Source organism: Amblyraja radiata, unplaced genomic scaffold (genome assembly GCF_010909765.2).
Source record: "Amblyraja radiata isolate CabotCenter1 unplaced genomic scaffold, sAmbRad1.1.pri scaffold_530_ctg1, whole genome shotgun sequence".
In the NCBI taxonomy this organism is placed as follows: Eukaryota; Metazoa; Chordata; class Chondrichthyes; order Rajiformes; family Rajidae; genus Amblyraja; species Amblyraja radiata.
In genome coordinates this window covers 29,349-101,437 of record NW_022630594.1, presented here as the reverse complement: position 1 = coordinate 101,437, position 72,089 = coordinate 29,349, and the positions used below count along the sequence as shown (strand labels likewise).

The 72,089-nt window shown below is 46.5% G+C and overlaps 1 protein-coding gene across 1 annotated transcript; it reads right to left on the bottom strand.

Annotated features, from left to right (window-relative positions):
* Positions 1-33,781: 33,781 nt before the first annotated feature.
* Positions 33,782-41,777, bottom strand: LOC116970105 (sialic acid-binding Ig-like lectin 8). The gene is made up of 2 exons (XM_033016834.1): positions 41,504-41,777; positions 33,782-34,147 (listed from the first exon to the last, which is right to left on the bottom strand). Exons 1-2 carry the CDS (start codon positions 41,736-41,738, stop codon positions 33,858-33,860), a joined length of 525 nt encoding a protein of 174 aa, XP_032872725.1. The 5' UTR covers positions 41,739-41,777; the 3' UTR covers positions 33,782-33,857.
* Between the last annotated feature and the right edge of the window lie 30,312 nt (positions 41,778-72,089).

The window sequence follows — 72,089 nt, the reverse complement described above, 5'->3', positions numbered from 1 at the left end:
AATGTGTGTGAATGTGTGTGAGTGATTGGTGGTGGTCGGAGGGGCCGTAGGCGCAGATTGGCAGCCACGCTTCCGTCAGTCTGCCCCAGGGCAGCTGTGGCTACAGAAGTAGCTTACCAACACCGAGTGTGACTGAGGAGTGAATGAATAATGCGATGTAAAGCGCCTGAGTATTAGAAAGGCGCTATATAAATGCCATCCATTATTATTATTATTAAACCCAAACATGTCCACTCTCTCCAGCACATCCTGACTATTCCAGGGTACCTAACTGTCTGTTTAATAAACCGATGCCCCAACTCCTCAGCGCCCGTCCCTCCGTCCGTCCCTTCCCGCCCTCCTCCTGCTCTCTCTCTCCTTCCCTCTCTCTCTCCCTCCCCTTCCCTCTCCCTCCCAACCTAACCTCCCACTCCCATACCTCCTCTTCCTCCGTCCCTCCCTCTCTCCCCCTTCTCCCCTCACTCCCAACCCTCCTACCTCTCCTTCTCTCTCCCCATCCCCCCCTTTCCTTCCCTGTCGTTCCTCCTTCTTATCTCTTCCTTCCTTCTTCTCTCTCCTCCCTGTCCTCCACCCTCCCGTCTCGCAACGCCCCTCCCTCCCTCATCCCTCTCCCTATCCGTGTTCTCCAGAGATGCTGCCTGTCCCGCTGAGTTACTCCAACACTCTGTGTGCCAAGGGATCTGTGTCGGGGCCTGGGTTGGCTCTTCTGTGAGCGGATACATCCTGGAGACATTTGTTGAGCGTCGGTGAGGTTCCCGGACGATGCCGCCCACAAGGCGAGAAGGGTTTTCATCCAGCGCCGAGGTCAAGATGTCCCAGAATAATCTGGCTGCTGTGTTTCTCCTCCTCGCGGTGTTGGCTCACAGGGGCTGCGCTTGTATGAACTGTGACCGCCGGCCCTGCTCCAAGTTCCTGGACCTGATCAACCGCTGTCTGATGTTTAAGAAACAACTGCAGATGTTGGAAAAATCAAAGGTAAACAAAAATGCTGGAGAAACAGCGGGTGAGGCAGCATCTATGGAGCGAAGGAAATAGGTTGACGTCGCCTACTGCTCCGTTCCATAGATGCTGCCTCACCTGCTGAGTTTCTCCAGCATTTGTGTTTACCTTCAATTTTTCCAGCATCTGCAGTTGTCCGTCACAGAGACCAACCCAGGCCCCGACACAGACATTGGACACACAGAGTGCTGGAGTAACTCAGCGGGGACAGGCAGCATCTCTGGAGAACACGGATAGGGAGAGGGATGAGGGAGGGGGGGGGAGGGAGGAGGATGGGAGGGGGAAGGAAGGGAGTGAGAGAGGAAGTAGGGAAGGGAGGGAGTGAGTGAGAGAGGAGGGAGTGAGAGGAAGGAAGGATGGATGGAGGGAGGGACCGAGGAAAGGAGGGGAGGGGCGAGACGGAGGATGGTGAGAGGGGGGGGGGGGGAGGGGGGGGGGAGAAACGAGAGGGAGGGAAGCAGGGAGAGAAAGAAGGAGTGAGAGAGGAAGGGAGGGTATCGTGAAGGAATGGTAGGGACAGAGGGAAGGAGGACGGAGCGGTAGGGGAGGGAGGGAAAGAAGGAGGGAGGGAGGAGAGAGAGAGAGAGAGAGAGAGAGAGAGAGAGAGAGAGAGGGGGGGGGAGGTGGGGAGCATCGGGTTATTAAACAATTGTACCCTGGGAATAGTCAGGATGTGCTGGAGAGGGAGGACATTTTTGGGTTTAGTGGGGAAGAAGCTAATTGTGTTCAGATAAGCTCACGGCTCCCGTCTTTATCAGCATTGAATCTCTCTCTCTCGCTCTCTTCCTCCCTTCTATTAGTCTATACAGAGACTATGATTTATACCTTTCAGAAGCTCATGGATTTGATTTAATCCTTCATGTTTTCACTTGGTAAGTACATACAAGCCTTCACTGCATTCAAGGCATAGGAACAACGTGCTGGAGTAACTCAGTGGGACAGGCAGCATCTCTGTAGAACGTGGACAAGTACAAAGTGCTGGAGTAACTCAGTGGGACAGGCAGCATCTCTGGAAGAATAGGTGATGTTACAGAAGGGTCCCTACTCGAAATTTGGGGAATGAAGAACCTGAGGACATAGGTTTAATGTGAGGGGGGGGGGGGGGGGGAGAGATTTAATAGGAACCTTTGGGAAAGGTTGTCATTCAGAGGGTGGTGGGTGTATGGAACAAGCTGCCGGTGGAGGTGATTGAGGTTCACAATGTTAATTCCCGGTATGGCGGGACTGTCATATGTTGATGGGATTGAGCGGCTGGGCTTGAATACTCTGGAATTGAGAAAGATGAAAAGGGATATTTTTGAGCAAATAAAATTATTAAGGGATTGGACACGCTGGAGGCAGGAAACATGTTCCCGATGTTGGGGAAGTCCAGAACCAGGTACCACAGTTTAGGAATAAGGGGTAGACTATTTAGAACAGAGATGAGGAAAAACGTTTTGATGCAGAGTTGAGAATCTGTGAAATTCTCTGCCTCAGCAGGCAGTGGAGGCCGATTCTCTAGATGCTTTCAAGAGAGAGTTCGATAGAGCTCTTAAATATGGCGGAGTCTCGGAATACAGAGAGAAGGCAGGAACTGGGTACTGATTGTGGATGATCAGCCATGATCACATTAAATGGCGGTGCTGGCTCGAAGGGCCGAAGGGCCTACTCCTGCACCTATTGTCTATTGTCTATTGACAGGGGACCCACAATACCCTGCGAGTGAGCATGAAGGACCTCGTGAGGGGACTCCCTTCCCACGGGCCCAGTTCGTCAGGAAGGTTTTGCTGGAGGCTGCAAATTTGATGTCAAGGACATTTCCTGTCTCCAGGACTTCCCTGGTAACGAACACTTTGATGTCACTTTCAAGTATCCAACGGGATGGCAGAAGCTGACGCAAGAATCCGGGAGAAGGGGAAGGAAGCTCTGCTGTTGCTGCTGAAGAAGCTGGAAGGCCACGAGACAAAGGACTGCCAAGTCACCAAGAACTGTAACCTGTGCAGGGAGCCAGGTCACTTCTACTGGGCCTGCCCTAAAAGAGCCTGCGCCTACGCACAGGCCATAAGAGGGGCTGTTGCCAACACCCTCAGGGTGGGTGGGAAGCCTCCCACCACTGCCAAGACCCCAGCAGAAAGAGAGAACAGGGATGAGGACAGCCTGACCACCTCCAGCCCCCAACCAACCACTGGACAGAGACCCCCAGCCCCCTGTCCAGGAGAAGAGTCGATGGAAGAGGGGGGAACAGGAGGAGGCATGGCAGGTGGTGAAAAGCAAGAAAACACCAGAGGGCTCTGCCCAAAGAGCCAAGGCCGGAGGGAACAGAAAAGTCTAAGAAAAGAGCCACAGAAACATAGAAACATAAAAAATAGGTGCAGGAGTAGGCCATTCGGCCCTTCGAGCCTGCACCGCCATTCAATATGATCATGGCTGATCATCCAACTCAGTATCTTGTACCTGCCTTCTCTCCATACCCCCTGATCCCTTTAGCCACAAGGGCCACAACTAACTCCGTCTTAAATATAGCCTTTGAACTGGCCTCAACTACCTTCTGTGGCAGAGAATTCCACAGATTCACCACTCTCTGTGTAAAAAATGATTTTCTCATCTCGGTCCTAAAAGACTTCCCTCTTATCCTTAAACTGTAACCCCTTGTTCTGGACTTCCCCAACATCGGGAATAATCTTCCTGCATCTAGCCTGTCCAACCCCTGTAAGTTTTGTAAGTTTCTATAACACCCCGCCTCAATCTTCTAAACTCTAGCGAGTACAAGCCGAGTCTATCCAGACATTCTTCATATGAAAGTCCTAACATCCCAGGAATCAGTCTGGTGAACCTTCTTGTACTCCCTCTATTGCAAAAATGTCTTTCCTCAGATTAGGAGACCAAAACTGTACGCAATACTCCAGGTGTGGTCTCACCAAAACCCTGTACAACTGCAGTAGAACCTCCCTGCTCCTATACTCAAATCCTTTTGCTATGAATGCTCTCCCAGTCCTCTCCCAGACCGACGCCAGCAACATCTCCTCGTCGGAGGATGAGGCGACATCGTGGACCCAACGACGGAGGTAGAGGAAGAAAATGGGTGAGGAGATCGGAAAGGGAAAGGACACGCTTGTTGTCCTCCAGCTCCGGGAGACCGGGAGCAGTGCAACGGCCAATGTCCCCAGCTCCGGGAGACCGGGAGCAGTGCAGCGGCCAATGGGCCCCAGCTCCGGGAGACCGGGAGCAGGCAATGGGCCCCAGCTCCGGGAGACCGGGAACAGTGCAGCGGCCAATGGGCCCCAGCTCCGGGAGACCGAGAACAGTGCAGCGGCCAATGGGCCCCAGCTCCGGGAGACCGGGAACACTGAATCAGCCACCGTACGCCAGCTACAGGAGACGGAGGGGGCGCTGCGCCAAGAAGCGGGTGGAACAAGGAGGGTCCCTCCAACAACTTCAGCTACGCCAGAGGAGACCCCCCCCCCCTTGAGGATGCCAGCACCCAGTACCTGAGCCCAGAAACGGTGCTGCAATTCATCAAAGCGGTGGGCATGAGAGGACAAGATCATGGTCAGTGACAATTTAAGGGCAATGGAGCTAAAACTGGCCTCGCTAAACGTGCACAGTGTGAAGAACACTGTGCGATGTGTAAACGCCTCGCAGTATCTGGTCACACGGTCTGTCGGTACGGTCGGGGAGGCAACGATTGCCGCGCTTCCGGTCCGGGGACCTTGCTGCGGGGAGGGAGTTTCGCCATCGCTGAGGTCAGGGAGGTGGTTGGGGGGGGGGGGCGGGGCTTCTCCTGGTGGTGGATGTAATGTACCGTGGCTCTCCGCTCCGGCTGACTAATGTGTGCCGGTAGGCAGGCAGAGGAGAACATCAAGAAGAACATCAGGAGAACATCAAGAAGTTCATCATATTTAAAAGGGTTCAGAGAGCAAGACAGTGCTGAGTCCCATCTTATATACAATATACACCTATGACTGCACACCAACACACAGCACAAACCGGATCATCAAGTTTGCGGATGACACGACTGTGGTGGGGCTGATAAATAACAACGACGAGTCTGCATACAGAGATGGTCCAAAAACTGACTGGCTGGTGCACTAAAGATAACCTGGTACTCAACCCAACCAAAACAAAAGAATTGGTTGTTGACTTCAGGAGGAGGAGAGAGGAACCTGCTCCTCTCTACATCAAAGGAGACATGGTGGAGAGAGTCACTGACTTTAAGTTCCTGGGAATATACATCTCCCAGGACCTCAAATGGCAAATGAACACCGTCACTCTCGTGAAGAAGTCACAGCAGCGACTGTATTTCCTGAGGTCTCTGCGGAGAGCAAACGTTTCACAGCCGCTGCTGCTGTCCTTCTACCGGTGGGCGGTGGAAAGTATCCTCTCCTATGGCATCCTGGTGTGGTTTTCTAGCTGCACTGTGGCTGAGAGGAGGGCGCTGCAGAGAATTATAAAAACTGCACAGAGCATCACAAACGCTCAACTGCCCTCCCTGGATGACATATCCAGGGCCCGATGCTTGCGCCGGGCCACAAACATCAAACAGGACACATCACACCCTGCCAATCACCTTTTCACTCTGCTACCCTCTGGGAGCCGATACAGGTCTCTGTAGACTAAAAAATAGTTCCTACCCATGTGTGATAAAATAACTTGACTCTAACAGAGAACATTGGGGAAGCACAATATAATTCGTGGTGCAAGATAATGCGCAATATTCTTTTAAAATATTTTTAATACCTATTTATTTATTTTTTACTGGTTTGTGTATATGTGAGTCAATGGCTGTTGTGTTTTGTTCTTTTTAAACCGAAGGAGATGCAATGGAATTTTGTTGCACAGTATTGTGTAATGACAATAAACGTATTCTATATTCTAGACAGAGTCAGAGGGAATTGTGTCAACTCCAGACAGATTTGTAGCAACTGCTCCTTCTGCAGTCGAGAGGGGGGGGGGGGTGTGAGGGAGGAACCTAGAGAGAGGAAGGTCCGGCAAACTCGGCTCTTTCCCTGCGAATCCTCCAAGATCATCTTCTGATCCAGGGTCCGCCACGTGGAGCAGGATGAGACGTGCTCACGTTTCTTCTTCCATAAGATTCACAGGGGGAGCTCTGTGATCAACAGCCTTAGGGAGGAGGTACACAAAATTGCTGGGGAAACTCAGTGGGTGCAGCAGCATCTATGGAGCGAAGGAAATAGGCGACGTTTCGGGCCGAAACCCTTCTTCAGACTCTTAGGGAGGAGGACGGCTCGGTAACATCTTCGCAGACGGACATGCTGAGGATCTGCACATCCTTTTACACGGATTTGTGCGACAGGAAGGCCACAGACAGCACCGCCTCCCAGAACTGCCTGTCCTCCATCAAGGAGGTCTTGGAGGACATCAAGCGGGCGAGTCTGGACCAACCACTGACCATAGAGGAGCTGATTCCATCCGTTCCTTTGACTCGAGTAAAAATCCCAGAAGCGATGGCTTACCGGCCGAGTTGTATTGGGCTCTGTGGGACTGGGTGGACCCGGACCTGCTGGAAGTGTACAACCACAACCGGCAGCATGCCAGACTCTATGAGGAAGGGCAGCATCACCCTAATCTACAGCAGAAGGGGGAGATGAATGATATAAGGAATTGGAGACCCATCACATTATTGAATGTTGATTACAAGATCCTGTCTAAGGCCATCGCCAACCGGGTCAAGTCTGCCCTGGGATGGGTGATCCACCCGGACCAAACCTGTGCTGTACCTGGCAGGAAAATCTCAGACAGACAGGTGGATGCCTGCCTAGTCAGCTTGGACCAGGAAAAGGCCTTCGACAGGATATCGCACATGTACATGAGGGACGTGCTCTCGAAAATGGGCTTTGGGGAGGGAATCAGGAATTGGATCCAACTGCTCTACACTGATATCTGTAGTGCAGTCCAAATCAATGGGTGGGAATCAGACACTTTCCCCATCAGGTCTGGAGTCAGGCAGGGTTGCCCTCTCTCCCCTGTCTTGGTCGTCTGTTGTATTGAACCTTTTGCCGAGTCCATCAGGAAGGATGCGAGCATAAGAGGAGTAACATTACCAGGCAGTGGGGACACTCAAGTCAAAACCTCCCTGTACAAGGACAATGTCGCCATCTTCTGCTCGGATGCAGGTTCGGTCCGCAGATTGATCAGCATCTGCGACCAGTTTGAGTCGGCCACGGGAGCCAGGGTGAACCGCAGGAAGAGCGAGGTCTTGCTCTTTGGCAACTGGCCCGAACGTTCTTCCGTCCCCTTCACCATCAAGCCTGAAGGTGCTGGGGATCTGGTTTGAGGGGGCTGAGGCATGTGACAAGATTTTGCTGGAGCGGATAGCCAAGAAGCTGGAGCTGTGGAAGCAACGGGAAAGAACTTGGTCATCAGGTGTGAGGTGCTCTCGGGGCTGCTGTACTTGGCCCAAATGTGGCCTGTCCCTCCCTCCTATGCCACAGGGATCACCCGGGCCGTCTTCCAGTTCATCTGTGGATCGAGGATAGACCGGGTGCGATGGGCCACAATACACAAGTTGGCAGACAAAGGGGATAAAAGCGTGTCCAACGTCGCCCTCACCCTGATGGCCACCTTCGTGTGTGGCTGCATCTAGAGGAGCGTAGAGCCAAGGCACGTGGGCACCAAGTGTAATTACCTGCTGAGGTTCAACCTGTCCCCGGTATTGCGAAGGATGGGCCTGGCGCAGATGCCACGCTATGTGCCAGCCAGCTGGACATTGTGCACCATCTGTCGTTTGTGGAAAGGTTCTTCCGGACCAACACCTTTGACCACAAGTCCATCGGGCAGTGGTCAGCACGGAACATCCTGCAGGCACTGCAGCAAAATGACTCCATGGATGCTGTGGCGTGGTTACCAGAGCAGACTGCCCAGCTTGTCTGGCGAAATGCCTCATCGCCACAACTCACCAACAAGCACCAAGACCTGGCTTGGCTGGCGGTGAGGAGAGCCCTCCCAATCAGATCCTTCCTGCACCGTCGGAACCTCACTACCAGCGCACGCTGCCCTCGGGACGGCTGCTATGGCGAGAAGACGGTTGCCCACCTCCTTGCAGAGTGTGGATTTGCAAAGACAATCTGGAGAGGTTTGCAAGGGTCCCTGTCACGATTTATTCTGAACAGCTCTGTCACAGAGAGCTCTGTCACAGAGGACTCTGTGATTTACGGACTGATCCCAGGACACATTCAGAGACTGACATCGAGTGCGGCTGGAAGGTCATCAACTCGGTGAAAGACGCCCTTTGATCTGCCAGAGCTTTGTTGACCACCCAGTGGAGCGGGATGTCTGTCGGAGAATGTTGCCGACTGGCCCGCTGCAGACTGCAGGAGTACGTGCGGAGGGACGCACTGAAGCTTGTTGCAGCCAACGCCAAGACTTGGTGGGGGGGGGGGGGGGGGTCCCTCTACGCAGGGATTCTCCCCCTCTACATCGGGGACCTGGGGTGGAGCGTATTGCACCGGAGTCCCCTGCAACCTGTTTCTCTCGCGGTTCACAGACTCACCAGCCACCTGTCACTTTTGCGGGCTGGAAGAATCTGTGAACCACGTGTATATGGAGTGTGTGAGGCTACATCCCCTGTTCCAATATCTAAAGCGGCTGTTACTTGCCTTCTGGCTGCATTTCTCATCCGCCATCCTTATCTTTGGACACCCTGTGCATGGGAGAGAGGGTAGGGCTGAAGATGTCCTGGTTGGGTTGCTCCTGGGCCTGGCCAAGCTGGCCGTCCTCGAGTCAATGGGTCAGGCGGAAGAGGGCTCTGCCCGAGCCAGCTGCCTGCCCCTTTTCCGGGGTTACGTCCGTGCCCGGATGGTGTTAGAGAGGGACTACGCACCAAAGATCCTATGGCGGAGCAAGATAGCCCACTCCTGCTACATGCAATGTGTTGACGTGTAGTACGCAACGGAACGGAACGTGAGCCTTTTTTTCATCCATTTCCGTAACCGGACCCGACCCGGCTCGCAATGTAATCAACGCTGCGGGGGATCAGTTTGTGTTAATAAATAAAAATTCTGAAAATGAGAAGATTTTTACCAAATAACTTTTATTTTTACGAGGATGTTTCCGTAACCGGCTTCCGTCTCCGCACTATTATCCTATGGGATCTGTGGTGCGGAGACGGAAGCCGGTTACGGAAATGGGGCCTTAAATTACCCATGAATATGCCCATGACCGTACTACGTCTTTTTGGTCGAGTGGACTATCTTGCTCGCTATAGGATCTTTGCTACGCACTGTCCACGGGCAACCTGAGGGATTTGCGGCACCGTTGGGCACGGCGGGGGGTGGAATGCATCCTTGACAAGGATTGTAACATAGTTGTATAGTCGTTTATTTAGTATATTTGGTGGTGTTGTATTATGGGGGTGGGATCTGGTTTGTTTCATTATATTGTAAATATTATTTTTAATAATTGATTACATTTTTTGAAATTAAAAAAAGGCTCAGTGAGGGAGGACCACAGTCTAGGGTCTGGACATGGGGGGGGGGGCAGGGTGTGGTGGAGACGCCCCTCAAAAATAAGGGAAGGGATTCCACGCCAGTGGGCCACATGAGTGGCAAGGGTGGGGAATAAATTTGTGTAAACGTTATTGAATGTATGCATAGTGTCCGAGAATGTTGGATGGAGTCTTGTAATGATCATCTATTGGATATTTTTATTTCTCAAATAAAGTATATTTTGAAATTTTAAAAATTGAATCTTTACAAAGGACACAATCGCGACTTTTACAAGATATTCAGACAGGAATGTAATAGGAAGGCTTTAGTTTAGTTTAGAGACACAGCGGGGGAAAATAACATACGTACGTACATACATACATACGTAACATACGTAGGTCATTTGACCCTTCGAGCCAGCACCGCCATTCAATATGATCATGGCTGGCCATCCAAAATCAGTACCCCGTTCCTACTTTCTCCTCATATCCCTTAATTCCGTTAGCCCAAAGAGCTATATCTAACTCTTGAAAACATCCAGTGAATTGGCCTCCACTGCCTTCTGTGGCAGAGAATTCCCAGATTCACAACTATCTGGGTGAAAACAATTTTCCTCATCTCAGTCCTAAATGGCCGACCCATATTATTAAACTGGGACCCCTGGTTCTGGACTCCCCCCAACATCGGGAACATTTTTCCTGCATCTAGCCTGTCCAATCCCTTAAGGATTTTATATGTTTCTATAAGATACCCTCTCATCTTTCTAAATTCCAGTGAATACAAGCCCAGTCGATCCATTCTTTCATCATATGCAAGTGCCACCATCCCAGGAATTAACCTGATGAACCTACGCTGCACTCCCTCAATAGCAAGAATGTCCTTCCTCAAATTAGGAGACCAAAAATCAATAAAAGAGATGTTTGAAACATAATTCTGAGACATGTGACTGTAATGGTTCAGAATTTTAATCTCTTTGTTTACAAATGCAACCAATCCAAATCCTCTGCGGAAAACATGTAATGATATAAAAATAGTATCAGGAATAATCTTGCACCTGCTCCACTATTAGATGACCATGACTGATTAGATTTAGTTTAGTGAAGTTTAGAGACACAGGACCTTCGGCCCATCGAGTCAGCGCCGACCAGCGATCCCCGCACACTACACACACCAAGTCAAGTCAAGTCAAGTCACTTTTTATTTCTATAGCACATTTAAAAAACAACTTTCGTTGACCAAAGTGCTTTACATTGGTGGAGGTACTAACGTTATACAACAGTGGTTCATAGATTAAGTACATACATAAATACATACATATAGCCCTCCCTCAGAGGACGTCAAGAAAGGCTTGAGAATAAAGATGAGTTTTAAGTCTCGACTTAAGAGTCGATGGAGGGGGCAGTTCTGATGGGAAGAGGGATCCTGTTCCACAGTCTAGGAGCTGCAACCACAAAGGCACGGTCGCCCCTGAGCTTATGCCTAGACCGCAGGATGTTCAGTAACCCCAAGTCTGCCGATCTGAGGGACCTGGAGGTGGTGTGGTGGTTCAGCAGGGACAATTTACTTTTACAGCAAGCCAATTAACCTACAAACCAGCCCATCTGTGGGGTGTGGGAGGAAACCGAAGATCCCGGAGAAAATCCACGTAGGTCTCGGGGAGAGCGTACAAATTCCGTACAGACAGCCCATGTAGTCAGGATCGAACCCGGGTCTCTGGCGCTGTGAGGCAGCAACTCTACCGCTGCGCCACCGTGCCACCCTTTGTCAGATTTCCTGCGTCTGCATTTCATTATTATTATTACTCACCAATGCCACACAGAGAGCTGCTTGCTATGAAACTTGTTATAGAACATGATGCTACAAGAGCAAGAGCTTCAGAATAGCATTAGCAAAAATCCCACAGGATTCTCAAAATATAAAGGTCTTCATTTAATAGCTACGAGTGGATTTTGTAACTGCAGGTAAAGACAGTGTTTAACAGACTATCATTTGATAGAAGCAATTATTGTCAATGTTAATAGTTACCCGCGGAACAGTCTGTTCTAAAGAGACATAGTTTATGGCTTTTTTTTACAGAGATACAGTGGGGAAACAGGCCCTTCAGCCACCGAGTCCGTACCGACCATCGATCATGTGTTCACACACTAGTTCTATGTTATCCCACCATTTCATCTACAGAGGGTTAATTAATCTATGAAACCCAAGGTAGTTAAGGCTGGTGTAGTGCTCTCTCCCCATCGCCTCTCACTCCCTCCACACCGCCCCTCCACTCCCTCCACACCGCCCCTCCTTCCATCCTCCCACCTACCCCTTCCCCTGCTTGGACTGGAACCAGAGCTTTGCATATTCCACCCCCTCGTCACTGTGCCCGGTGTCTCCGCTGCTCAGCACCTCCCGCACGTTGGCGTACACGGCTGCTTGCTCTTCCCCCTCTCCCGATTCCCCTCCTCCTTTCAGCTCCACTGGGGCCGGCCCGTTCTCTCCACTCCCCGCGCTCTGGAAGGAAAGGGAAGCTGACGGGCAGTTGTGGGTTTAGTACAGAGCAGTGTGGCCCTGCATTTAATACAATCAGCGAGAAGTTTCACAACTCCTGTACTCCCACAGACCCAGGTTCAGCCATGTTGTTTATGTTCTCTCTCTCTCTCTCTCTCTCTCTCTCTCTCTCTCTCTCTCTCTCTCTCTCTCTCTCTCTCTCTCTCTCTCTCTCTCTCTCTCTCTCTCTCTCTCTCTCTCTCTCTCTCTCTCTCTCTCTCTCTCTCTCTCTCTCTCTCTCTCTCTCTCTCTCTCTCTCTCTCTCTCTCTCTCTCTCTCTCTCTCTCTCTCCCCTTTTCTCCCTCTCCTGTTTGTCTCACTCTCTCACACTCACGCACTCTGTCCCTCAAACTCGCAGTTTCACACACTCTCTATCTCCCCACCTCGCACTGTCTCCCTCTCTCAAAATTTCTCTCACACTCACACCCCTCTCTCACAAACAATCATGAGGTTAGATAAATCAATATTCATACCCCGTTGCTAAATACTTTAATTCCCCTTCCCACACTGACCTTTCTGTCCATCATTGACAGAGTGAGGCTAAACACAAATTGGAGGACCAGCATCACATATTCCGCTTGGGCAGCTTACAGCCCAGTGATATGAACATTGATTTCCCTCACTTGAGGTAGCCCTGTGTTCCCTCTCTCTCCATCCCTCCCCCACCCAAGTCGCACCAGCTTCTCGTTTTCACCCAACAAACCGCTAACAGTGGCTCGTTTCCTTTATCATTGTTACTTTGTTTACATCTATCTTTCATTCATTGTTCTTTATCTCTCTCTACATCATCATCTATATAGAGTAATACATTGTGGAAACAGGCCCTTCTGCCCAACTTGCCCACACCGGCCAACATGTCCCAGCTACACTAGTCCCACCTGCCTGGGCTTGGTCCACATCCCTCCAAACTTGTCCTGTCCATGTACCTGTCTAACTGTTTCTTAAACTTTGGGATCGTCCCACCTTCAACTACCTCCTCCAGCAGCTTGTTCCATACACGCACCACCGTTTGTGTGAAAAAGTAACCCCTCAGGTCCTCGATTCCCCTACTCTGGGCAAGAGACTCTGTGCATCTACCCGATCTATTCCTCTCATGATTTTATACACCTCTATAAGATCACCCCTCATCTCCCTGCGCTCCAAGGAATATAGTCCCAGCCTCCTCAACCTCTCCCTGTAGCTCAGGCCCCTCGAGTCTCGACCGAAACGTCACCTGTTCCTTCTCTCCAGAGATGTTGCCTGTTCCACTGAGTTACTCCAGCTTTTTGTACCCACGTTTGTATCATCTGTAGTTGAGATTAAATGCAAAGTTCCACTACCTGATTGGTGGCAGAGTGTGGGCAGTAGATCACATTGGTGTCTTGGTTTCCTGAAGCAGCTTCCCTCCTGCAGCAACAGAAGATCACACCAAGTTTACAGCACATCAGCAAAGTCCAATTACAAAATTGCAGTTGTATTAGACGTTGGTCATAAAGTCATGAGGTCATTAATGATAGGAGCAGAATTAAGTCATTTGGCCCTTCAAGTCTACTCCGCCATTCAATCATGGCTGATCTAACTCTTCCTCCTAATCCCATTCTCCTGCCTTTTCCCCCATAACCCCTGACACCCGTACTAATCAATAACCTATCCATCTCTGCCTTAAAAATATCCATTGACTTGGCCTCCACAGCCTTCTGCGACAAAGAATTCCACAGATTCACCACCCTCTGACTAAAGGGTTCAATAGGAACCTGAGCACTAACATTTTCACACAAAGGTTAGTGAGTGTATGGAACGAGCTGCCGGAGAAAGTAGTTGAGCCATGGGTGTAATGTTTAAGAAACAGTTAGACAGTTACATGGACAGGTTTGGAGGGATATGGACCAAACGCAGGCAGGTGGGACTAGTGTAGATGGGGCATGTTGGCCGATATGGGCAAGTTGGGCCGATATGGGCACTGTGTGACAACTACAAACAGGGGCCATGCCATTGATTTTTCCAATTTCATGCAACTCCTGCATTCCTTTCCCCCTCTCTCCACCCCCACCCCTCCCCCACCCTAGTCATCCTCCTAGTTCCACTGTTCGCATCCTTCTATCCCTGTCTTTAATAATAATAATAATAATACATTTTATTTTCGGGCGCCTTTCAAATCTCAAGGACACCTTACAAAGATTAACAGAAGAGAAAAAAACATATAGTCGGAGAAAAATAAATAATAAGGACATCATCAATATACAAATTAAAGATAGAAATCGCTCCAAAGACACAAAATTAAAAAAATTTTAAAAACACAATGTGAAGCAGTCCTTCCCCAGTCAACAAAGGGCCATTGTGGGCTCCACCCTTCATAAGTTCAAGGAACAGAATTAGGCCATTCGGCCCATCAACTCTACTCCGCAATCCTATCATGCCTGATCTATCTCTCCCTCTCAACCCCATTCTCCTGCCTTCTCCCCATAACCCTGACTCCCGTACTGATCAAGAATTTTTCTATCTATGCCTTAAACATTTCGATTGTCTTGGCCTCCACAGCCGTCTGTGGCAAAGAATTCCACAGATTCACCACCTATGACTGAAGAAACTCCTCCTCCTCTTCTTCCTAAAGGTAGTCCTTTAATTCTAAGGCTGTGGCCTCTGGTCCTAGACTCACTCTCCCACTAGTGGAAACATCCTCTCCACATCCACTCTCTCCAGGCCATTCACTATTCATTAAATTTCAATGAGGTGTCCCCTCATCCTTCAAAACTCCAGTGAGTACATGCCCAATGAGTGTCAAACGCTCATCATATGTTAATCGTAAACCTCCTTTGGACCCTCTCCAGAGCCAGATATGAGGCCCAAAACGGCTCACAACAGTCCAAAGGTCATCTGTCGCTGGCTCTGATTTGTTCTGACTTTCTCAACCTTTCAGTCTGCAGAAGGTCCCGACCAAAAATGTCACCTATTCATGAATCCCCAGAGATGCTGCCTGACCCGCTGAGTTACTCCAGCACTTTGTACCTATCCATGTTCTCCAGAGATGCTGGCTGACCTGCTGAGTTACTCCAGCACTTTGTACCTATCCATGTTCTCCAGAGATGATTCCTGACTTGCCGAGTAACTCCAGCACTTCGTCTGTGAACAGGAGTTAGCCCGGAAGAAGCAGTCACAAGAAGCAGATGACAAAGAGATGGATTTGGAAGTAAAAATGTGGATTTATTTAAACTTACCGCTGTATATACTTGTAGATGATGAATCCAGCTAGCACATCCATCAGTATTATCCCTGCTGTAAGCAAAACTGCCATCCAAATACTGAAACTTTTATCTGTAAGAACAACCAGAGGTGTGTCTTCGGTTTTTACAGTTGAATTTATTGTCACGTGTAACGAGGTACAGTGAAAAGCTTTTGTGTCGTGCTTTCCAGTCAGCGGAAAGGCAACACATGATTACAATCCAGCTGTCCAAAGTGTACAGATACAGGATAAAGGGAATAGCGTTTAGTGCAAGATAAAGCCAGCAAAGTCCGATCAAAGATAGTCCGAGGGTCACCAATGAGGTAGATAGTAGTTCAGGACTGCTCCCTAATTGTGGTAGAATGGTTCAGTTGCCTGATAACAGCTGGGAAGAAACTGTCCCTGAATCTGGAGGTGTGCGTTTTCACACCAGTTCCCTTATCGTGTATCTAAACACTGTAAACAGCTTGGTTGTAATCATGTATGGTCTGTACACTGACTGGTTAGCACACAACAAAAGCTTTTCACTGTAGCTCGGTACACACATGACAATAAACTAAACTGTAACGTAGTCTTATAGTAGTGTTTAAAATCATGAAAGGATTAGATCGGGTAGATGCACAGAGTCTCTTGCCCAGAGTAGGGGAATCGAACACCAGAAAACATAGGTTTAAGGTGAGGGGGAAAAGATTTAATAGGAATCTAAGGGGTAACTTTTTCATTCAGTGGGTGTATGGAATCTACTGCCAGAGGAGGTCGTTGAGGCAAAGACTATCCCAACATTTACAAAACAGTTATACAGGTGCATGGATAGGACTGGTTTGCAGGGATATGGACCAAGCGCAGGCACGTGGGACTAGTGTAGCTGGGGCATGTTGGCTGGTGAGGGCAAGTTGGGCCGAAGGGCCTGTTTCCACGATGTATCACTATAACTCTGTGAGCGGATGTTTAGACGGATATGGGCCTGTTTTCATGTCATGTGACTATGACTGAATGATATTTTGCCTGCCGCAGATGTTAGTTTCTAGTTGTTGTGCAAGACGTTGGTGAGACTGCATTTGAGGTATTGCGTCCAGTTTTAGTCACACTGCTCTAGGAAGGAAGCTGGAAAGAGTGCAGAGAAGATTCATGACAATAGACAATAGGTGTAGGAGTAGGCCATTCGGCCCTTCGAGCCAGCACCGCCATTCAATGTAATCATGGCTGATCATCCACATTCAGTACCTCGTTCCTGTCTTCTCACCATATCCCTTGACTCCGCTATCTCTAAGAGCTCTATCTAACTCTCTCTTGAAAGCATCCAGAGAATTGGCCTCCACTGCTTTCTGAGGCAGAGAATTCCATAGATTCACAATTCTCTGGGTAAAAAGGTTTTTCCTCATTTCCGTTTTTAAATGGCCTACCCCTTATTCTTAAACTGTGGCCCCTTGGTCTGGACTCCCGCAACAGGAACATGTTTCCTTACTCTAGCATGTCCAATCCCTTCATAATCTTATATGTTTCAATAAGTTCCCTTCTCATCCTTCTGAATTCCAGTGTATACGAGCCCAGCCGCTTCATTCTGTCGACATATTGCAGTCCCGCCATCCCGGGAATTAACCTCGTGAACCTACACTGCACTCCCTCAATAGCAAGAATGTCTTTCCTCAAATTTGGAGACCAAAACTGCACACAGTACTCGAGGTGTGGTCTCACCAGCGCCCTGTACATCTGCAGAAGGACATATTTGCTCCTATATTCAACTCCTCTAATGAAGGCCAGCATGCCATTGGCGTTCTTCGCTGCTTGCTGTACCTACATGCTTACTTTCAGTGGCTGATGAACAAGATCTCTTTGTACTTCCCCTTTTCCCAACTTGACGCCATTCAGATAATAATCTGCCTTCCTGTTTTTGCCACCAAAGAGGATAACCTCACATTTATCCACATTAAACTGCATCTGCCATGCACCCGCCCACACACCCAACCTGCTGAGGTCACTCAGCATCCTCATAGCATCCTCCTCATAGTTCACACTGCAACCCAGGTTTTGTGTCATCTGCATATTTGCTGAAGTTGCTTTGAATCCCTTCATCTAAATCATTGATATATATTGTAAATAGCTGCGTTCCCAGCACCGATCCTTGCGCTACCCCACTAGCCTGCCATTCTGAAAGAGACCGGTTTATCCCTACTCTTTGTTTCCTGTCTGCCAACCAATTTTATATCCATGTCAGTACCTACCCCCAATACCATGTGCTCTAATTTTGCCACTAATCTCCAATGTGGGACCTTATCAAATCTATCAACACTATTACCAAAACTCTCATCTTGTCATCTTCCGGTTTGCGTTGTTTTTAAATTTGCGCAAAAATGGTACCCTATATTGCTAGGATATATCGCCACCTAACTCGCAGTCCTCCTCTGCTCCAAGCGCACCAAATATTGTTCCGATTACAAAAGTTATGAAGGTTTTAAAAATCGTGAGATCAACAGATCGGTCTTCTCGCCTGTCAGTCACCATGAAGGTTACACTCCTTCTAGCACCCGCTGTTAATCATCAGTCGGGGCGAGGAGAATAAAACCCCGGAGGCGGGACTGAGTCCTCAAGCCACGTTGATTGAATCCGCGAGCCGTGCGGAGGAGGGAGACCAGCGAAGTGACCAGCGCCCGCTGTGAGTCCCCATCGCACCCCAAACCCCTTCCCCTCTGGTCCTCCCCGCTGGCTCCTGCCCCCCCTCTCCTGTAATACCGCACACTCCCCCATGGCTCTTCGCCCGTCTTTTCTCTGAGCTCTCTCTCCCCTCCCCTGCCATACACCCCTCCCCCCACACCCTAACACCCCCCACACCCCTCCCTCCCACACCCCCTGCCCACACACTCCTCTCCCCAAAACGCCCCTGCCCACCCACACACCCCTCACCACCCCACGACCCTTCTCCCCACACACCCTTACCTCCCATACACACCTCCCACAACCTCCCTGCCCACACACCCCCCACACCACAACCCCAGCCCACACACCCCCACACCACACCCCTCTCCCCCACAACCGCCCCTCTCCCCCACAACCCCCCCCCCCTCCCCCACACAAACCCCCCCTCCCCCACACAATCCCCCTCCTCCCACAACCTCCACCTCTCCCCACACACACACAAACTCCCTCCCCCCCACACAACCCCCACCCCACACACACCCTCCCCCACCTGAAAACCCCTCCTCCACAACACCCCCTGCCCACACACAACCCTCCTCCAAACCACTCCCTCCCCTCCCACATCCTCCCTCCCACACCCCACCCACACAACACCCCCCTCCTCCCCCACATCCCTCCTCCCCCCTCGGAAACCACTTCTGCCCACATACACACTTTCTCTCCCACCCCTCCCCAACACACACTCCCCGTGGTGCTTGGGACCCAATGGGTCCCACTTAGTCTAGTACTTATTGAAAGTCTACTTTACACTACATCCACTGGCTCTCCCTTGTCCATTTTCCCAGTTACATCCTCAAAAAATTCCAGAAGATTAGTCAAGCATGATTTCCCCTTCATAAATCAATGTGACTCCGACTGATCCTGTTACTGCTATCCAAATGTGCCGCTATTTCATCTTTTATAATTGACTCCAGCATCTTCCCCACCACCTATGTCATGCTAACTGGTCTATAATTCCTTGTTTTCTCTCTCAAACCTTGCTTAAAAGGTGGAAAAACATTATCTACCTTCCAATCCACAGGAACTGATCCTGAATATATAGAACATTGGAAAATGATCACCAATGCGTCCACGATTTCTTGAGCCACTTCCTTAAGTACCCTGGGATGCAGGTCATCAGGCCCTAGGGATTTATCAGCTTCAGTCCCATCTGTCTACACAACACCATTTCCTGCCTAATGTGAATCTCCTTCAGTTCCTCCATCACCCTAGATCCTCTGGCCATCAGGGAAATTGTTTGTGTCTTCCTTAGTGAAGACGGATCGGATGTTTTCAAGAGAGAGTTAGATAGAGCTCTTAAAGATAGCGGAGATTCCGGCGGCGTCATGGAGAATTAAGGCGCGGCATTGAGCTTCTCCCCCGTAAAAAAATTGTAAAAGCCGTTTTAAGTCAGCACCGATTTAAAAAAAAAACTCACCGAAGTCGCCTGGTGTTGTGTAAGGGTGATATCATCAGAAGGTGACGTGAAAATCGGGGAGATTAATGGTGAAATCGGGTGTTTAAATGAGTTTAAATGAGCAGAGATAATCGTTCAAGGGCGCCAGAGAAAAATACTATCAGCCTTCAGCTCGAGGAAGTATTGGATACTCTGCAAACGATAGAAGAAGGTTCAGAAGAAGAAGATTCTTACAGCCAAGGGTCTCTGCTTGAAATGGCAACAAAAGGAGACAAGAAGGAGAAAGAGGTGAAGCAAATGCTTTTAGATATGACTGCTACAATTAACATGACACTGGAGAAGATGCAAAGTATGGAGTCTCACATGGAGAGTGACAAGCAGAGTATGGAGACTTGCATGGAGAGTAACAAGCAGAGTATGGAGACTACCATGGAGAATAACAAGCAGAGTATGGAGACTAGCATGGAGAGAATTTCTCAAAAAATTGATAATACTTGCAGTGAGTTAAAAGAACTGAAAAAGCAGTATAAGGAATTTGATAAGAGATTAAAATCAGAGTGTGTCAGAATTGAAAATGATTACAACAAGAAATTTAAAGGTGTAAAGGATGATATCGGAAAGCTGGATGAGATAATGGAAGAGATGGAGAATGAATTAAAAGAGATTGTCTCGGAAATAAAGAGTTTGAAACAATCACAGAAAACTGAAGAGGAAAAACTTGGAAGAATGACTGATAAATGTCTGGACCTGGAATCAAGAACTCGGAGATATAACCTGAGGATTCTCGGAGTAAAGGAAGGACGAGAGGGACATGAATCCCAAACATGTACTTTCGTTACTGACTTACTCAAAGATGTATTTGAATTGTCGGAAGAACCAAGAATAGACGTCGCTAACCGAGTTGGAAGAGGAACAAATTATTCAAGACAGATAATTGTGAAATTCCGTGACATCTCTTCAGTGGAATTTATATTGAAAAAGATCACTTATGGGAAGAAGCTGACATACCGTGGGGATAATGTGCGAATATTTCGCGATTACTCTCCTGAGGTAGTCCAGAAAATGAGATTGTTTACACCGGCAAGACACACTTTGAGGGAAGTCCCGGGAGTAAGATATGGAATTTATTTTCCCGGAAAAATGAAGATATCTTATAACGGCGTTGAACGCTCATTTGCAGATCCCGGAAAAGCTTTAAAGTATGCAGAGGATATCGTTAAGAAAACATCGGGGCAAGCTGCCGACAAGGAAGAAGTTTGAACTTTTTACAGAGTTTTGAACTGATTAAAATGGCCGAGCTACCCAGACAATTATAAAGCTTATCTCGTTGGAATGTGTTATTCAGAGAGCTTGGTTATATTCAACCTTGGATGAAAAGCTCAAAGTTTAACCCCTTGGCACCTGCTTGTACGGTAGTTAACCTTTTGGTACCAGCTTGTATGATGTATGGTAGTTATAGAATGGGATATTATGTAAGAATCCTGGGTGGATATATATGGGAAAGTTTAGATTAGATTAAGATTGGATAAATTAGAGGGACATATATACTTATATAATCGTGTATATGTTGTGTTCTATATTTGTTTTGTTTTTTTATTCCTTATGTCTCTTTTTTCTCTCGGCTGTCACTAGCGCTGGTTTGATAAACTCATATAAGAAAAGACAAAATATGAAACGGTATGTAACTTTTTATGAGGATTCACCAAGGGGGAGGAGCTCAATGTATAACAACATCACGGAGGTCTATACATTTTTTGCCATCGCTGATGGCTATTCGTCCTTAAGGTATCTTCCCTTAGATACCTTAATAGCACCTTTTTTTTAAAGCACAATCAAGATTTTTATCTGTTTAATTTTTTTGAAAGTAATTGTGTATCACATTATTTTTTTCTTTTTCTAAGGCACTTTACAAGAAGGAGACGCAATATAAACCTAATAAACCGGGATGACCACCCAAGTCCTAAAATTCTGAGGTATTTGGTTGCACCATATGATTCAGGAATATTACCTTGATTTACAATGCAAGACGATAGACAAATAAAGAATGGAGGAATTACATTTTGTAGTTGGAATATAAGGGGTGCCAACGAACCAATTAAGAGGGGTAAAATTTTTGCCCAACTAAAATCGTTGAAATGCGACATAATGTTTTTGCAGGAGACACACATGAAACAACAAACACAAATAAGATTAAAGGCGAATTGGATAGGCCAAACATACTACTCCTCATTTACTTCTAAATCTAGGGGTACAGCTATTCTTATTAGGAAAGGTATTCCTTTTAAATTAAAGAATACCATATCAGATAAAGAGGGAAGATATATTATAGTTTCGGGTGAAATTTATGCAACCCCACTAACTTTGATAAATATTTATGCTCCGAATTTTGATAACCCCCAATTTTTTGATAAAATTATGGACATAATATCAGAGTTTAATTACCAAAATGTGATAATAGGGGGGGACTTTAACTGTGTTTTAGATTCATATCTAGATAAATCAGCAAAACAAAAGAAGAGTAATTTAAAATCTAAAACTAGCGAACTTCTAAATACATATATAAAAAATACTAATATAATAGTAAACTACTAATCCAGTTGGAAGGGAATACTCGTTTTACTCTTCGGTGCATAAAACTTATTCAAGAATTTATTATTTTTTAGTGGATATGAAATTAATGCCATATACAAACAACCCAACATACCACATTAGTAGTATCTCAGATCACTCTCCGTTGACATTTTCAGTAAAATTTGAGGGAATGCCGGGTAAAACATTTTTTTGGAGGTTTAATACACATATTTTAAATGACGTGCAAGGCTATCAATATTTAAAACAACAAATGAAACTTTTTTTCAATATAAATGATATACCAGGTACTTTGCCTTCTTTATTATGGGAAATTTTTAAGGCATTTATGAGAGGAATTATAATTTCATATCAAAGTTTTCAAAATAAAAAGAATAAGACAGAACAATTGTTGTTAGAACAAGAAATCAGACAGTTAGAGTTGGATAATGCCAAATATTCCACGACAGATAAACACAATAAGATAATATTACTGAAATTTAAACTTAATCGAATTTTATCGGCAAGAGTAATAAGACTATTCCAAATTACAAAACAGGAACATTTTGAGTTTGGTGACAAACCACATAAGCTTTTAGCTCGCCAATTGAAAAAACAAGAAAAGGAAAATACTATAACCAAAATTAAATCAGAGAAAGGTGAATTACTAATACTACCTAAAGATATTAATAATAGATTTGCCCAATTTTACCAAAACTTATATACATCTAAAATTAAAATAGAAGATAGTAAAATAAAAAAAATTCTAGATAACTGTAATCTTCCAATACTGGACCTTTTGGAACAAGAGGAACTAGGAGCTCAAATTACAATCAAAGAAGTAGGTGAAACAATAAAATCGCTGAAAAATGGTAAGACACCGGGACCAGATGGTTTTAATAATGAATTTTATAAAAAATTTCAGGAGATAACAACCCCTTATTTATTTAATTTATACTCACATGCTTTTAAAGAAAACAAACTACCTGAAACACTAACAGAATCAACTTTTACGCTTCTTCCAAAAACAAGATAAAGATTTAGAAAATCCGGGCTCGTACAGAGCTATATCACTTTTAAATACAGATCAGAAAATGTTAGCAAAGATTTTAGCAAGAAGATTAAGCAAATATATTAGTAAATTGATAAACCCTGATCAAACGGGGTTTATACCTAAAAGATACTCATTTAATAATCTGAGACGCCTGTTTAATATAATGTACTCGCATAAAGTAGAGGAAGAAGATATATCAATTATTTCTTTGGATGCAGAGAAAGCATTTGATCAGGTAGAGTGGCAATACTTATATAAAGTACTACAAAAATTTAATATGGGAGAGAATTTTATAACATGGGTAAAATTATTATATGACAAACCAATGGCAAGAGTTTTAACTAATAACATGTTATCTCAAAAATTTCAACTATCAAGGGGTAATAGGCAGGGATGTGCACTATCACCCCTGCTATTTGCCCTTATGATAGAACCCCTGGCTGAAAGTATAATAATTCATCCGAATATTCAGGGCTATAATACCAGGGACTCAAAGAATAAAATCTCATTATGTGCAGACGATATACTTATATATATTACAAAGTCACAAACGAGCATACCAAATGTATTAATAGAGGAATTTGGGTATTTTTCTGGATATAGAATAAACTGGAATAAAAGTGAAATCATGACATTAAAACCTCAAGAACCTACACACTTACTGAAGTTCCCCTTTAAAATCGCAACAGAAAAATTTAAATATTTGGGTATTCAGATTACTAGAAAATATAAAGCATTATTCAATGCCAATTTCATACCTTTATTAAATAAACTTAATACGTTGATTAAATTTTGGAAAACACTTCCCTTATCATTATTAGGTAGAATAAATGCAATAAAAATGATCTTCCTACCACAATTACTATACCTATTTCAATCTATACCGGTATATATACCAAAATATTTTTTTTTTAAATTAGACTCTAATATTACTAATTATATTTGGGACTATAGATCACATAGAATCACAAAAAAACACTTATGTAAACCAAAAGAGGTCGGGGGACTTTCACTTCCGAATTTTATGTATTATTACGTGGCAGTTCATATTAAGAATATGATTCATTGGTTGGATAGTTCTACCCAACAGACAGAATGGATAAAAATGGAGAAGGAGGATTGCCATCCTTGTAATATAGGAACGATCCTCTTCTCCCCCAAAAAACTGAATAACACAATATATAAGAAGAACCCAATTATATATGGTACAATAAGAATTTGGAAACAAATAAAATTATCTTTAAAATTAAGAAATCCATCACTGTTAATGCCAATAGCGAATAACCCTTTATTTAAACCATCTCTTATTGATAAGACATATAACCAATGGGAAAGTCTCGGAATTAGAAGGATCGGGGATATGTACGAAAAGGGAAACCTACTATCATTCCAACAACTACAATTAAAATTTAAATTGAAAAACAACCAATATTTTAATTATCTTCAGATTTGCGATTTCGTGAAAAAATATATACAAGGATATCAAAAAGTAACTCCTGACTTATTGGAAGAAGCAATGAATATTGAAGCTGACTCACAAAAATTAATATCATATTTATATAATAGTATTCTAAATATAGACCTACCATCGACATAGGTACTTAGAGAAGAGTGGGAACGGGAACTAATGATAAAAATTACGAAGGTTAAATGGGAAAAATACCTGATATATATTCACAAATGTTCAATTAATGTAAGACATAATCTAATTCAATTTAAAATTGTACATAGATTATATTATTCAAAAACAAGATTGAACACATTTTATCCAAATATATCCGCCACTTGTGATAAATGTCTAGCCCAAAAGGCAACTATAACACACTCCTTAGTTTCCTGCATAAAACTTTATAGATTTTGGAATGATATTTTTCAAATATTTACAAAATTATTCAAGACAAGAATGGAACCTAATACTGAAATGATTATATTTGGCGTAATGGAAGATGGGAATAAATTGAACACATCTCAAAATCTATTCCTTAACTATGGTTTAATAATAGCAAAAAAATTAATTCTTAAATTTTGGAAGGGTACATCAATACCAACGCTTAAAATGTGGATTGCAAGTATGTTGGACACCGCTCATCTTGAGGAAATGCGATTCCTCCTAATGGATAAATCAGACCAATTCATAACGAGTTGGTCTCCATTCGTCGTTTTTTTTTGTAATCATATGGTGCAACACAATTGTAAAAAATAACTGTTTCAGGACTGGACGAGGGTTGGTCAAGATTATAAATAATGATCTCCTTTTCTTTTTTATTTTATTTTCTTTTCTCTATTTTCTCTCTCAACTTTCTTCATTTACTCGTTTTCTTTTTTCACACACTATATATTTCACATCTTTCTATCCTTTACTATCTAACTTCTTTTTCGTATTCTAATCTTTTTCAATGTAACAAAAAGAAGTTGTACATAAAATGTATTATGAAAATATATATTAGGCACTTTGGTGCCATATGACTGTACTTACTTCTAATAAAATAAAAAATAAAAAAAAAATAAAAAGATAGCGGAGACTAGGGATATGGTGAGAAGGCAGGAACGGGTTACTGAATGTGGATGATCAGCCATGATCAAATTGAATGGCGGTGGTGGCTCGAAGGCCCAAATAGCCTACTCTGCACCTATTGTCTATTGTATATTGTCAAAATACCTTTTCAACTCGTCTGCCATTTCCTTGTTCCCCATAATAAATTCACCTGTTGTCGTCTTCAAGATTCCAACTTCGGTCTGAACAAATGTTTTCCTCTTCACATACCTAAAGAAGCTTTTACTATCCTCCTTTATATTCTTGGCTAGCTTACCTTCGTACCTCATCTTTTCTGCCCGCATTACCTTTTTAGTTATCTTCTGTTGCTCTTTAAAAGTTACCCAATCCTCTGGCTTCCCACTCAACTTTGCAATGTTATACATCTTCTCTTTTATTTTTATACTGTCCCTGACTTCCCTTGTCAGCCAAGGTCGCCCCTTACTCCCCTTGGAATCATTCTCCCTCTTTGGAATTAACTGACCCTGCACGTTCTGTATTATTCCCAGAAATACCTGCCATTGTTGTTCCACTGCCATCCCTGCCAGGGTATCTTTCCAGTCAACTTTGGCCAGCTCCTCCCTCATGGCTCCATAGTCCCCTTTGTTCAACTGTAATACTGACATTTCTGATTTTCCCTTCTCCCTCTCAAATTGTAGATTAAAACATATTGTGGTCACCACCTCCTAATGGCTCCTTTACCTCGAGTTCCCTTATGAAATCCGGTTCATTACACAAGACTAAGGGTGTTGTGTAATGAGAATGTTGCCATCACTCGAGAATTAGACAGGAACACGATGAGGTCAGGTTTGCAGGGGTATGGGCCAAATGCAGGCAGGTGGGACTGGTGTAGGTGCGACATGTTGGTTGGTGTGGGCAAGTTGGGCCGAAGGGCCTGTTTCCACACGGTATGTGTAGGAGCCATACTTAGATAAATCAATAAAGCTAGGGAAGCGTCTTGTTAAAACTAAGACCTGTGAATTTTTAAATACTTATATAAAAAATAATAACATAGCTGATATTTGGAGAATAGCAAATCCAAGTGGTAGGGAATACTCATTTTATTCATCAGTTCACAAAACTTATTCGCGAATTGACTATTTTTTATTGGACACAAAATTAATCCCGTATACGAATAAACCATCATATCATAATAGTATTATTTCTGATCATTCACCATTGACTTTTATACTTAAAATTGAGGGAATGCCGAGTATAAAACCTTTTTGGAGATTCAATGTACATATATTAAATAACCCGCAGGGTTATAAGTATATAAAAGAACAAATAAAACTTTTTTTCGAAATAAATGTCACGCCGGGTATTTATGCACCGCTATTACGGGAAACCTTCAAGGCATATATTCGCGGTGTCATAATTTCTTACCAAAGTTTTCAAAATAAGGAAAATAAAAGAGAACTTCAGCGGATAGAACAGAAATTAAAACTACTAGAACTGGACAATGCAACTGACCCAACCATAAATAAACATAATAAGATAACTTTATTGAAATATAAAGTCAATAGAATACTATCGGCAAGAGTAATAAGATTATTCCAAATTACAAAACAAGCACACTTCGAATTTGGGGATAAGCCACATAAACTACTTGCGAGGCAACTGAAGCAACGAGAAAAGGAAAAAACTATTACTAAAATTAAATCGGATAAGGGTGAGTTTTTAACACTGCCTAAGGATATTAATAAGAGGTTTGCCCAATTTTATCACAATTTATATACATCTAAAATAAATACAGATGTAAGTAAAATTACAAATTGTTTAGTTAATTGCAAGCTCCCAAAATTGGATAGTTTAGAACAAGAGCAATTAGGAGCACGGATTACTAATGAAGAAATAAAACAAATAATAAACTCACTGAAAAATGGGAAGACCCCAGGACCAGACGGTTTTAGTAATGAATTTTATAAAAGATTTCAGGAGTCAATTGTACCAAGATTATTCAATTTATACACGCAGGCTTATACTGAAAATAAACTACCAGAAACCCTAGCAGAAGCAACAATAACACTTATGCCAAAAAAAGATAAAGATTTAGATGAACCGGGTTCTTATAGAGCTATTTCACTACTAAATACGGATCAGAAAATTTTAGCAAAGATTCTAGCTAGAAGGCTAAATAATTATATTAACAATTTAATAAATACGGATCAAACGGGATTTATACCCAAAAGACAATCATTTAATAATTTGAGAAGGCTTTTCAATATAATGTACTCTCATAATGAGGACAATGAAGATATTTCAGTTGTCACGCTGGATGCAGAGAAGGCATTTGATCAAGTAGAATGGCAGTATTTATACAAGGTACTCCAAAAATTCAATATGGGAGAGAATTTTATTAGATGGGTTAAACTACTTTACGATAGACCTACGGCAAGAATACTAACTAACAAAACGCTATCTCCAAAATTTTACTTATCAAGGGGTAATAGGCAAGGGTGTGCTTTATCACCATTGCTATTTGCCCTTATGATAGAACCGTTGGCCGAAATGATTAGAAATCACCCGAATATTCACGGATACAACACTAAGGACTCAAAGAATAAAATGTCACTATATGCTGATGATATCCTTTTATATATTACTAATAGACAAACGAGTATACCCACCTTATTAACACTAATTGAGGAATTCGGCTCTTTTTCAGGATATAGAATAAATTGGAATAAAAGCGAAATTATGTCTTTAAAACCACAGGATTCGAGACACTTACTAAAATTCCCTTTCAAAATTGCAACAGAAAAATTCAAGTATCTGGGTATTCAAATTACGAGAAGACACAAATCATTATTTAGTGCCAATTTTATACCACTATTAAATAAACTGAATGATATGATTAAAATTTGGAAAACGCTTCCGCTCTCATTGATAGGTAGAATTAACGCTATAAAAATGACTTTCTTACCACAATTAATATATTTGTTTCAAGCGATCCCAATATATATTCCAAAATATTTTTTCAAAAAACTAGATTCCACTATCACTAATTTTATATTGGATTACAGAACACATAGAATTCAACGAAAGCATTTGTGCAAATCTAAAGAAGTTGGGGGTTTATCATTACCTAACTTTATGTATTACTACTGGGCAGTGCATATTAAGAACATAATGTACTGGCTGGATAGTTCCACTCAGCAGTTGGAGTGGATAAGAATGGAGAAAGAGGAGTGCTATCCGCACGATATAGGAACGATCCTGCTCTCACCGATAAAATTGAATAGTATAATATATAAGAAGAACACAATTATTCACAATATAATAAGAATTTGGAAACAAATAAAAGTATCCTTGAAATTAAATAATTTATCAGTACTAACCCCACTATTGAACAACCCCGCATTCAAACCTTCTCTCATCGACAACACATATCAACAATGGGATAGACTGGGGATTAGGAAAGTAGGGGATATGTATGAATTGGGCAAACTATATATTATATAGATAATCACCCTCAACAGAAGCACTAAGGGAAGATTGGGCATAGGAGCTAATGATAAAGATCTCGAAGGATAGATGGGAAAAGTATTTGATGAATACACATAACTGTTCTATTAATGCAAGACATAATTTAATTAAATTCAAATTATTACATAGACTATATTATTCAAAAACGAGGTTGAATAAATTTTATCCAAACGTATCCCCCAGATGCGATAAATGTTTGTTTCAAAACGCTAATATAACACATTCATTTGTAGGATGTACAAAATTGAATACATTTTGGAGTGATATATTTGATATATTTACAAAGCTCTTCAAGTCAAGAATAGAACCCAAAATGGAATGGATTATATTTGGAATAATAGGAGAAGATACCAATTTAAATAAAGACCAAAATGTTTTTTAAATTATAGGTTAATAATTGGAAAGAAATTGATACTTAAATTTTGGAAAAATACAACCATACCAACTGTTAAAATGTGGATTAGGAATATGATGGACATAGCACGCCTTGAAGAAATGAGACTCCGACTAATAGATAAATATGACCAATTATTAAGGAGGTCTCCTTTCATCGACATTTTGGAATCATGTGATGCAGCGGTACCATAAGGATTGCTGATTTCAGTTCATGACGTGGATAGATCTACATCTCCGAATACAGATTTGAAAAATTCTCTTTTAAGGGGCCTTCTCTTCTATTTCTACTTTCCACTTTCTCTTTTTTCTTTAATTTTTTTTTTTTTTTTATATACACACTTCACGTTTTTCTACTCTCTACCATCTATTTTCCCACTTTTTCCCCTTTCTATTGTTTTCTTTTTCTTGTCTTGCTTACTTCCTTCTCATAACATAAAACTAGAGGTTGTACCTAGAATGGATTACGGTATGACATAGTTGAGTTTTGTACTGTATTAACTTCTAATAAAATAAACAAAAAATAAATAAATAAATAAAGGAGCAATTTATGTTTCGGCCAGCTACTGATGGCATATTATATTAGTTTGTCTAGATATTTCGAACGCTATTATTTTGGACACTTGGTGGCGGTCATTTGATGAATGGAGGGGTGTAACACATGTGCTTAGTGGACAGGGAGTGATTCAGACCAGCTACAGGAGGTGGAGGGTACACAGTTCACACAGATCGGGAGGACAGGAAGTTACAACTTGTATGAGAATAAAGGGAACCTGGTATGTTCATATCTTTGTTTGTACAACTACTTCAATAAAGAATGACTGGAATATCTGTTCTTTTTTGGTCTGTGTAAGATCACTCCTACTTACCTGTGTAGTAATGGCAATGGAAAGTTGGACATTGTAAAAGTTAGAAATGGCCATTACAGTATGACTCTCTGGCTCTCTGACTTCCCTCGCCCATAAATGTCCTCACCTTCCATCCACAGATACAGCGTGATCATGGCTTCCCCGTGCCGGTTTCTGACTGAGTACACGGCTGTCACGTTCTCCCCTCCCGCACCCCCTCTCAGAGTGAGGGAGCCATTCACCAGATGCCCGCTTGCCACCTGCCAGATGTGGAGACGTCCGTGGGTTTGATTTCCGCTGAGGTTGGCGAGGGGGAGGCGCCAGGTGAGCTCTCCGGGTGGGTTGCACCTGGCCGCACACACACAGGTGACACTCTCAGGTGTGTGAGTGCATCCCGAATCCCGGGAAATCTCTGGCGCATCTGGAGAGGGAGGAACAAGACACGAGAGAGCTGCGAATCTGTGCAATTCTCTGCCACAGAAGGCAGTGGAGTCCAATTCACTGAATTTTTTTCAAGAGAGAGTTAGATTTAGCATTTAGGGCTAAAGGAATCAAGGGATATGGGGAAAAAGCAGGACTCGGGGATACTGATTTTAGTAGATCAGCCAAGATCATATTGCATAGTGGTGCTGGCTTGAAGATGGCCTACTCCTGCACCTATTGTTCTATGTTTCTAGGCAATCAAACGCAAAATGCTGGAGTAAACTCAGTGGGACAGGCAGCATCTCTGGAGAAGGATCTGTCCTATCTGCCTCCATCACTGCCCTTGGCAGCATGTTGCAGATGCTCTCCATGGTTAAACAGTTTACCAGGGAGTACAAGTACATTATACAAATATCACCAGTCTGAAGAAAGGTCTTGCCCCAAAATGTCACCTATTCCTTCCCTCCAGAGATGCTGCCTGTCCCACTGAGTTACTCCGGCATTGCAATAACCAACCTGATCTCCCAGTGGCTCAGCACTTCAACTCTTCCTCACATTCCGAATCCGACCTTTCTGTCCTGGGCTTCCTCCATGGCCAGAGTGAGGCCCACCGTAAATTGGAGGAGCAGCACCTCATATTTCGCTTGGGCAGTTTACACCCCAGCGGTATGAACATTGACTTCTCTAATTTCAGTTTGGCCCGGCTTCCTCCTCTCCTTCCCAGCTCTCCCTCAGCCCACTGTCTCCGCCTCTTCATTCTTCTTCCCGCCCCCACCCTCACATCAGTCTGAAGAAGGGTCTCGACCTGAAACGTTGTCTATTTCCTTCGCTCCATCGATGCTGCCTCACCCGCTGAGTTTCTCCAGCATTGTCTGCTCCAGCATTTAGTGTCTATCTTCAGTAAATGGGACTGATCCAAGAACTCTGAGGCCCTGTACAAGAAGGGACAGAGCTTTCTGAGAAGGCTCCGCTCCTTCAACATCAGCAGCAAGAAGCTGCAGATGTTCTACTAATCGGTGGTGGCCAGTGCCATCTTCTTCGCTGCCGTGTGCCGGGGCAACAGGGCGAAGGCTGCGGACGCCAATGGGACCAACAAGCTCATCAGGAAGGCCGGCTCCATCCTGGGGCGGAGTTGGATTCACAGGAGGTTGGTCTTGGAGGGGAGGATGCTCCTCAAACTGTGGAGCATCCTGGACAATACAGCTCACCCCCTCAGTGACACATTGGTCAACCTGAGGAGCACCTTCAGCAACAGACTGGTTCCACCAAGATGCAGCACAGAACGCCACAGGAGATCCTTCTTCACTGTGGCTATCAAACTGTACAACTCCTCCCCCTTCTGTCGTAGTGTAGACTGAGACTGACTCGCCTCCCCACCACCCCCCTCCCACGTAATCTTTGCACAGCCCCCAAGCCTTTCCACTCGTCACTTTAATTTCATATTTCAAGTATTTTGTGTTTGTGTATTTTGTGTATTTAGTATTCTCCTGGGATAAATAAAGTTCTATCGTGTCGTATCGTATTGTAAAAGTTGCCCCGCACATCTCCTTTACAATTTTCCCCTCTCACCTTAAAGCTCTGCCCTCTCAACCTTGACATTTGCACCATGTGAAAAAGATTCTGACTGTCTACCTTCTCAATGCAACTCATAGTTTTATATATTTCTATCAGGTCTCCCCTCAGCCTTTCAACTGTGTGGTGAATCTGTGGAATTGTTTGCCACAGACGGCAATGGAGGCCAAGTCAGTGGTTATATTTAAGGCAGAGATAGATAGATTCTTGATTAGTACGGGTGTCAGAGGTTATGGGGAGAAGGCAGGGGAATGGGGCAGGGAAGGGAGAAATAGATCAGCCATGATCGAATGGCAGAGTAGACTTGATGGGCCGAATGGCTTTATTGTGCTCCCATCACTTGTGAACATGAACTCCAGAGAAAGTCTATCCAACCTCTTCTTTAGTTTAGTTTAGAGATACAGCACGGAAACAGGCCCTTCGGCCCACCGTGTCCACGCCGGCCAGCGATCCCCACACATATACTATCCTGCACACACTAGGGACAATTTACAAATATACCAAGCCAATTAACCTGCACACCTGTATATCTTTGGAGTGTGGGAGGAAACCGGAGCACCCGAAGAAAACCCACGTAGGTTATGGGATGAACTTGCCAACTCCGTACCGACAAGCACCCGTAGTGAGGATTGAACCTGGCTCTCTGGTGCTGTGAGGCAGCAACTCTACCGTTGAACCACTGTGTGCCCCCCTTAAAACTCCTTATTGGTAATACTCTCTAAACTAGGCAGCGTTCTGCACCCTGACCACATCCTTCCTGTAATGGGGTGACCAGAACTGCACACAATGCTTCAAATAATGGTATCTAATCTTCCTCATCTTAGAAGAGGAGAGAGGAAATATAGGAAGTATGTTGTCAAACAGGAAAGGGTGCAGAGAAGATTCATGAGGATGTGGCCAGGACTAGAGGGCCTGAGCTATAGGGAAAGGTTCAGCAGGCTAGAACTCTCTTCCTTGGAGCACAGGAGGATGAGCGGTGATCTTATAGAGGTGTTTAAAATCATGAGAGGAATAGATCGGGTAGACGCACCGAGTCTCTTGCCCAGAGTAGGTGAATCGACGACCAGAGGACATAGGTTCAAGGTGAAGGGGAAAAGATTTAAAAAGAATCTACGGGGTGACTTTTTCATCCAAAGGCTGGTTGTTGTATGGAATGAGCTGCCAGAACATGGAGTGGACGGGAGACACAATTGTTTGGTGGCCACACGCGCATGCGCACACTCACACACACGCGCGAGGCTTCGGAGGCTCAATCCAGCGCTAAAAACTGAGATTTTAAAATCGAGATCACAAAAACTTGGGGGGGATGTCCCCCGCCTCTCAAAACATGGGGGGGGGACGTGTCCCCTCTGCCCCCCCCTGGGTTTTCCGCCCCTGGTTGTGTGGAATGAGCTGCCAGAGGAGGTCGTTGAGGCTGGGACTATCCCAGCGTTTAAGAAACAGACAAGTACATGGTTAGGACAAGTTTGGAGGGATATGGGCCAAACATGGGCAGGTTGGACTAATGTAGCTGGGCCATGTAGGCTGTTGAAAGCAAGTTGAGCAGTTCCCACGCTGTATCACTCTATGAATCAATGGCTCTGTAACTCTATGGCTGTATGAGAAGGCAGGAGAATGGGGTTAGGAGGGAGAGATAGATCAGCCATAATTGAATGGTGGAGTAGACTTGGCCATTCGACTATCTAATTCTGCCTCTATCACATATGACATTTTGAGGGATGTGTTAGTGTGTGTCTACTCACATTCTACAGTGAGGGTCACATCCCTCTCTGCTGTCCCGTGTTCATTCACCGCCACACACTGATAGACCCCAGCATCCTGCCGTGTCAGCTGAGGGAACTCCATCCACAGCTCGTTGCTGGAACATGTTGTGTTCAGCGTGACACCGAGATGTACCCACGTCAGGTTAGATGCTGGGAAACTCTGGACGGAGCAGAGGATCGCTGCAAAGTTTCCTTCCTTTACAATCACCCGGGAACTGTTCGCATCGTGGTGGGAAGTGATTGAGAGATTTCGTGGAGCATCTAAAGACAAAAGAAGGTTTAAACGTGAGTTAACACGGCAGAATTCCACGCGCCAACCAGGACAGTACGGAGAGAAAAGATGAAGTACGAATACAACTAGCCTGAAGAAGGGTCTTGACCTGAAACGTCACCCATTCCTACTCTCCAGAGATGCTGCCTGACCCGCTGAGTTACTCCAGCTTTTTGTGTCTATCTTTGGTTTAAACCAGCATCTGCAGTTCCTTCCTACACATTTTGTCTGCTCCACTGTGAAATCTCCTCAAGATATGTCCACTTTAAAGAAGTTCTCCTCTCTCTGACGAGCGTTAGAGTCATAGGGTGATAGTGTGGAAATAGGCCCTTCAGCCCAACTTGCCCACACTGGCCAACATGTCCCAGATACACTAGTCCCACCTGCCCATATCCCTCCAAATTTGTCGTATCCATGTACCTGTCAAACTGTTTCTTGAACGTTGGGATAGCCCCTGCCTCAACTACCTCCTCTGGCACCTTGTTCCATACACCAACTACCCTTTGTGTGAAAGGTTCCTCAGGTTCCTAGTAAATCTTTTCTCCTTCACCTTGAACCTATGTCCTCTGGTCCTCGATTCCCCTATTCTATACAAGATACTCTGCGCATCCACTCAATCTATTCCCCTCATGATCTTTTCACCTCTATAAGATCACCCCTCATCCACCTGCACTCCAAACAATAGAGACCCAGCCTGCACAACCTCTCCCTGTAGCTCGGGCCCTCTAGTCCTGGCAACATTCTCATAAATCTTCTCTGAACCCTTTCAAGCTTGATAATATCTTTCCTGTAACATGGTGCCCAGAACTGAACACAATATTCTAAATGCGGTCTCACCAACGTCTTATACAACTGCAACATACCTCCCAACTTCTATACTCAATACTCTGACTGGTGAAGGCCAGTATGCCAAAAGCCTTTTTGACCACCTGTGACTTGACCTTCAAGGAACCTTGCACCTGCAATCCTTGATCCCTCTGCTCTACAACATTCCCCAGAGGCCTACCATTAACTGTGTAGGTGCTGCTCTTGTTAGACGTCCCAAAATGCAGCATCTCACATTTCTCTGATTTAAATTCAATTAACCATTCATCAGCTCATCTGGCCAATGATCAAGTCCCTGCTGCAATCTTTCACAACATTGCAGTTCTGCCACATCCCCTCTCACTGCTCCCCCTCTGTGATGCCTCCTGCTCTCCGATCTTACATTCATTGTTCTTTATCTCTCTACATAGAAACATAGAAAATAGGTGCACGAGGAGGCCTTTCAGCCCTTCGAGCCAGCACCACCATTCATTGTGATCATGGCTGATCGTCCCCAATCAATAACCCATGCCTGCCTTCTCCCCATATCCCTTGATTCCATTAGCCCCTAGAGCTCTATCTAACTGTCTCTTAAATCAATCCAGTGATTTGGCCTCCACTGCCCTCTGTGGCAGGGAATTCCACAAATTCACAACTCTCTGGGTGAAAAGGTTATTTCTCACCTCAGTCTTAAATGGCCTCCACTTTATTCTAAGACTGTGGCCCCTGGTTCTGGACTCGCCCAACATTGGGAACATTTTTCCTGCATCTAGCTTGTCCAGTCCTTTTATAAGGAACGAGATGCCGGAGGAGGTAGTTGAGGCTGGGACCATTGCAACATTTAAAAAACAGTTGGACAGGTAACATGGATAGGAGGTAGACAAAAGTGCTGGAGAAACTGAGCGGGTGCAGCAGCATCTATGGAGAGAAGGAAATAGGCAAAGTTTCGGGCCAAACCCCTTCTTCAGACTGATGGACGTCAAACATGGATAGGACTTGTTTGGAGGGATATGGGGGGAAGTAGGGCAGGTGGGACTAGTGTAGATGGGGCTCGTTGGCTGGTGTGGGCAATTTGGACCAAAGGGCCTGTTACCATGCTGTAAGACTCTATGACTCTAAAGATGCTGCCTGACCCACTGAGTTGCTCCACTACTTTGTGTTTAAGCAACGTGAGGAGTGACGATACATAGAGGGAGGCATTGAAGGTTTCTGGGTGGAAAGACCAATATAATCCAACAACGTCAGGCAGAGGTGAGACAGGCTACATACAGGTGGGGAACACAAAAGGCTGTAGATGTGGGCGGCACGGTGGCGCAGTGGGTAGAGCTCCTGCCTCACAGCGCCAGAGACCCGGGTTCAATCCTGACCACCCGTGCCTTTCTGTACGGTGTTTGCACGTTCTCCCCGTGACCTGCGTGGGTTTTCTCCGAGATCTTGAGGAAGAGAGAGAGGAAAAGAGAGAGGGGAAGAGAGAGGGGAAGAGAGAGGGGAAGAGAGAGGGGAAGAGAGAGGGAGAGAGAGAGAGAGAGAGAGAGAGAGAGAGAGAGAGAGAGAGAGAGAGAGAGAGAGAGAGAGAGAGAGAGAGAGAGCGCGTGTGTGTGTGGCGATTGTGAGAGAATGTGTGTGCGTATGAGTGAGTGTGTATGTATGAGCGACAGAGTGTGTGTGTGTGAGGGATGATGTTCATGTGTGGGACAGAGAGAATGTGTGTGTTTATGCGAGAGAGAGAGGGAGACTGCGTGTGAGAGAGAGTGTGTGTGTGTGTTTGTGTTAGTGAATTCCAGCATCTCTCATGGGCCAATAATCCATCTTCCTTTACATAGACATGACAGTGTGTGTCTACACACATTCTACAGTGAGGGTCACATCCCTCTCTGCTGTCCCGTGTTCATTCTCCGCCACACACTGATAGACCCCAGCATCCTTCCCTGTCAGCTGAGGGAATTGAAAAGACTAGGCTTGTATTCACTGGAGTTTAGAAGGATGAGGGGATATCTTATAGAAACATATACAATTATAAAAGGACTGGTCAAGGTAGATGCACGAAAAATGTTCCCAATGTTGTGCGAGTCCAGAACCAGGGTCTTAGAATAAAGTCTTAGAATAAAGGGTAAGCCACTTAATGGGGTCGAATGGGATAGTGGAGGATGGAGGATGGAGTTAAAGGGAAAGGGTTTCTTAAATGTGTGAGCGTAGAGACAGAGGGGTGTAAAATGAGGGTAGAAGCAATAGGTAGCAAGGTGAAAAGTAAAAGTGGCAGGCAGACAAAACCAGGGCAAAAATCAAAAAGGGCCACATTTCAACATAATTGTATAAGGGGTAAGAGTGTTGTAAAAACAAGCCTGAAGGCTTTGTGTCTCAATGCAAGGAGCATTCGTAATAAGGTGGATGAGTTGAATGTGCAGATAGCTATTAATGACTATGATATAGTTGGGATCACGGAGACATGGCTCCAGGGTGACCAAGGCTGGGAGCTGAACATCCAGGGATATTCAATATTCAGGAGGGATAGAGAGAAAGGAAAAGGAGGTGGGGTAGCGTTGCTGATTAGAGAGGAGATTAACGCAATGGAAAGGAAGGACATTAGTTTGGAGGATGTGGAATCGGTACGGGTAGAGCTGCGAAATACTAAGGGGCAGAAAACGCTGGTGGGTGTTGTGTACAGGCCACCTAACAGTAGTAGTGAAATTGGAGATGGTATCAAACAGGAAATTAGAAATGCGTGCGACAAAGGCAAAACCGTTATAATGGGTGACTTCAATCTACATATAGATTGGATGAATCAAATTGGCAGGGGTGCTGAGGAAGAGGATTTCTTGGAATGTATGCGGGATATTTATCTAAATCAACATGTAGAGGAACCAACGAGAGAGCAGGCTATTTTAGACTGGGTATTGAGTAATGAGGAAGGGTTAGTTAGCAGTCTTGTTGTACGTGCCCCCTTGGGCAAGAGTGACCATAATATGGTTGAGTTCTTCATTAGGATGGAGAGTGACATTGTTAATTCAGAAACAATGGTTCTGAACTTAAAGAAAGGTAACTTTGAGGGTATGAGACGTGAATTGGCCAAGATTGACTGGCAATTAATTCTAAAAGGGTTGACGGTGGATATGCAATGGAAGACATTTAAAGACTGCATGGATGAACTACAAAAATTGTTCATCCCAGTTTGGCAACAGAATAAATCAGGGAAGGTAGTGCATCCGTGGATAACATAGGGAAATCAGGGATTGTATCAAAGCGAAGGATGATGCGTACAAATTAGCCAGAAAAAGCAGGACTGGTAGAAATTCAGAGACCAGCAGAGGAGGACAAAGGGCTTAATTAGGAAAGGAAATATAGATTATGAAAGAAAACTGGCAGGGAACATAAAAACTGACTGCAAAAGTTTTTATAGATATGTGAAAAGAAAGAGATTAGTTAAAACAAATGTAGGTCCCTTGCAGTCAGAAACAGGTGAGTTGATTATGGGGAACAAGGATATGGCGGACCAATTGAATAACTACTTTGGTTCCGTCTTCACTAAGGAAGACATAAATAATCTGCCGGAAATAGCAGGGGACCGCGGGTCAAAGGAGTTGGAGGAATTGAGTGAAATCCAGGTTAGCCGGGAAGTGGTGTTGGGTAAATTGAATGGATTAAAGGCCGATAAATCTCCAGGTAGGCTGCATCCCAGATTACTTAAGGAAGTAGCTCCAGAAATAGTGGATGCATTAGTAATAATCTTTCAAAACTCTTTAGATTCTGGAGTAGTTCCTGAGGATTGGCGGGTAGCAAACGTAACCCCACTTTTTAAGAAGGGAGGGAGAGAGAAAACGGGGAATTACAGACCAGTTAGTCTAACATCGGTAGTGGGGAAACTGCTAGAGTCAGTTATTAAAGATGGGATAGCAGCACATTTGGAAAGTAGTGAAATCATTGGACAAAGTCAGCATGGATTTACAAAAGGTAAATCATGTCTGACGAATCTTATAGAATTTTTCGAGGATGTAACTAGTAGCGTGGATAGGGGAGAACCAGTGGATGTGGTGTATCTGGACTTCCAGAAGGCTTTCGACAAGGTCCCACATAAGAGATTAGTATACAAACTTAAAGCACACGGCATTGGGGGTTCAGTATTGATGTGGATAGAGAACTGGCTGGCAAACAGGAAGCAAAGAGTAGGAGTAAACGGGTCCTTTTCACAATGGCAGGCATTGACTAGTGGGGTACCGCAAGGCTCAGTGCTGGGACCCCAGCTATTTACAATATATATTAATGATCTGGATGAGGGAATTGAAGGCAATATCTCCAAGTTTGCGGATGACACTAAGCTGGGGGGCAGTGTTAGCTGTGAGGAGGATGCTAGGAGACTGCAAGGTGACTTGGATAGGCTGGGTGAGTGGGCAAATGTTTGGCAGATGCAGTATAATGTGGATAAATGTGAGGTTATCCATTTTGGTGGCAAAAACAGGAAAGCAGACTATTATCTAAATGGTGGCCGACTAGGAAAAGGGGAGATGCAGCGAGACCTGGGTGTCATGGTACACCAGTCATTGAAAGTGGGCATGCAGGTGCAGCAGGCAGTGAAGAAAGCGAATGGTATGTTAGCTTTCATAGCAAAAGGATTTGAGTATAGGAGCAGGGAGGTTCTACTGCAGTTGTACAGGGTCTTGGTGAGACCACACCTGGAGTATTGCGTACAGTTTTGGTCTCCAAATCTGAGGAAGGACATTATTGCCATAGAGGGAGTGCAGAGAAGGTTCACCAGACTGATTCCTGGGATGTCAGGACTGTCTTATGAAGAAAGACTGGATAGACTTGGTTTATACTCTCTAGAATTTAGGAGATTGAGAGGGGATCTTATGGAAACTTACAAAATTCTTAAGGGGTTGGACAGGCTAGATGCAGGAAGATTGCTCCCGATGTTGGGGAAGTCCAGGACAAGGGGTCACAGCTTAAGGATAAGGGGGAAATCCTTTAAAACCGAGATGAGAAGAACTTTTTTCACACAGAGAGTGGTGAATCTCTGGAACTCTCTGCCACAGAGGGTAGTCGAGGCCAGTTCATTGGCTATATTTAAGAGGGAGTTAGATGTGGCCCTTGTGGCTAAGGGGATCAGAGGCTATGGAGAGAAGGAAGGTACGGGATACTGAGTTGGATGATCAGCCATGATCATATTGAATGGCGGTGCAGGCTCGAAGGGCCGAATGGCCTACTCCTGCACCTAATTTCTATGTTTCTATGTTAAGACTGAGGTGAGAAAAAACTTTTTCACCCAGAGAGTTGTGAATTTGTGTAATTCCCTGCCACAGAGGGCAGTGGAGGCCAAGTTACTCGATGGATTTAAGAGAGAGTTAGATAGAGCTCTAGGGGCTAGTGGAATCAAGGGATATGGGGAGAAGGCAGGCACGGGTTATTGATTGGGGACGATCAGCCATGATCACAATGAATGGCGATGCTGGCTCGAAGGGCCGAATGGCCTCCTCCTGCACCTATTTTCTATGTCTATGTCCATCCACAGCTCGTTGCTGGAACGTGTTGTATTCAGCGTGACACCGATGTCTCCACATCAGGTTAGACGCTGGGAAACTCTGGAGGGAGCAGAGGATCGCTGCAGAGTTTCCTTCCTTTATACTGACCCAGGAATTGTTCACATTGTCGGGGGAAGTGATTGAGAGATTCTGGGGGGCGTCTGTAAACAGGTAACATTCAGCAACCAGTTTTGCGGCACTTTCGCTGATCCTTGTAAAAGACTTTAGTCTTCAGACTAGAGATACACTGTGGAAATAGGCCCTTCAGCCCACGGAGTCCGCGCCAACCATCGATCACACATTCACACACTAGTTCTATGTTTAGGGAAATGAGAGATATAGACGATGGTGTAGAGACATATAGAACAAAGAATGAAAGATATGCAAAAAGTTAACGATGATAAAGGAAACAGGCCGTTGTTAGCTGTTTGTTGGGTGAGAACGAGAAGCTGATGAGACTTGGGTGGGGGAGGGATGGAGAGAGAGGGAATGCCGGGGCTACCTGAAGTTAGAGAAATCAATATACATACCACTGGGCTGTAAACTGCCCAAGCAAAATATGTGATGCTGATCCTCCAATTTGCATTTAACCTCACTCTGACAATGGTGGTGTCCGAGGACAGAAAGTTCAGTGTGGGAATGGGAAGGAGAATTAATGTGTTTAGCAACCAGGAGATCAGGTCGGTTCGACATCTCTCCAAATCATCGTCTATATCTCTCGTTTCACTTTTCCGTAACTTTCAGTCTGAAGAAGGGTCTCGACCCGAAACGTCACCCATTCCTTCTCTCCAGAGATGCAGCCTGTCCTGCTGAGTTTCTCCAGCTTTTGGTGTTGATTTGATTAGTACGGGTGTCAGAGGATATGTGGAGAAGGCAGAAGAAAGGGGTTAGGAGCGAGAGATTGATGATTGAATGGCAGAGTTGATGGGCCGAATGGGCTAATTCTGCACCTGTCGTCTATGACCTTATATACCAGCACTGCTAATAGATTATTGATGTTCCTGCACAATAAATCATCTCCGTACTTACATTCCACAGTCAGTGTGAGGGTCTGCTCCGATGACACAGTTGGGTATGTGACTCTGCAGGTGAGGTTTTGCCCGTGATGTTTGAGCGCTGGGGTCAGGGACAGAACAGAAGTATATGTCAGAGTGTCACCCTGCTGAGTTACGCTGTGTGAGGCTGACGGTGGTTCATCAGCGGGGGTGACCCAGGTTAAGGTGGGGGCCGTTCCATCACACGTGGTGCTGAAGGAGCAGGTCATGTTCACAGGCTTTCCTGCCACCAATTCAGCAGCGAATATCGTGGGTTTATCCGGGAAATCTAACACACAGAGAAACATATACTGTTAGTTAAATATCACTGGATACATCGGTTCACATCGAAATCCCAGTCCCACACGAGCAAGGATGTTTTTACACGGTATAGAAGTGTGAAAACACACACCTCCAGATTCAGGGACAGTTTCTTCCCAGCTGTTATCAGGCAACTGAATCATCCTACCACAACCAGGGAGCGGTCCTGAACTACCATCTGCCTCAGCAGAACGACTATACATGATTGCAATCGAGCCATTTGCAGTGTATGGATACGTGATAAGGGAATAACGTTTAGTGCAAGGTAAAGCCAGCAAAGTGCAATCAAGGATAGTCCGATGGGTCACCAGTGATGTCGACAGTAGTTCAACACTGCTCTCTGGTTGTGGTAGGATGGTTCAGTTGCCTGATAACAGCTGGGAGAAACTGTTGAGTGAATGAGTGAATTATACAGAGCACTTACCAGTAACACTGAGCTGTGTTAGAGGACGGTAGTTGTAACAATTTTCCCCTCCGAAATCAACTCTGAATAAATAAGGACCTGCATCTTGCTGCTTGACGTTGTCTATAACCAGGGAACAGTCGTTGTCTTTCAGGTCTCCTGACAGCCGGGTCCGATGCTGAAACGTTGTTGATGCTAGACTGGGATTCCCGGAGTGGAAGGCTACAGAATCTTTGTTGTTCCACTCACTGTTAAACCAGATTCCAGTCCGTGGTTCATTGTTCAGGATCGACGGGTATCTGTAGCGACACGGAATCCGTGCACACAAACCATTCTGCGCTGTCACAGCTCCGGGATTGTCCGCTCTCCACTTTCCCGACACCACGGCTGAGGAGAGAAGGAACAATCTTTAGCAGTGAACACCCTGTCAGTTCACTGGACTTTCCACACCTTTTATCCTGCACTGTGGACCTGGTGTGAACAGAGCGGAGAAGAGCAGCATCGTGGCGTAGTGGTAGAGCCTCCCTCCTCACCGCCCCTCCCCCAGTGCATCACTCCCTCCTCACCGCCCCTCCCCCAGTGCATCACTCCCTCCTCACCGCCCCTCCCCCAATGCATCACTCCCTCCTCACCGCCCCTCCCCCAGTGCATCACTCCCTCCTCACCGCCCCTCCCCCAGTGCATCACTCCCTCCTCACCGCCCCTCCCCCAGTGCATCACTCCCTCCTCACCGCCCCCTCCCCCAGTGCATCACTCCCTCCTCACCGCCCCTCCCCCAGTGCATCACTCCCTCCTCACCGCCCCTCCCCCAGTGCATCACTCCCTCCTCACCGCCCCCTCCCCCAGTGCATCACTCCCTCCTCACCGCCCCTCCCCCAGTGCATCACTCCCTCCTCACCGCCCCTCCCCCAGTGCATCACTCCCCCCTCACCGCCCCTCCCCCAGTGCATCACTACCTCCCACAGTGCATCACTCCCTCCCACAGTGCATCGCTCCCTCCTCACCGCCCCTCCCACAGTGCATCACTCCCTCCCACAGTGCATCGCTCCCTCCTCACCCTTTGCAAAGACCAAAGTGAAGATACGAGAGCGGAGGCAGAAGCAAAGAGGCGATCTTTGGCCAGAAGCAAGTTGGCGGATCAAGATGGTGGAACAAGATGGCGGAGGCTGGTTGCTAAAATGGGTCCTATAATCACCCATGACTGTACTACGTGTTTTGCGTAGGAGTAGGCCATCTTGCTCCGCTATAAGATCACCGCCCCTCCCCCAGTGCATCACTCCCTCCTCACCGCCCCTCCCCCTGTGCATCACTCCCTCCCCCAGTGCATCACTCCCTCCCCCAGTGCATCACTCCCCGTAAACACTTCTGAGTTGCTGCTGATGGTACCTTGGAGAAGGGAGAGGAGGAAGAACGATCTCCCGATCATTGTCTGATCCCAGATATCCCGTCAGTTACCCGATCTCCCGGTCTGGAAGAGAAAGTTATTGCAGTAAAACTCCAGCAACCAATATACATTAAGCAACATGGATGCAATGCTGAGGCTCTATGAGGCGCTGGTGAGGCCACATTTGGAATATTGTGAGGAATTTTGAGCCCTGCATCTGATGAAGGATGTGCTGGCTCTGGAGCGGGTCCAGAGGAGGTTTACAAGAATGGTCCCAGGAATGAGTGTGTTTACATATGATGAGCGTTTGTCGGCACTGGGCCTGTACTAGCTGGAGTTTAGAAGAATGAGGGAGGACCGCATTGAAACTTACCGAATAGTGAAAGGCTTGTATAGAGTGGATGTGGATAGGACTTTTCCACTAGTGGGAGGGGTCACAGCCGATGAATTCAACGTTCTTCTAGGAAGGAGACGAGGAGGAATTTCTTTAGTGAGAGGGTGGTGAATCTGTGGAATTTTTGCCACAGAAGTCTGTGGCGGCCCAGTCAGTGGATATTGTTAAGGCAGAGAAAGATAGATTATGAATTTGTGCGGGTGTCAGGGGTTATGGGGAGAAGGCAGGAGAATGGGATTAGTAGGGAGAGATAGATCAGCCATGATTAAAAGTCAGAGTAGATTTGATGGGCTGAATGGCCTAATTCTGCTCCTATCACATATCCGTAAATATCACCAACAGCATACGCTGCACCAACTACATTGAAGCTGTGGTCAATAAAGCAAACTGATGTCTCATCGTGCTCAAAAGATGAAGGAAGTTCAGCATTTCTCCAGTGACTCGCAACAACTTCTCCACATGAACTGTGAAAGAACACTGTTAGGTTGCATTACACTTTGGTTTGGGACCAGCTCTGCCCAAGACCACAAGAAATTGCTCAGAGGTTAGTTTAGTTTAGAGATACAGCACAGAAACAGGCTCCCACGGCCCACAGTCCATGCCGACCACTTCACACACTAGTTCTGTGTTTAGTCTAGAGATACAACGTGGAAACAGGCCCTTCGACGCATCGAGTCTGTGCTGACCAGTGATCCCCCGCACACTAACACTATCCTACACACACTAGGGACAATTTACAATGTGGTGAGGGGGGGTGTGGGGGAGGGAGGGTGCGGGGGAGGGGGGATGCAGGGCAGGGGGGGGTGCAGGGGAGAGGGTGGAGCAGGGGAGGGGTGGTGTGGGAGTGTAGTTGTGGGAGTGGGGGGATGTGGGAGGGGGTGTGTGTGAGGGGGATGTGGGTGTGGGGGGGTGTGGGGAGGGGGGTGTATGTCAGGGGGGTGTGGGATTGGGGGTGTGTGGGAGTGGGGTGTAGGGGAGGGGGGGTGTGGGAGTGGAGTTGTGGGAGTGGGGGGATGTGGGGAGGGGGTGTGGGAATGGGGGGGTTGTGGGAGGGGGGTGTAGGGGAGGGGGGTGTAGGGGAGGGGGTGTGTTGGATTGGGGGGTTGTGGGAGTGGGGTGTAGTGGAGGGGGGTGTGGGAGTGGGGGGATGTGGGAGGGGGGGTGTATGTGAGGGGGGTGTAGGGAAGGGGGGTGTAGGGGAGGGGGGGTTTGGGGGGTTGTGTAGGGAAGGGGGAGTGTAGGGGAGGGGGGGTGTGGGAGGGGGGGTGTAGGGAAGGGGGGTGTAGGGGAGGGGGGATGTGGGAGGGGGGGTGTAGGGAAGGGGGGTGTAGCGGAGGTGGATGTGGGAGGGGGGATGTGGGAGGGGGGGTGTAGGGGAGGGGTGGTGCAGGGAAGGGGGGTAGGGAGGGGGGGTGTAGGGAAGGGGGGATGTGGGAGGGGGGTGTAGGGAGGGGTGGTGCAGGGGAGGGGGGATGTGGGAGGGGGGTGTAGGGGAGGGGTGGTGTAGGGGAGGGGGGGTGTGGGAGTGGGGGGGTGTGGGAGGGGGTTGTGGGAGTGGGGGGCGGTGGGAGTGGGGGGGTGTGGGAGTGGGGGGGGGGATGTGGGAGTGGGGGGGTAGGGGAGGGGGTGTAGGGGAGGGGGGGTGTGGGAGTGGGGGGGTGTGGGAGTGGGGGGCATGTAGGAGGGGGGGAGGTGTAGGGAAGGGGGGGTGGCAGTGGGGGGTGTGGGAGGGGGTTGTGGGAGTGGGGGGGCGGTGGGAGTGGGGGGAGGATGTGGGAGTGGGGGGGTAGGGAGGGGTGGTGTAGGGGAGGGGGGTGTGGGAGGGGGGTGTAGGGGAGGGGGGGTGTGGGAGTGGGGGTGTGTGGGAGTGGGGGGCATGTAGGAGTGGGGGGGGTGTAGGGGAGGGGGATGTGGGAGGGGGGGTGTAGGGGGGGGGGATGTGGGAGTGGGGTCAGCAGCCCACACTCTGCTGCTTCAGCTTTATTCTCGGCAGCTTCTGGACGGGCGACATCTGAACCGTTTTTGAGCTAATTTAAAAACAACACAGAGGGGAAGTGGTCAAGATGAGAGTTTTAGTAATAGTGTAGACAGAAGATAGATTGTATCAGGATGCATCGCAGCTTGCTTTGGGAACAGCTCCATCCAAGATCGCAACAGGTCCTTCGGCCCACCATGTCCATGCCAACCCTTTTTTCAGCCCATCTATTGGTATGATTGTATAATTGCCATGTGTACCAGAATTCAGTGTTTGCACGCAACCCAGGCAAGTCGTACTGTATAAAGTCATAAGTGATAGAAGCAGATTTAAGCCATTCGGCCCATCAAGTCTTCTCCAACATTCAATCATGGCCGATCTATCACTATCTCCTAACCCCATTCTCCTGCCTTCTCCCCATAACCTCTGACACCAGTACAAATCAAGAATCTATCCGTCTCTGCCTTAAATAATCCACTGATTTAGCCTCTACAGTCTACTGTGGCAAAAAAATCCACAGATTCACCACCCTCTGACTGAAGATGTCCTTCCTCATCTCCTTAAAAGAACATCCATTAATTCTGAGGCTGTAATCTCTAGTCCTAGACTCTCCCACTAGTGGAAACATCCTCTCCACGTTCACTCTATCCAAGCCTTTCACTATTCTGTATGTTCCCCCCTCATTTTTCTAAACTCCAGTGAGTCCAGGCCCAGTGCTATCAAACGCTCATCTTATGTTAACCCACTCATTCCTGGGATCATTCATGTAAACCTCCTCTGGACCCTCTCCAGAGCCAGCACATCCTTCCTCAGATATGGGGCCCAAAATCGCTCATAATATTGAGTACAATACATACTGAGAGTCATGGGAGAGGGAGACACAGAAATACCTTTCTGTCCTGGGCCTCCTTCACTGTTAGAGTCAGGCCCAACGCAAATTGGGGAACAGCACCCCATATTTCGCTTGGGCAGCTTACATCGGCACGATTATCGACCTCTAACTTCGTAGCCTTGCTTTCCCTCTCTCTCCATCCCTCCTCTTTCCTATTCTACAACCAGTCTGACCGTCCCCTTGATTAAATCTTATCTCTGTTTGCTTCGTTGTCACCTTCTCCTAGCTAACAATGATCTATTCTACATTTTCATCCAACCATCGTTCCCTTTGTATTGTTTTCACACCTTTTACTTCCTTATCTCTGTCTCTCTCTCTCTCCGGACTCTCAGTCTGAAGAACGGTCTCCACCCAAAACATCACCCATTCCTTCTCTCTGATTCTCAGATTCGGGGACAGTTTCTTCCCAGCTGTTATCAGGCAACTGAATCATCCAACCACAACCAGAGAGCAGCGCTGAACTACTGTCTACCTTTTTGGTGACCCTCGGACTATCCTTGATCAGACTTTGCTGGTTTTACCTTGCATTAAACGCTATTCCCCTATCTGTACACTGTAAATGGAACAATTGTAATCATGTGTAGGGTGGAACTGCAGATGCTGGTTTAAACCAAAGTTAGACACACAATGCCGGCTTAACTCAACGGGACAGGCAGCATCTCTGGAGAGAAGGAATGGGTTTTCACACCTTACTCTTCCATTTCTCTAGACTCTGGATAGAAGAAATGGGTGACACTTCGGGTCAAGACCCTTCTTCTATCCAGAGATGCTGCCTGTCCCACTGAGTTACTCCAGCATTTTGTGTCTATCTTTGATTGTAAACATGTGTTGTCTTCCCTCTGACCGGTTAGCTTGGAACAAAGGCTTTTCGCTGTAACTCAGTGCACGTGACAATAAACTAAACTAAATTATCCAGAGATGCTGCTTGTTCCGCTGAGTTACTCCAGCACTTTGTGTCTGTCTTTGGTGTGAATCAGCATCTGCAGTTACCTCAATACACAAAGTATTTCAGTGATCAGACTCTGCACAAAGTCGCAACTCAGCCGAACTGGTGGTTGATCGTGGGAACGAGCGACAGACACGGAATTACATAACTGGGTTCTATCCGCTGGTCGACTATAGACTGACAAACACTCAGGGAGCCAGTGTCCTCGTCCTCAGCGGCTGTCACTGTGTGGAGAACACAAATGTGTAGAGGGGTAGATTAGCATCTGGAAACGGAAGTATTATTTTATCAGCAAACGGTTAAGTAAGTAAGTAAATAAGTTTATTGGCCAAGTATCCATATACAAAGAATTTGCCTTGGTGCTCTGCCCACAAGTAACAACATGACATACAGCGACAGTTACGAATGACTCAGAAAACACTAAACATTAATAATAATAAAACATGAATGATAAAACACCATTGATCAAGCATGTGAACCAACCAAATACCAGATCAAAGGGAGGCTACAGATTTTTGGCTGTTGAGTAGAGCAACTACTCGTGGATAAAAACTGTTTTAATGTCTGGCAGTGGCAGCTTTGACAGTCCGGAGTCGCCTTCCAGAGGGAAGTGATTCAAAGAGTATGTGGCCAGCGTGAGAGGGGTCAGAGATGATCTTGCCCGCTCGCTTCCTTGCCCTTGCAGTGTACAGTTCATCAATGGAGGGAAGGTTGCAGCCAATAACCTTCTCAGCTGATCGGATGATTCGCTGCAGCCTCCAGGTGTCGTGCTTGGGGGCTGAGCCAAACCAGACCATGATGGAGAAGGTGAGAACAAACTCTACCATGGCCGTGTAGAATTGGACCATCATTGCCTGTGGCAGAGTGTGCTTCCTCAGCTGCCGTAGGAAGTACATCCTCTGTTGTGCCTTTTTGACTGTGGGGTCGATGGTAGCCCCCCCATTTAAGGTCCTTGGAGATGATGGTTCCCAGGAACTTAAAAGACTCCACAGATGTGACTGTGGTGTTGTTGATGGTGAGTGGGGTGAGGGGAGGGGGAGCTCTCCTAAAGTCTACAATCAATCCCACTGTCATAAGAGCATTGAGCTCTAGGTTGTTGCGATGGCACCAGGACGCCAGCTGTGACACTTCCTGTCTGCAGGCAGATTCCTCCCCATCCTGGATCAGTCCAATCAGGGTTGTGTCATACGCAAACTTGAGACGCTTGATAGAGGAGTCAGTGGAGGTGCAGTCGTTGGTGTAGAGAGAGTAGAGTAGAGGAGAGCACTTTGCGATGCTCCTATGCTGAGCGTTTGCGGGTCCGAGATGTGCTTTCCCAGCCTCACAAGCTGCTTCCTGTCTGTCAGGAAGCTGGTGATCCACCGACAGAGGGGTTCACGCACAGTCAACAAGGAGAATTTGGAGTGTAATAGCACTGGCACAATGGTGTTGAATGCAGAGCTAATATCAACAAATAGGATCCTCGCATAGGTCCCCTGGCGGTCTAGGAGCTGTAGGATGAAGTACAGGCCCAGGTTGACTGCATCATCCACAGATCTATTGGCCCGATATGCAAACTGCACAGGGTCCAGCAGGGGGGTCGTGATATTTTTTAAATTGACCAGCACAAGCCTTTCAATTGTCTTCATGACTACAGAGGTCAGTGTGACAGGCCTGTAGTCATTAAGACAAGTAATCCTTGCCTTTTTGCGTACAGGGACTATAGTGGAGACTTTGAAGCAGGCAGGGACAGTATATGTTTGCAGGGACTGGTTAAAAATGTCTGTATAGATCATTGTTTGGCACAGAGTTTAAGAGTAGTGGGGGAATCTTTGTCAGGTCCTGGAGATTTCCGGCGTTTTTGTCTTCTGAAAAGCCTCTCTGCCGCCTCTATTTTTATTGTTGATGATGTGATGTTGTTCAGCAAGGAGGGTGTGGGTAATTGGGTGTGAAGTGGTGATTGGAGGGGGGTGGGTGTAGAAGGGCCCAGTCTTTGCAGACTGAGGTCAGGCTGTGAGTGGGTGTGAAGTGTTGGTTGGGGTGGGAAATGGTCCAGTCTTTTCATACTGCAGTCTTGCCTTAAGTAGGTGTGAAGTGGTGAATGGGAAGGAGTGGGTGCAGGGTCGATTCTTTGCAGACCGGGGTCTGGCTGTGTTAGTTGGGGAGGGAGTACCAGGGTTACGTTTCTGATTTTCAAACCTGCAGTAAAACTCATTCAGGTGGTTGGTCAGCTGATGATTGTGCAAGAGCGGGGGACTATCCTCTTATAGCTAGTAATTTCTTGCAAGCCCTTCCAAACTGAAGAAGAATCACTAGCTGAGAACTTGCTCCTTGACTTCTCAGAGTACCTTTCCTTGGCAGCTCTGATTCCTCTTCTCAGCTTGTACTTGGCCTGCCTGTAGAGGTCTGCATCCCCGCTCCTGTAGGCCTCCTCTTTAGACCACCGGAGCTGTCTGAGTTCTGCAGTGAACCAGGGCTTGTTGCAGTTGAACCATGTCCGGGTCTTAGTTGGAATGCAACTTTCCTCGCTAAAGCTGAGATATGATGATACAGTGTGATGATACAAAGCCAGGTCTCGGTGAAACACAGGGCAGCAGCTCGAGAGAAGTCCTTGTTTTTCCGATGCTGGAGTCGCAGTTCGTCCACTTTGTTCTTGAGAGAACGTACGTTTGCCAGGAATATGCTCGGGAGTGGTGTGCGTGATCCTCGTCGCCAGAGTCGGGTGAGTGCTCCAGAGCGCTTCCCACGGGACCTCCTCCATCTCAAGACCTTGAACGCAGCCACAGCCCCGCCGACGAGTATGTCCAAATAATCCAGCGAGTGAGAGAAATCCGGAACGGTGTTTGGAGGTACCGTATGTCCGATGTTTATGAATACATCTCTCATGAAAGTAATCTTTGTAGGGTTTTCACAGACGACACAAACGGACAAACACATACAAAACAGCAAGGAGCAGTACACCGTGGCTGCCATCGTTGGCTCCAGCAGGAGCAGCTACACGGCTAGCAGCTACACGGCAAGCAAGCTACACGGCAAGCGAGCTACACTACAAGCGAGCTACACTACAAGCGAGCTACACTACAAGCGAGCTACACTGCAAGCGAGCTACACTGCAAGCGAGCTACACTACAAGCGAGCTACACTACAAGCAAGCTACACTACAAGCAAGCTACACTGCAAGCAGCTACACTGCAAGCGAGCTACACTGCAAGCAAGCTACACTGCAAGCAAGCTACACTACAAGCAAGCTACACTGCAAGCAGCTACACAGCAAGCAAGCTAACCCATTTAACCCCAGATGGGACATGACTTTGACTTATAGGAGGGTGTTGTAGAGACCCTATTTCTGGTCTCTACAACACCCCTCTCTGTCAAATTGGAGGTATTTAATCTAACGGGTGTGCCACCTCCCCCCTCGACTCCATTCAAGGTCCCAAGCAGTCGTTCCAGGTGCGACAAAGGTTCACCTGTATATCCTCCAACCTCATCTACTGCATCCGCTGCTCTAGATGTCAGCTGATTTACATCGGTGAGACCAAGCGTAGGTTGGGCGATCGTTTCGCCGAACACCTCCGCTCAGTCCGCAATAACCTACCTGACCTCCCGGTGGCTCAGCACTTCAACTCCCCCTCCCATTCCCAATCCGACCTCTCTGTCTTGGGTCTCCTCCATTGCCAGAGTGAGCAACAGCGGAAATTGGAGGAACAGCACCTCATATTCCGTCTGGGGACCTTGCGTCCTTATGGCATTAACATTGAATTCTCCCAATTTGGCTAGCCCGTGCTGTCTCCTCCCCTTCCTTAACCCTCTAGCTGTCTCCTCCCACCCTCCCATCCGCCCGCCCTCGGGCTCCTCCTCCTCCTGCCCTTTTCCTTCTTTCTTTCCCCCACCCCCCATCAGTCTGAAGAAGGGTTTCGGCCCGAAACGTCGCCTATTTCCTTCGCTCCATAGATGCTGCTGCACCCGCTGAGTTTCCCCAGCAATTTTGTGTACCTTATCTATCTATCTATCTATCTATCTATCTATCTATCTATCTATCTATCTATCTATCTATCTATCTATCTATCTATCTATCTATCTATCTATCTATCTATCTATCTATCTATCTATCTATCTATCTATCTCTCTATCTCTCTATCTCTCTATCTCTCTATCTGTCTATCTGTCTATCTATCTATCTATCTATCTATCTATCTATCTATCTATCTATCTATCTATCTATCTATCTATCTATCTATCTATCTATCTATCTATCTATCATATCTCTCTATCTCTCTATCTTCTCTATCTCTCTATCTCTCTATCTATCTATCTATCTATCTATCTATCTATCTATCTATCTATCTATCTATCTATCTATCTATCTATCTATCTATCTATCTATCTATCTATCTATCTATCTATCTATCTATCTAACCTCAGTGGCTGCTCCACTGACCCTCCCCCAACCATGTCACACCCGCTCTTCCCCACCCACCTTACAGCCCTCTCTCCCCCCCCACCCCCTGACCACCCACCACCCCTCCAACACCCACAACCCCCCCCCCCCCCACACATCGCCCCGTCCCCAGTCTACCCACCTGCCTTCCTCTGGCCCCAACTCCCACCCCTGCCGGGTGTTCACCATCCCCCCCGACCTCCCCCTCTCCCCCACCCAACGGTCTGTCCTCAGCAGAGGTCTCACCTTTGTCCCCCTCCGTCCCCATCTCAATGAGTTCCGCGCCCACCATGACTTGGAGCGCTTCTACCGTCGTCTCCGCCTCACAGCGCACTTCCATGGGAAGGAGTCCTCGCCCCCTAATGATGACCCCTTTTCCCGTCTCCAACGCACCCCCTCCTCGTGGAACCCCCCTCATAAAGTCCCGGCTCTGGAACTCTTCATTCAGAACTGCCGCCGCGACGTCAACCGCCTCAACTTCTCCACTCCCCTGTCTCACTCCAATCTTTCCCCCTCTGAACGCACTGCCATCGAATCACTCCGCAAAAACCCAGACTGGGTCATCAAACCAGCCGACAAGGGAGGTGCCGTGGAAGTCTGGCGCGCCGATCTCTACAAAGCTGAGGCCACGCGCCAACTCTCGGACACCTCCTCCTACTTACCCTTGGACCATGACCCCACTGACGAGCACCAGGCCACCATTTCTAGCACCATCACCGACTTCATCAATTCCCACGCCCTACCTGACCAAGCCTCCAAACTCATCGTTCCCCAGCCCCGCACGGCCCGTTTTTACCTTCTCCCCAAAATCCACAAACCCGGCTCTCCCGGCAGACCCATTGTCTCTGCGTGTTCGTGCCCCACCGAACTCATCTCCACATGCCTTGACTCCATCCTATCCCCCTTGGTCAAATCCCTCCCCACCTATGTTCTAGACACCTCAGACACTCTCCGCCGCCTCCACGCATTCCACTCTCTGGGCCCTCACCCCCTCATCTTCACCATGGATGTCCGGTCACTCTACACCTCCATCCCCCACCAGGATGGCCTCAGAGCCCTCTGGTTCTTCCTCGGCCAGAGGAGCAACCTATACCCAGCCACTGACACTCTCCTCCGATTAGCGGAGTTGGTCCTCACCCTCAATAACTTTATATTTGACTCCTCCCATTTCCTCCAAACACAAGGCGTAGCTATGGGCACACGCATGGGCCCCAGCTACGCCTGCCTCTTTGTCGGGCACGTTGAACAATCCTTGTTCGAGACGTACCAGGGCCCCATCCCCGACCTCTACCTCCGTTACATTGACGACTGCTTTGGTGCCACCTCCTGCACCCACACACAACTGACTGACTTCATCCACTTCACCACCAACTTCCATCCGGCACTCCAATACACCTGGACGATTTCCGACACTTCCCTACCATTCCTTGACCTCACCATCTCCATCGCAGGGGACAGACTCCTGACCGACATACATTACAAACCCACTGACTCACATGGCTATCTGGACTACACGTCTTCCCACCCTGCCCCCTGTAAAGACTCCATCCCCTACTCCCAATTCCTCCGCCTACGCCGCATCTGTTCCCAGGATGAGACATTTCATACCAGGGCATCGGAAATGTCCTCGTTCTTCAGGGAACGGGGATTCCCCTCCGCCACCATAGATTAGGCTCACACCAGGGTCTCATCCATACCCCGTAACACTGCTCTCTCTCCCCATCCCCGCACACGCAACAAGGGCAGAGTCCCTCTGGTCCTCACCTTTCACCCCACCAGCCGGCAAATACAACACATAATCCTCCGCCATTTCCGCCACCTCCAACGTGACCCCACCACTCGCCACATCTTCCCATCTCCCCCCATGTCTGCCTTCCGCAAAGATCGCTCCCTCCGCAACTCCCTCGTCAATTCTTCCCTTCCCTCCCGCACCACCCCCTCCCCGGGCACTTTCCGTTGCAACCGCAAGAAATGCAACACCTGTCCCTTCACCTCCCCCCTCGACTCCATTCAAGGTCCCAAGCAGTCGTTCCAGGTGCGACAAAGGTTCACCTGTATCTCCTCCAACCTCATCTACTGCATCCGCAGCTCTAGATGTCAGCTGATTTACATCGGTGAGACCAAGCGTAGGTTGGGCGATCGTTTCGCCGAACACCTCCGCTCAGTCCGCAATAACCTACCTGACCTCCCGGTGGCTCAGCACTTCAACTCCCCCTCCCATTCCCAATCCGACCTCTCTGTCCTGGGTCTCCTCCATTGCCAGAGTGAGCAACAGCGGAAATTGGAGGAACAGCACCTCATATTCCGTCTGGGGACCTTGCGTCCTTATGGCATTAACATTGAATTCTCCCAATTTGGCTAGCCCGTGCTGTCTCCTCCCCTTCCTTAACCCTCTAGCTGTCTCCTCCCACCCTCCCATCCGCCCGCCCTCGGGCTCCTCCTCCTCCTCCCCTTTTCCTTCTTTCTTTCCCCACCCCCCATCAGTCTGAAGAAGGGTTTCGGCCCGAAACGTCGCCTATTTCCTTCGCTCCATAGATGCTGCTGCACCCGCTGAGTTTCCCCAGCAATTTTGTGTACCATCGATATTCCAGCATCTGCAGTTCCCTTTTGAACACTATAGTCGGGATTGAACCTGGGTCTCTGGCGCTGTTAGGCAAGATGCTGGTGATCTCGGGCTTGACCCAACATCTTATTCCTGTGATCTTCAAAGGAGGAGTTGTGGTGATCACAGGCTTCTTTTGCAGTCCACATTTGCCATAAGCAGTGCTGGCAGTGCAGATTTCTTCCTGGCAGCTCAACCTTTGATCTTGAAGAAGTGATGATTGCAGTCTCTCGATTATCCTGGCGGGCAGTCTATGCCTGTGTGTATGTGTGTGGGTACAGTCCCTCGTTGTCTGTGGGCCAGAAGAATCACTGACACCTCAGGCTTGCCAAGGCCACTCTATAAGCCTGAGGTTGAAGCCTTGTGTAGGCTTCTTTCCAGCAGTCCAGACCTGACCATTGCTGGTGGTCTCAGGTTTAGCCTAGTGGATCAGTCTTCCTTGAATCTGCGATGGGGGATCACAAGGACGGCATAGTGGCGCAGCGGTAGAGTTTCTGCCTTACAACACCATGGACCCAAGTTAGATTCTGCCTATGGGTGCTGTCTGTATTGTGTTGACACGTTCTCCCTGTGACCGTGTGTGTTTCCTCCGGGTGCTCCGGTTTCCTCCCATATTCAATGGACAGACAGGTTTACAGATTAATTGGCCACTGTAAATTGTCCCTAGTGTGTAGGATAGAACTAATGTACAGGTGATCGCTGGTCGGCGGGGACTCGGTTCCTGTTTCCACATTGTATCTGTGATTAAACTAAAACGAAAACTCTGACTTCTTTCTGGTCCATCGGGTGAGAATGCCTGTGTTTCCGCCAGGGGCGGTGAGGAGGGAGAACTGTGCTGTGGGAGGGGTGGTGAGCAGGGAATGCTGCATTGTACTAGGGAGAGTGAGGAGGGAGAGCTACACTGTGGGTGGAGGGGGTGGAGGGGGTGCCGTGTTGTGGAAGGGATGATGAGGAAGCGCTGTTCTGTGAGAGGAGCTGTTCACTCCTCACCCTGTCTCCCCATCCCTCAGTCCCTCCTGACTTCCACTCAAACACTCATCCATCACAACTCAGACCCTCCTACCCTCTGTCCCTCACAACAGTCCCTCCTCACGGAGTCCCGATTCGAAACGTGGCCTATCCATGTCCACCCCAAATGCTGCCTGACCCACTGAATTACTCCAGTGCTGTGTTTATTTGTAATCCAGCATCAGCAGTTCCTTGTGTCTCGCCCCCATTTCCTGATGCTGCCCTCGCTCTCCCTTCCGCCCACACTCACTGGGGTCCCACACACACACACACACACACTCGTCGCCCACCGCGGGAACCTCACAGCGGACGGAGGAGCAGGGTCACGTCACAAGCGCATCATACACAGACTGGGGAAACCGCTTGCATGAGCCGCGTGTGTATCGATGCAGCGTTGCTGAGGGTGAAGCCGGCCGGCCTCAGACACATTCTCAAAGTAAACCAGTGGAGTGAAATGGAAGGATCGAACCAAGGACCTGGTCTCAGAAAGCATTTAGGTTTCATGTAGGAGAAAAATAAACTCATATCAGCATGCATCATTAGAAAAAAGCAAATAAAAGGGAAGTAATATTTTCCACAAACCCCAATGGCAAGCACGGCTTCATAATTCTGCTTCATGTTCTTATAATGGGCCTTCACCCAGTCACTTATTTCTTCAAACTCTTCCATGGAAAAATAGCCAGCAATGTCTTTGAACGTCAACATCCTGGAAAAACAAACATTGTACCTGATACACTTTGGTGCACAATCTGAAATAATCTGATATTAATTCCAAAACTGATTTTAACATATCAATTGTTTATTTAATACAGGACAATTCCAGGATAAAGTGTCCATTACTAGATCTAAACCGCTGCGGCAGCAGCGGCAGCGGTGACCCGGCTCGGCACAGAAGCTGTGGCGGCAGCAGCGGCAGCGGAGACCCGGCTCGGCCCTGGAGCTGTAGCAGCAACAGCAGCGGCAGCGGAGACCTGACTCGGCCCTGGAGCTGTAGCAGCAACAGCAGCGGCAGTGGAGACCAGGCTCGGCACAGAAGCTGCGGTGGCGGCAGCAGCAGCAGCAGCGGCGGAGACCCGACTCGGCCCTGGAGTTGCGGCGGAGGCAGCAACCACCCGCGGAGTTTGAACCGTCGCCTCGGCGCAGAGGGAGAACAAAGGGGGAAGAGACAGAGACTTTAAGATTTTGCCTTCCACCACAGTGAGGAGGTGTTTGGTGAACTCACTGTGGTGGATGTTAAATTTGTGTTGATTGTGTGTTTTTGCCATTTTTAAAAATTATATGTATGACTGCAGGGAAACAAAATTTCGTTCAGACCGAAAGGTCTGAATGACAATAAAACGAATCTAATCTAATCTAATCTAATCTAAACATCTATCCATTTCTTAAGAAAAGGCTTTAAAAAAAACAAAAAACCTAAGTATCCAAATAACAAACCAATCCCATTCACACAAGAATTCACAATATAACATGATTTTTAAATCTCACTGTCATGAACTTATATGCCAAATGTTTAATTCCCATAAATTAATCTAGAAACATCCACTCTCAATATAAACAAAATTATTATTTTTTTGAACAATACGTGAATAAAACCGTTTTGGATATTTAGTATAAAAATATTGATTATGGATAGATTATTACACAAAATATAGACGATTTAATAATAATAATAAATTTTATTTATGGGCGCCTTTCAAGAGTCTTAAGGACACCTTACAAAAATTTAGCAGGTAGAGGAAAAACATGTAAGGGAATGAAATAAATAGTAGAGACATGACTAGTACACAAAGTAAAGACAGAATTCAATTCAAAACACAATATGAGGCAATTAATGCACAGATGAAAAGGGAGGGGGACGTGCGGCTAAGGATAGGCAGAGGTGAAGAGATGGGTCTTGAGGCGGGACTGGAAGATGGTGAGGGACACGGAATTGCGGATCAGTTGGGGGAGGGAGTTCCAGAGCCTGGGAGCTGCCCTGGAGAAGGCTCTGTCCCCAAAACTGCGGAGGTTGGATTTGTGGATGGAGAGGAGACCGGCTGATGTGGATCTGAGGGACCGTGAGGTTTGGTAGGGGGAGAGGAGGTCAGTGAGATATGGGGGGGGGGGGCGGATGGTGGAGGGCTTTGTAGGTGAGGACCAAGATTTTGTAGGTGATCCGGTGGGAGATGGGTAGCCAGTGAAGTTGTTTGAGGACTGGAGTGATGTGATGCCAGGATTTGGTGTGGGTGATGAGTCGGGCGGCTGCGTTCTGGACCAGTTGGAGTCGGTTGATGTAGGTGGAGCTGATGCCAAGGAGAAGTGAGTCCAGTCGGAGATGAAGGCATGGATGAGTCTTTCAGCAGCGGGAGGTGTGAGATAGGGTCTGAGTTTGGCGATGTTGCGGAGATGAAATAAGGAGGTTTTAATGACATGGCGGATGTGAGGCTCAAGGGAGAGGGTGGAATCAAAGATCACGCCAAGGTTGCGGGCCTGGGGAGATGCGGAGACAGTGGTGCCGTCGATGGTGAGAGTGGGGTTATTGATTTTGCTGAGTGTGGCTTTGGAGCCTATGAGGAGGAATTCTGTCTTATCGCTGTTGAGTTTGAGGAAGTTAAGTTGCATCCAGGTTTTTATAGCTGACAAACAGGAGTTGATATGGGAGAGGGGGGGGGGGGAGGGGGGGGGGGGTGGTTGTGGGGGATTTGGTGCCGAGGTAGATCTGGGTGTCATCGGCGTAACAGTGGAAGTCCAGGTTGAAGTGGCGGAGTATCTGACCAAGGGGGAGGATGTAGATGATGAAGAGGAGGGGGCCGAGTACGGAGCCTTGGTGAACGCCTTGAGTGACTGTGGCTGTAGCAGAGGTGTGGTTGTGGAGAGAGATGAAGTGGGATCTGTTGGAAAGGTAGGGACGGAGCCAGCTGAGTGCAGAGCCTTCAATGCCGAGGTCTTTGAGTCTGGTGAGCAGGATGTTATGGTTCACTGTATCGAAGGCTGCGCTCAGGTCGAGGAGGATGAGGATGTTAAGGGAACCAGTGTCAGCAGAGGTGAGGAGGTCGTTGAGGACTTTGAGGAGAGCAGTTTCTGTGCTATGGAGGGGGCGAAAGCCAGATTGGAGGGGTTCAAGTAGGTTATACGCAAGGAGGTGGGAATGAAGTTGCGACGCAACGATACGCTCCAGGGTTTTTGAAAGAAAGGGGAGGTTTGAGATTGGGCGGTAGTTAATGAGAGGAGGGATCAAGACCAGGTTTCTTTAAGATTGGTGTGACAGCAGCAGTTTTGAGAGCGGAGGGGACAATTCCTTGGGACAATGAGTTGAAGAGATTAGTGAAGTAGGGGCAGAGAACGGGGAGGCAGGACTTTCAGCAGGGGAGTGGGGAGAGGGTCGAGGGAGCAGGTAGTGGGTTTGGAAGAGCTGATGAGTTTGGAGATTTCAGTAGGGGTGACCAGGTCAAACTGGGAGAGGAAGCAGTGTGGAGGAGGGGTAAGGAGGTCAGTGGAGATGCTGAAAGGAGGGGCCTTGGTAGGTGGTGGAGTAGATGCTGGGGAGTCGGGTACAGGGGATAAAGATTGATAGATGGTGCTGATTTTATGTGGAGGAATGAGTTGCAGAGATCCGGATTAGAGGTAGGGAGAGTGTTGGCTCGAGGCTTGAGGAGGTTGCCCACTGTGGAGAAGAGGGTTCTGTGGTTTAGGCAGGGATCAGTGAATATGGAGGAGAGGTAGGCAGATTTTGCAGCAATGAGGGCATCTTTGTAGTCAGTAAGGTGGAGTTTGTAAGCTTCAAGGTGGACTGTGAGTCGTTCAAGTCGGCGACCAGTCTGTTTCAGTTTACGAAGTGCAGGTGTGTACCAGGGTGAAGATGTGTTGAAAGTTACGGTTCTTGTTTTGAGGGGGGCCATAGTGTTAAGGGAGGTAGACAAGGTGGAGTTGAGATGGTTTGTGAGATCATCAGGTGAGATGGGGGCTGAGTCCAGGGGGACAGTGGTGGAGAGCAGGTCAGAGAGATGGTGGGAATCAATATATTTTAGATTACGGAAGGTGATTTCTCGGAGGAAGCGGGGGCGAGGTGTCGGAGAAGGGATGGTGAACCGTATAAGCTTATGATCAGAGAGGGGGAAGAGGCATGGATGGAGGCCGAGTACCGGTTGATTTGTGGAGCAGACCAGGTCAAGGATGTGACCTTTGTCATGGGTGGGAAAGGTGACATGCTGAGTGAGAGAGAAGTTGTCAAGTAAAAAGGCGAATTCAGATGCGAGCTTGCAGGTGGGGGAGTCCATGTGAATATTTAAGTCACCAAGTAGCAGCAGATGTAGGGAGAGGGATGAGGCAAGTGTGAGGAGTTCAGTGAAGTCAGATAGGAAGGAGGGGTTTGGTTTAGGTAGCCGGTAAATGAGGATGACTGTCATGGAGGAAAGGGTTTTGAAGGCGAGGAATTCAAATGATGCTACTGGGGGGAAGGTGAGTTCAGTGATCCGAAAGTTCTGGTTGAAAATAACAGCGAGGCCACCTCCATGGCGGGAGGGGCGGGGTTTGGAGATGTAATTAAATCCTGATTTAGATGCTCTTATGACCTGATTGACCAAAAAAAAAAGAGAATTTTAATCATCGTGCGAGTGGGTGTTTCTGGAATGTGATCGATTGGAACGTTGCCGTTGTCGTGAATTTTAACCCCATATCATAGACATAGAAACATAGAAAATAGGTGCAGGAGTAGGCCATTTGGCCCTTCGAGCCTGCACCGCCATTCAATATGATCATGGCTGATCATCCAACTCAGTATCCTGTACCTGACTTCTCTCCATACCCCCTGATCCCTTTAGCCACAAGGGCCACATCTAACTCCCTCTTAAATACAGCCAATGAACTGACCTCAACTACCTTCTGCGGCAGAGAATTCCAGAGATTCATCACTCTCTGTGTGAAAAAAGTTTTCCTCATCTCGGTCCTAAAAGAATTCCCCCTTATCCTTAAACTGTGACCCCTTGTTCTGGACTTCCCCAACATCGGGAACTATCTTCCTGCATCTAGCCTGCCCAACCCCTTAACAATTTTGTAAGTTTCTATAAGATCCCCCCTCAATCTTCTAATTTCTAGCGAGTACAAACCGAGTCTATCCAGTCTTTCGGCAGGAAAGACATTGCCGAATCGTTTGGGGACTTAATAACATTTTTGCATCGTAAAATTAGATTAAAGCCACCCCAAAAAGCAAGATTATATGTGAAATAGATGACTTACCCTTTTTTTGGTCCTGATTTTGAGATACGTGACGCTGTAGGCGTTGAGGGCGTTCAAAGTCGCCTTTTACTTTAATCCAACTCAGACAACGATGAGAGGGCCTACCGGGAGGAGGTGGCTGATCTGGCACTCTGGTGTCAGGAAAACAGCCTCCTCTTGAACATAAAAAAAAACTAAGGAGCTGATCGTGGACTTTAGGAGGGCACATCATCCGAGGACGTACACACCATTGAGGATAAATGGGGATACTGTGGATAGGGTGAGCTGCTTTAAATACCTGGGAGTCCACATCTCTGAGGATATGACATGGACATCACACGCCGCAGCACTCGTGAGTAAGGCAAGGCAGCGCCTTTACCACCTCAGGCAATTGAGGAAATTCAGAGTGTCTCCGAGGATCCTCCAGTGCTTCTACTCAGCGGCTGTGGAAAGCATCTTGTCCGGAAATATTACAATCTGGTTTGGGAATTGCTCTGCCCAGGACAAGATAGTCAATAGTTCCTGCCACTCGCCCCCTGCAGGAACTATACATCAGGAGGTGCAACACCAGAGCCAATAAAATCATGGGAGACCCCTTCCACCACTGCAACCAAAGATTATAGAGGAGCAAGATAGACCATTCCTCCGAAATCCAATGGACTGACGTGTAGTACGTGACGGAACTTCACGACCGCCATTTGTTTATGCCAAACGCGACTTCCGGTATGCCTCCCGCTGTGTAATCCAAAGCAAAGATCCTCGAGTATCTTGTAGCGGGAAAGGACTCCACAGTTATACCAAAGCGCTTACATCAGTTGGCAGGGAAGAGCAAAGAAACTAGAGGCTATATATAGATATATATATATGAACGTGTGTCTGTGTGTGAGAGGCAAGTTAGAGATAATAAAGTTTATTCTCATGGATCATAAGCAATTTTGATTTAAAACATCACTATTACTTTATTTGTCTTATGTAAGATGATGTACATAAACCATAAAGGCAATTATATATATAATTATATAATAATAAATATAAGCATATATATATTTATACACATATATATATACACATACATATATACACACATACATATACACATACATACATACATATACACATACATATGCACACATACATATGCATCCATTTATATGCATACATATATACACACATATATATACACATATATAAACATATATATAAACATACATTTATACACACATATACATATACATGCATATATACATATACATGCATTTATACACATACATGCATATATACACATACATATATATATATACATATGATCATTTTCCAATGATCAATAGATTTAGTTCCTGTGGATTGGAGGATAGCTAATGCTACCCCACTTTTCAGGAAAGGAGCGAGAGAGAAAACGGGGAATTACAGACCAGTTAGCCCGACTTTGGTGGTGTATTAAAGATGTAATAATGGGGCATTTGGATAGCAGTAAAAGGATTAGTCCAAGTCAACACGGATTTATGAAAGGGAAATCATGTTTGACTAATCTTCTGGATTTTTTTTGCCGCAAGGCTTGGTGTTGGGGCCGCAACTGTTTACCATATATATTAATGATTTGGAAAATGGAATTAGGAGCATGACTAATGCATACATACCTACATATTTAAATTCATCCGATAAGTTGGTCAAATAACATGGGGACCCTCTTGCTTTTTTTGAGACATGGATTTTTTAAATGTGAATATCTCATAACAACACATTTGTCGGTCAGCTGTATTTTGTACCAACCCCCACAATTTCAAATAATTCTAAATTGAACTTCTTAAACAAGGAAAACACTTTTTATTTACATCATTTTATGCGCGACATATACAGGGTTGCAGTGATTTGCATATCAGCTAATCAATAAAAGTGATGTCAAATTCAACACATTTCAAACAAAGGACAACATTTCCAACTTATACACAATCACAAGAAGTGGGGCCCGTTGGGTCACAGCATCACACGGGAGGGCTGGTCACCCAATGCAATATTCCACCTCTCCACCAATTCCTATATTGCTGGCAAGTTGGGGGGAGGGGCTCTCTGTTGCGCTAGTATGGGTGTTGTGGGCCGAAGGGACTGGTTTCCAGAGGGCTAGTATGGACAATGCGGGCCGAATTGATTCTTGGGCTGGCAGCTCCATCACTAAGTCCAGGCAACTCAGTCACTGAGGTCTGGCAGTACAGTCACTCAGACCTGGCAGGCTGGAAGCTGAGAAACTGCCAGAAATTCTGCCCAAAACAGGTGACAGACTCTGTGAGAGAGAAGGTTGAGAGGGTGGACTGAATGGATTATTGGGCTGGCAGTTCAGTCACTTACGGCTGGTGGGCTAGCAGTTCAGTCACTTACAGCTGGTGGGCTGGCAGTTCATTAACTCACGGCTCGTGGGTTGGCAGTTCAGTCACTGACAACTGGTGGGCTGGTAGCTAACCAGTGAAATTGATGTACAATTTAACGTATGTAACACAATGATAGCCCCACCCCTGCTTACACCAAAGAGCAAAATGTCCAACGTAGATACAATAATAAATAAATCGGCATTTGCATAGGTTTTGTGCAGTTAACAAATCACAATTTCACACAATGTACATAAGACGGCAGTTATTTGACAAATACTCTGCAGTTCGGTGTAGGAGATCATGTCCACTGTCGACATCTGAAATTACAGAAAATATCATGCAGTCAATATGCTCTTATTCTGCATTAAATAACAGAGATGTAGAAATAAAATGCTCTTTAGAAGATTTTAACAAAGATGTTGCCATGAGGAGTCGACTATCTGAGCTTAATGATCTAACTACAGTGAGAGATTGAACAGGCTAAATAAAATTTTCAATATGCCACAGAAGTAATAAATGTTTTCTTACCTTTCCTCCTTAATGGGGAACCTGAAGAAAGACAAGTCGGGTTGCCTACATTGCCGATTGTCGATTGTTTTTCGCAGGAGTGGTCCATCTTGAGCTCATGGTATTGGGGGTAGGGTGTTGCATGGATAGAAAATTGGTTGGTAGACAGGAAGCAAAGAGTAGGAGTGAACGGGTCCTTTTCAGAATGTCAGGCAGTGGCGAGTGGAGTGCCGTAAGGTTCGGTGTTGGGGCCGCAACTGTTTACCATATATATTAATGATTTGGAAGAGGGAATTAGGAGCAACACTAGCAAGTTTGCGGATGACACAAAGCTGGGTGGCAGTGTGAACTGTGAAGAGGATGTTAGGAGGTTGCAGGGTGACCTGGACAGGTTGAGTGAGTGGGCAGATGCGTGGCAGATGCAGTATAATATAGATAAATGTGAGGATATCCACTTTGGCGGCAAAAACAAGGGGGCAGATTATTATTTCAATGGAGTTAGGTTAGGTAAGGGGGATGTGCAGCAAGACCTGGGCGTTCTTGTACACCGGTCACTGAAAGTTGGCTTAGAGGTACAGCAGGCAGTAAAGAAAGCTAATGGAATGTTGACCTTCATAACAAGAGGATTTCAGTATAGAGTAAAGAGGTTCTTCTGCAGTTGCATAGGGCTCTGGTGAGACCACATCTGGAGTATTGTGTACAGTTTTGGTCTCCTAATCTGAGGAAAGACATTCTTGCCGTAGAGGGAGTACAGAGAAGGTTCACCAGACTGATTCCTGGGACGTCAGGACTTTCATATGAAGAAAGACTGGATAGACTCGGCTTGTACTCGCTAGAATTTAGAAGATTGAGGGGGCATGTTATAGAAACTTACAAAATTCTCAAAGAGTTGGAGAGGCTAGATGCAGGAAGATTGTTCCCGATGTTGGGTGTGAGATTCAAAAATCACAAATGCTCTTGAGACAAATTCAGACAAAGAAGTGTTTTTATTAATTTCATATTCTGCAGAATAGGTGCCTCTCCACTGATGTCCCCTAGAGGCACACCGAGGATCGGGATGTCTTTTATCTTTATACATTTCTTTTCATTATTATCACATTCTCATCTCTCCCCATTGAGCTTCTTCCAATCATAACATAAAGCCCAGATTCCCACGAGAACGTCGTGGAACACCCACCCAACGTCAAAGGCACCTCCCCTATCATGCATCGCATGTGCATTTAAATTAGGCATTTTGTCATAGTGGGTGTGAGTACATTTCCATGGCATCTCATCAAGCAAGAGCATAACAGAGTAGCTCATGCCCCTTCCCCCAGTTCCCGTTATGTTCTTGTCTGACTGTGGTTATCTTCTGACTCTCATCCTTGAAATGTCACCATCTGTACTTGCTGCTATTATCTAGAATTTCTCTCTGTTCTTTATAATGTTACTTTCTATTCTACCAGCAGTCTGGCTTCTGCTGACATCTTATTTATTTCTAAGTTATAATTTTCAGAGTTCTAGTATAAATCAACCATCCCTATTAACCCTTCTCTCACAATCCACCATTTTTCTTTTTGCTACGCAACTCTTGATTTATACTATCTCCTCCTTTTCTAATGCTAGCAGAAGATTCTTCACCTCCCTATCCTCCTCTCGTTGGTCATACTGTGTTCTGAAGGCCATTATGGTGGCAGCACTGTTCTTCGTCAGGGCGGTTTCTATCAATCGCTGAGCCAATCCCCGTACGCAGGGAATGATACAACATCCGAACAAACACAATAACCCTGCCATGACTATTACTGATGTTAGGGCTGATGTAAAGATGTGCTTCCATTTCCCAAACCAGGAGTCTAGAAATCCGGTCCAGGAGGTGTCTACCCGGTCCAGAGTTCTCAGCCAATTCGATAGACAGAGAGGTGAGACCTGCTAGGGCTCTTGATACTGACCCATCCGGAGCAGTGTTGTTGTGGATGTATGTGCAACATTGTTCGCCAAACATTACACACACCTCTCCCTTCTCAGCCAGTAGCATGTCCAAGGTCATGCGATTTTGCCAGGCCATTTGGCTGGTAGCTGTCAGTTGTTCCGCTAATCCTTCAACTGCATCTCGAGTGTAATTTATAAAGCGTTGTTGATTGTAGTATAAGTAGTTGATCCAGTCCACATTTTTATTAATTGTGGACCACCAGAAGAGTATGGACTCAAAGCCCGCAGCTATCTGATTTCTGGCTTTAAATTCATCGGGTACCCCTCTTGGCACCCCTATCGCATCTATATAGATGTGTGTGTCGAATGATCCTCTCACCTTTCTCTTTTGACGTCGGCTTCCTTTATCGAGTTCTACAGCATGTTCTACTGCTATGTTGAAGGGCATCATCAGTTGTATGAGGGTACAGGTTCCCGTCCATGACCCTGGTAACCGGGGCCACAGGGTATTCTCCCCGCACCACCACCAGACATCGGCTCTACTGACTATCTGCTTTTTCAGCCAGGAGCTATTGAACAGCGGCCCCTGTTCCTCAGCCGTTATATTATACGTCTTATTGCAGTTGAGCACCTCCCCCATGTCCTGTCCCTCTGGGTTATTTCTTGTATAGCACTCAAACCCCTCCTCCCCAAAAGGAATGGTAAATGGAGGAGGTCAAGGGTCTTCCCTTCGGCCCTTCGTATTGTTGTTGCTGGCCGGAAATAGGTAATGATAACTCTGGCATATCACATTCTTTGGTAAGAGGGCATTCGTGAATAGCTGTAGTATACATGTCATAGCCCTAGGTGTTCTATCCCAATTCAGGGGAAATGGCACTGGGACCAGCTGAGGCCTAGCTCCGGCGCAGGCGTAACAATTGGTTCGTTGCATACTTCTGGCTGTGTACATCATCCAGGCAAGCCAGGTGTTGGCTCCTTTTCCCCCTGTTGGTATTCCTTTCTTATATAACTGCCTTAATCCTGTTTCTCCTGCTACTATCATTATCTTCAGATCCTTCGACTAATTTTCCCTGATGACATTGCTGACTACTGGTGGTGCTGGTGTTGCCCCGGGATCCCTATTCTGACTGTCATCTATCTTGAACACCTCTCCCCTATCCTCGTATCTTCCCATCTTCCCATCTCACTTTACTTCTATCTCAAACTTCAGACATGCGTCTTTCCCTGTTTTATCTGCACATATCCAATACCTACCACTTTCCTGCATTTGGACACTCTGTATGCTCACATATACGCGTCCTGGCAATTTCTCGTTCGGGTTTTGATATACTCTCCACCTATCAGTTTGATAGGTGGTCCGATGCCACCCATATTTTGATGAAGTAAACACCCCGTGCCAATCTTAACAGGGATGGGTGCATACATACATTCTATAGCCGCACCACCATTTTTCCGTTACATACATTAAATGGGATGGTGGTGGACCTTCTATTCTGTGGTATTGTGATTTTTATGCATGTAACATTACTTCCAAGTTGGGTAACCACCCAACACACGACCCACCAACACGAAATCTTCATTTTTCCTGCGGGTTCTTGGTAAATGTTAAAGTCAATGGTTCTTCTCCTTTGCGCACAGTCCACGGGCTGATATCGTCTGGTGGGGCCTCCACAGGACCCTTAACTCGACTTGCGTGTGTCCACCCTTTCTCTTTTGTTCGTACTGCTTTCTCGGTGATTAGTATCACCAGGTAGGGTCCAGTCCACTTAGGTTGCAGCTTTTTCTTCTTTCCACGTTTTCATTAATACCCAGTCTCCAGCCTTGACTGAGTGAATCGGAAAGTCCAGTGGTGGGCTCTGGGCCAGCAATCCTTTAATTTTTAGTTCTGCAAGAGATTGGGACACTGCCAGTAAATAGTTCCTTAGGAACACATCGTTCCCTTGTATTGTTGGGACTCCTTCTATCTTCCCTAAGTATGGGAGCCCGAATAACATTTCATATGGTGATATCCCTATGTCTTTTCGAGGTGCTGTTCGGATTCTCAACAGGGCTATCGGGAGGCACTTAGTCCAGGGGAGTCCCGTTTCCTCTATCAACTTGGTGATTTGGGTCTTTAAGATTCTTTCCACCTTTCCTGAGCTCTGGGGATGCCATGGTGTATGCAATTTCCATTCTATTCCCAGTGCTTCACATATCATTTCATGTGTTTTGGAGGCAAAATGGGTCCCTCTATCTGAGTCTATTGTTTCCACAATCCCATATCTGGGTATAATTTGTTCTAATAATATCTTGGCTACCGCCTGTGAGGTGGCAGTTGCCGTGGGGAATGCCTCTACCCATCTGGTGAAATGGTCCACTACCACTAACAGGTACTTCCATGTTCGTACGCGGGGCAGCTCGGTAAAATCTATCTGCATTCTTTGGAAGGGCCTAACTGCTAATGGTTGTCCTCCTCCTGGGACTGCTCTCATGATTTTCTTATTAATTCGCTGACATATTACACAGCCCCTTATGACTTGTTTGGCCATGGTAAATATCCCACAGCAAGCGTAGGTTCTGAGGAGGGTGTCACAGAGGGCTTGTGTTCCCCAATGGCTTTGTCCATGTAATCTCCCTAATAACTCCCTCATTATTTCTTTGTTCAATAGCTGCTTTCCATTTGGTGTCCACCATTTCCCATTTGAAGTACGCTGCCCCCATTTCTTTCATGTTTTCCTGTTCTTTCTCACTAAAGATAGGTATATTTTCCTCTGGTTCCCTTAACGGTATTAGTGACTTCATTTCTACCATCTGTTCTGTGGCTGCTCTTTTTGCAACCTCATCCACTGCCCTATTTCATCTGGCCTCCTGGGTGTTACCCTTCTGATGCCCTGCCACATGTGCTATGGCTATTCGTTCTGGTTTTTGCAAGGCTTCCAGTGTCTGTCCTACCAATTGCTCATGCGCTAGTTCTTTACCTCGAGTTGTTATCATTCCTCGCTCTCTCCAGATCTTCCCAAAGGTGTGTACTACTCCAAAAGTGTATTTTGAATCGGTATATACTGTTCCTTCCTTCCCCTCCAATAATTCTAAAGCTCTCATTAATGCATATAATTCACAAGATTGAGCTGACCAACTACCAGGCAGCCTGCCGCTTTCAATTTCCTCCATCGTTTCCCCGTTCACTATACCGTACCCACTATGTCTTTTTCCATCTATGCACCTGGAGGATCCATCTATCCACAGTCGACAGTATCCTATCAATCCCAGGAATTTTCGGTTCTCTTTCTTATTCTTTGGTAGTGGTACTCCCGTGATCCCAGCTATCCTTTCAGGGTTGATTCGTCTCTTTCCTCCACTTATCAGATGTCCCAGATATTTTACCTCTTGTTTCACAAATTGAAGCTTGTTACGGGACACTCTTAACCCCTTCCTTCCCAAGAAGTTTAACAGGCTTATTGTGGCGTCCCTTACTTCATCTTCTCTCTCTCCTGACAAAAGGAGGTCATCCACATACTGTAATAGTTGCGTTTCCCCGTGTCCTGGGAAATCCTCCAATACCTGCTCTAAAATTTGGCCGAATAAATTTGGTGATTCTGTAAAACCTTGAGGGAGCACCGCCCACCGGAATTGTTGCTTTCGCCCGGTTTTTAGGTTCTCTCACTCAAAGGCGAATAAGTCTCTACTCTCTTTTGCCAGCGAACAGCTCCAGAAGGCATCCTTTAACTCTACCACACTAAACCATTTGTGGCTTGGGGGTATCCGTCCCATGATGGTGTAAGGGTTAGGCACTACCGGGTGTCGGGCTTGGACCACCTTGTTCAGTTCCCTCAAGTCCTGTACGAGTCTAATCGTCCTGTCGGTCTTTCTGACTGGTAGGATCGGAGTATTGTAGGGGGACATACATGGTTCCAATAACCCGTCCTCTAATAAATTCTCAATGATTGGTTGTAAGCCTTTTCGTCCCGCGGTTGAAATGGGGTACTGTCTTACTCGTACTGTGTCTGTCTCTCTCTCTCGCTCTCTGTCTCTCTCTCTCTCTCTCTCTCTCTCTCTCTGTCTGTGTTTCTCAACTTGTATGTCTACCATAAAACAACATAAAAGCTGGTCATGTTTCATCAATTAACTTGTTTCCAGTTAACTTTACTGACGAGAAATCTAAAAGAACATCAAGAAACGATTTCTACAACTTCTCTTTTTCAGGTTACCAGGATACAAATAGTTCATTTTTGCAGCTTGTTCGCAATCCCCCACGGCCCAAACACAGTGGGTATTCCCACCTCCGCCATGGGGGCGTCTGTGTTCAATTTTACAACTTGCTCATTTCAACCATTTGTTCCAAACCGGTTTTCAAACAAATCACTTTGTTTCATTCTTACTTCAAATAGATTATTCAATTTATATTTTCTCCCTGCCTGCACTGTTGTCCCCGGCCTTTGCCGTCTTCTATCACATCCCCCTTTCGCGGCCTCTGCCGTCTTCTTATCTGCTACTTTCTGGTTAACTCCCTTATCATTCTGTCTCATGAACTTTCCTGTCTCTATCTGTTCCTTATTTGCTGTTTTTCTACAGCCTGCATCATAATCAGTGCCTTACCCTTCTGTTTTATCTCATCTCTCCGCACGTACACTTTCTGGACCTCTGTAAGCAACTAAGGTAGTGGTTTCTCATTCCTGTTCCCACTTTTTCATTGCTGCTGCCCTAATCATTTGCCTCTCCTCCGATGTGAAGAGATTCCCCATAATGGCCATCAACTCCTCCCATGTATAAGTGTTTGGCCCAAGGAATTGATCTAACTGCTCTGCCAGACCCAAAGGATCCTCTAGGAGGCTTTTTATTTCTCTCTTGAAATTCCTCACTTCAGTACTAGTTAAGGGGACATTAACAAACCCCATTCCCCCTTGGGGTCCTCCCATGGGTACCTCTCTTAGAGGTCTAATTTTTACCGATCTTTTTACTCTGTCTGACTTTCTGACTCCCTCTCCTGGTGACAGGGGATTTAATTCATCTACCCCGACCGCCTCCTGTCTCTTTATTCCCTTTTCTTTCTCACTCCTGGGATCCGGTAGGTCACTGTCGGTGTCATCACTGTCAGTAACATCATCATTAAATTCTTGTTTTACCCTGACCTTTATCTTTCCCTTAGGTATTTTGGCCCCCTCCGGCTCTGCATTTTCCGTGGGTACTTCCTGCTCATATGCAGCTCTGCATTTTCCCAAACTGACTATAACATAATTGTTGGCTTCTCCAACCCCTGGGTATTTCCTGTCCACCAGGGTCCAGCATTTGCCCCAACGGACTATTGGGCAGAATGCGGGGATTTGGCCCACAGCCTTTTCCCCTCCCTTCTGGGTTTGCCTTGCAGCCCCCTGAATCCTTCAGGGCGTTAACCACAAGGTCTTATATTCTTAATACTGTGTTCATCGTACCGTGTTCATCATTCTCAATAGCCCAGGAAGTACTTAATAGTTATTTTCCTACCTGGGTTCCATGCACTGGAATTGCTCGATTGATTTTTCGCGATTTCCGACTACTCCCACTTCTTTGTCGAGTCTCTGTGTGGTCCGGATACTACTGCTTAAACAGCTGACAGCAAGCAAGGAGTCTGAGACCGCTGAACTCAGCAGGGTGCATCTTCCCTTCGTCCGTCTACTCCCGTCAGCTGTCTAGAGTATTGGATCTCGGAAACGAGCCCCCAAGTTGTGAGATTCAAAAATCACAAATGCTCTTGAGACAAATTCAGACAAAGAAGTGTTTTTATTAATTTCATATTCTGCAGAATAGGTGCCTCTCCACTGATGTCCCCTAGAGGCACACCGAGGATCGGGATGTCTTTTATCTTTATACATTTCTTTTCATTATTATCACATTCTCATCTCTCCCCATTGAGCTTCTTCCAATCATAAAATAAAGCCCAGATTCCCACGAGAACGTCGTGGAACGCCCACCCAACGTCAAAGGCACCTCCCCTATCATGCATCGCATGTGCATTTAAATTAGGCATTTTGTCATAGTGGGTGTGAGTACATTTTCATGGCATCTCATCAAGCAAGATCAGTACAGAGTAGCTCATGCCCCTTCCCCCAGTTCCCGTTATGTTCTTGTCTGACTGTGGTTATCTTCTGACTCTCATCCTTGAATTGAATTGAATTGAATTGAATCCTTTATTTGTCATTCAGACCTTTCGGTCTGAACGAAATGCTGTTGCCTGCAGCCATACATGTAATAATAACAAAACACAATAAACACAAATTAACATACACCACAGTGAGTTCACCAAACACCTCCT

What these genes read in the sequence shown, in the direction of transcription:
- LOC116970105 (XM_033016834.1), bottom strand. Translation starts at nt 41,738, where the DNA reads ATGACCTGCTCCTTCAGCACCACGTGTGATGGAACGGCCCCCACCTTA. An exon ending in CCTCACACTGACTGTGGAAT is followed by an intron (nt 34,148 to 41,503) that starts GTAAGTACGGAG and finishes TTTTGTCTTTAG; the next exon opens with ATGCTCCACGAAATCTCTCA.